This window comes from Carassius auratus, chromosome 19, assembly GCF_003368295.1.
Source record: "Carassius auratus strain Wakin chromosome 19, ASM336829v1, whole genome shotgun sequence".
Taxonomy (NCBI): domain Eukaryota; kingdom Metazoa; phylum Chordata; class Actinopteri; order Cypriniformes; family Cyprinidae; genus Carassius; species Carassius auratus.
In genome coordinates this window covers 9521688-9593776 of record NC_039261.1, presented here as the reverse complement: position 1 = coordinate 9593776, position 72089 = coordinate 9521688, and the positions used below count along the sequence as shown (strand labels likewise).

The 72089-nt window shown below is 38.2% G+C and overlaps 1 protein-coding gene across 1 annotated transcript; it reads left to right on the top strand.

Moving 5' to 3' along the window:
* Positions 1-48111: 48111 nt before the first annotated feature.
* LOC113119386 (zinc finger protein 883-like) lies at positions 48112-65280 on the top strand. The gene is made up of 2 exons (XM_026288826.1): positions 48112-48571; positions 62544-65280. The coding sequence occupies exons 1-2, from the start codon at positions 48112-48114 to the stop codon at positions 63944-63946; spliced, it is 1863 nt and encodes a 620-aa protein (XP_026144611.1). The 3' UTR covers positions 63947-65280.
* The last annotated feature ends 6809 nt before the right edge of the window (positions 65281-72089 follow it).

The following is a 72089-nucleotide window of genomic DNA, read 5'->3' as shown; positions in this document are numbered from 1 at the left end:
TACAGATACTCCTGCGTTCCTCTGATCTTGTTGTTCTCTGTTCCAGCCATTACCAGTCATACCTGCAAAAGACCCAGCATCAGCGATCTCAGTTAAGAACCAAATACCTGTCTATAGTGTTTCTGCTCCCCGTTCTTAGCCACAACTCATCCATCTATAAGATCTGCCAATAAACATACCTGTGTGTTCACTTACCTCATGACTCCGGCCTGTATTGTGACAATGACATTAGGTCTCTCTGCATTGCTATTTAGAGTGTAAATACATGAGTGCAGACTTGCTTTCACAGCATTTCAATATCTGATAATCGAAAAGATAAGAAGTTATCGAAATGGTTTAAATTAAATTAAACAACTGTTCAGGGGGCAACAAGAGAGCCAGATGGAATCTGCAGGCTTTTTTTCTGCCTTTTCTGTTGATTTTTATTTTTTAAGAGCACATTCTTTGTGTTTGTGTGTGTGTTTGTGTGTGTGTGTATAAATGGTACAGTTGTTTTCATTGAAAGTAATAAAGGAGGACCAAATCATCACATTATAAAATACAGCTTTCCCATCTCAGAAATAAATTAAACACATTTATTAAAACAGAAAAGTTGTTTTAATTGTTATAATATGTCCCAATATTATTGTTTTTTTTTTTTTTTTTTACTGCAGTTTTAATCAAATAAATTATCAAACATAAACTTAATTTAATGCATTAAATCCTCATATTAGAAAATTCAGCTTCCCTATCACAGAAATTAATTACAAAATATATTAAAATACAAAACAGTTATTTAAATTGTAAGACTATGTCACAATAATATTGATTTGACTGCAGCTTTAATCAAATACATGTAGCCTTGGTGAACATAAGAAGCTTCTTCCAAAAACATAAAAACAAATAAAATAAAAAACCTTACTGACCACAAACATTTAAACAGTAATGTACATCTCATTTTGAATTGTAAGCATTAATTAGGAAGTCACATTTAATTCAATCCATGCCAATGAAAAGCATGTATTTCAGATGTGTTTTATTTCCCCCTTAGTTCAAATTGCATGTTTCCTGAAGGTGACAGCTGAGTAGATGGTTGCTGTCCGCTGTGTGGTGCTGAAATAAGCTAAGACCATCATCTGTTCTGATGGAGCTGTTTAGTGCTGAACTAAAAGCTGACTGGGGCTACAAATGACAAAATTAAATTTGTACAGCCTCTAACCTTTTTGAATCTCTGAGCTAGGACATCTTAAGACCCTCAGGCCATCCAAGATGTAAATTAGTTTGTTTCATTGTATCAAATTTGCTCAACAGTGAATCCTCTGCAGTGAATAGGTGCCATCAGAATGAGAGTCCAAACAGCAGATAAACTCAGGGCTGTACAATAAATTGCATGCGACTGGCATGCACATCTCTTCAGTAAAGCCGGATCTGTGATTAATAGTAAATCTCTATCGCATGCTTTCAGATGGAGCGGCATTTAATAAACAGAGCAGTAGTTCACTGACAAGCTACGCAAAATCACATTCATAATTGCAGATGAATTACCTTTGTTTATTTACAGTGAACTATATGTCAGTGAACTATATGGCTTTGTGTATTAAATGCTGTGTATTAAATATGCAGATTTTCTACTAATCACGGACAGGATAAACATGACAATCGCATGCCATTTATTGTGCAGCCCTAGATAAACCATCCCAATAACTATTTTAGACTGTTTAGCTCATAAACAGTGCATAATATGTGCACATTTGTCTCCTGATTTAGAGGTGACAACTTTTTCAGAAACAACATTTTACAGTTATAAATGTCTTAATTATGGATTATATAACTACATATTTAGTTTTGGGTATGGAATGGCCTTAACTGTGATTATGCAATTCAGATCATCACATCAGCTGAGGGTGTGCATCATTTTCCTCAGTACCCAGTACCAATGCCAGCCCTGCAATTTCTTTCCTCCCCTTGGCAACAAATTGTTAGGTAAACTGGCAGGATAGATTCTAAATTAGGCAAGTAGTGTTTGGAGGAATCATCTTTTTGTGTTAACACCTGTTGCTTGTTTGCCAGCAGGAATTCAGTGATGCAGCAAGTGTCTTCAAGCATTCCATGAAGAATTAACTGTGCAGCGATATATTAATATCAGAATGAAACAATTTGCCTGAGGCAGAATACCTTGTGCATGCTTGGATAAGTAAGCGGAAATAGATGGAAGACATTTAGACACACTATGGAAGATGCAGGGACTGGTGGTGCACTGGTGGTGCAGGCATACAGTAACTATCAATGTTGGCCCCTTTAGAAATAAAGCACCTCAGAGCTGATAAACAATAGCTGTATTTGTTTAGTGCTCTGTCAGTTCCGTCTGTCACTACTCTGCCAATATATCAAGTGATCTGATTGCTTTTCAAGTGGTTTCTGTTCTCGAATCCGGCCAATAAAAAGAGCTGAGAGAGATCTCGCTACACAGTGCTTTCTGCACAGTCTTAGTGGGAGGTTAATGGTCCATCAGTTTCGATCCACATCCATCTACCATGAGTCAGATCCTGGGGGGAACCAGAGTTCCGTGTCCGAGTCTAGACATCATATAAACACCCAGGTGAATACGCAGACCCCACCCCATACATTGCTGGAGGAGAGTTTACACTGAGAAGAGAGTTAGTGATCCATAAAACTGCACACATTTACTGTAATAAAACATACAGGCTTTGTTGATTAATAGCCAGAGTTATTGGGTCTTAAGGGCTCTGTCACATTAAGCTTGCCTAAAGCACAAGCGCCAGAAGGGAATGCAAGGCCTCTGCTTGTCATTTCCTCCCAGTTATTTTTGCCCACACTAATTAATTGTGTGAAAAAAATATCTTTCATAGTCTGGAAACTGGCTGCTGTTTAAAGGTGTCAGGTCACACCATCATTACAGAGAAAACAACAAACAGCAGCGACAGAGCAGCATGGACTAAAGAAAACAGCCCTGAAAAAATAATAATTAAAAACCCACTTAATCCATCATGTACATTTTGCCAAACACTTAAGTTAAAGTTCAGCAAAAAGTTAAAATTCTCATTTTTACTTCAACCCACATCATTCCAAATATCAGATTTTTTTTTTTTTTTTCAATGAAATACGAGGAATATTGGAAAAACTTAACAAAAAAATTGGATTCCAAACGTACCAAAAAATCCATACTTAGTTCAAGTCTTTCTGAAACCATCTGACATCTTTAAGGAACAGGTACAATTTTAAATTGTTACTCACAGAAAGATCTACTGCATCACTGAAGCACATAAGCAATGATGTAATGGGATTTGTGAGATTTATTTATGTTTTTGAAAAAAATCACTTGCTCATTGAGGCTAGATTTATTTGTTCAATAAAATGAAAATGTAAAAGCAAAATTGTTTAATGATATTTCAAAGCTGAATTTTCTGCAACCATTACTTCAGTGCCAAATGATCCTTTAAGCCACGTTCACACTACAAGTGACACAATCCCATTAGTTTCAATGGAGAGCTGTCGATTTCCAGTGACAGAAGGCAGCAGCCGTTGGTGACCGGATGGGTCATGTCCAGCGATGTGACAAAGTTCAGAATCCTTCAATTTTATGCAAATGAAGAGTGACTTTCGGGAGCTACAGCCAATAGGCAAGAAGATGGTAGAGCTCATATGATCATTCCACTGATCTATAATAGAAATATAGATATAAAATATAGATCAGTGGATTGTTTTCCTCTCAGCCGTAGATAAACATATGCAATGAAAGAAGTAAGGCTCTGTTTTCAAATAGCAACCTCATCGCCAGACCCTGGAGACAACTTCAAGGGTGGAGAGAGCTCGATTTAAATTTTTATATTTGAATTTTTATTTTCTCTTCAGGTTAAAGCATGGTGGCTTTAAAAGTGGAGGAAAGCTAAGCTGAGGAAGTCACATCTGGGGAATGATTTCTAATCAGAATCAGTCACGCTGTATGCCATGGTTGTTTTTCATTTGTGTTCCCGCCTTGCTTTAAATAAGGAGTGTGTCTTCAGGACCCTGTCATGGCATACAGCCCTAGTGGAGAGCGGCCTGTTTCTTCTCCCTCTGCCCCTCGGTGAACCCCATATCCTGCAGCTGAACCCCTGCACTCTTCTCTAACAGGCGTGGTGTTTTTGCTCACTATGGCTTTATTTCCACTCTTGCCCACCCAAACCTCGGGGGAAATCCCTTTAAGGGCTTAGTGAAGGTGGGATCCCAAATTGCAACAATAGCGTTATCTACCAAGCTGAGCCTATGCATGACCAGCAAGCACAACGCACATACACTCACAAAAATAAACATGTAAATAAATCATGGATTCTTCACGCACAAACGCTAAGCTGCTTTTCAGATACTCTTCTGGGGGAATAAAATAGCGCAACTACAAAATCTTGCGCACATGCATAAAAATGATGCGACGAGGTGACATCTGCTGCAGCATTTAAAAGGAAGAGACAAGCGTATGCAGTGAAAAGAGAATCACAATCCAAAACACTCGTACAAAATGGCTTTTGTGCCCCATAAATAAGCATTTTCAACAACTGAATGTGCAGAGTGAATGCGGAGCATTGTCACACGTAACATCGTGAATGTGAACAGCCAGAGAGTTTCATGCCACCGCTGGATAAATCTGATTAATCATTTATTGCATCTTGCTGCAGCAGATTACTCTAATTTCAGCTTTGTTTGTCTGTACAAATAAAGCACTAAAAACTGCAAATCACAGGAGCTGGCAGTATGAAAATGAAGGTTAACAAGCTTGTATTATTCAGTTCTGCTTAATAGACAGTATGTATGAAAAGAATATTAGAGAGTCACAGAACTCCATATAATAATTTATGCAGAACAAGCAGCTCATTGCCATTGGGTGTATATTTTTTTTTTTTTTTTTTTAACATACTCTTTTTTTTTAACATACTCTCCAGAATATATATATATATATATATATATATATATATATATATATATATATATATATATATATATATAGACACACTGTATGTGTTTGTACAATGGCACAGCTTTTTAAATTTCTGAAAGTACACTCTTAACACCAGTCAGTCAAGCATTATAATATGATATTACAATCAAGTATTATTTAATGATAGAACTTTAGTCATTAGAATTAAAACTTGGTACCATGTATGAATGCATATGTTAACCTCCCCTCTCCCTCAAAACGACTCCGCTTCTCTTCCAGTCACAAGCTATATAGCACAAGAGTGGAGCTAGTGACGTGAGGGCTGAACGCTGGGGCAAAAGCTGAAGCTGATGCTTCACTTTATAGAAATCAATTAATTTATTTTATATTTACAAATATTTTATAAAAAAAAAAAAAAACTGCATTAAAAACTATGTAACTGCCAAGCCGTTATATTTTACGCAGGGGATTCCTTGACAAAATATAATATCATTATATTTGGCATTACAAATCCTATCTTTAGATACTCATGCAAGCAAGTCAATTATGATTATTGAGAATAAGTGAATACTCATAATACAGGCTACATAACTCTCAAATCAATCTTTTTCTTGCTCCTTACTTTTCCTAGACAAGTTATAATAATCAGACTTTCAACTTGATTGCATGCTACCAAGTTCTAATACTTTTGTTTGGGTCACATAGCACCTTCCATTAACATTACTAAATACTAAACCTTTCACACTGTATTATTTTCTTACTGATGCAGTTCAACCAGTTTTTTTTTCTTTGATTTGGTTTTATTGTTTTATTTTTATTATTATTTTTATTTTATTTTATTTTTGTTTTACAATATTTGATGGTGTTAAACTGACCCAAAACAGAAAGAACATTTCTGACAAAAACTTATTAAATCTTTTACTCAGTTTATTCAATGTTGCAAAGGCTTTACAGTATTACCACACTGCTCAAGACTATTTTTGCTATACGCTGATTTATTGTAAAATAAAGGCAGTTCACACACTAAAACTCCATAGCAACCATCACACACTCCACAACCTTGCTGTCCACTATGAAAAACACATCTTGCATCAGGCCTACTGCCCCTGGAATCCTTTCACTCTCCATTACTTCAAACTTCTGTGTGACAGCCTCCAGACTCCAGTAACAAAGCAATTTAGGCTGAGAGGAAGAATGCGGCTCTGAAGATGTAATTGGTGCACTGGGCTTTTAGATCTCTAAAGCACATTGGCGGGAATATTAGCTTTGAGTGTCTCCCCTCACAGGCAGGCCTCATGGTGATGGATTTGGAAGTAATGTGTCCATTCACCTGTGAAATGCAACCAGCCGGTTTTCACTGGACCTGCAGATATGACATATTGAGCTGGGATATACAAACAGTCTGACTCTGGAGAAACAAACAAACACCACCAGAGTGTTTGCAGTCAGGTGCACTAGATAAATGCTGTATGAAAAAATTACCTACTGAGAGTGAAACAGAGAAGAGATATTTTAATGCATAAGTGAGTCAATTATGCTAAACTAGAATCACTAATGTCAACATAAGTGTTACAGAATATGAAAAAATCTTGTTAAATCTAGTTTGAAACACATGTAAAACGATAAGAACTACATAGACGCATACTTTTTATTAAATGCTATGCAGGGTTAAACAAACTAAAAAACTTTTTTGTTTCTATATATTTGCGAAGGCAGCATTCCTATTTTTTGTTTCTTTCAACTTTAATTAAAATAACTAAAATTTAAATGAAAATTTATAATATATATATTTGTAGGCATATAGACAAACTAACGAAAGTGACAAAACACAATTACTAAAACCTTTAAAATAAATTGAAAACTGAAAATATAAAAACAAAAACTAATTCAAAATATATATATTTTTTTGTTTGCATGTTTCTGATTACCATTTAATCAGACTGCAGCATTGTTGATAGTTCAGATATTTCTTATGTATATATTCAGTCACAAGCCTGCCAGAGCTGCAGATGTCTGTCGGATGTTTTAGTGTGATTGCCGTTAATTGCTCACTCCACATTTACACAAATCTCTCTGGTTATTGAATCCCTCATTACAGCTGCATGAGCCCTTAACCAAACATGTACCGCAAACACACTCACATACATACAATGGAACACAATCACATGCATATCGACCAAAATAATTATATAAATCACAATCACATGTACTCACATTTGTCTGTCCTCCCAAGGCACTGTTCAACATTATTTATCAAGTGTTTTCATTATTGGGTACAAATACGATTGGCAAATTGCCACAGTTAGAATTCTGTGGAAACTTGCTCTGGGTCGAGGTGCAGAATTAATAAATCATATTTGTTCATACATAAATAAAACTGGATGCAAATAAGCAGGTCTGGAATCTTTGTAAACCAGCAAGAGATTTGCCCCATCAATATTTAAATAGCTGATACACATCAGCCAGACTGAGAAGCTGTGAGAGAGTTTGACTAAGAAGACTCCTTGATCAGTAGACTTATACCTGACCGACTGCTGTGGCTGTCTGAAACCCCATCAACTGACAAATAAGGACTACCATATAGGTCCATCATCTTATAAATGAGTATGCATCTATTATCTCTTGAGCCACTAAACACACACACCACTATCTCCATTCATGATCTCATATAGCTTTAATCAAGCACACACTGCAATACCTGTGATGCATCATTTATTTCCCATAATACAGATTATATCAATAGATAAGTCGATGTGAAATGTAACATTTGACAGGTCTTTAAAACTTCAAAATGTGTAGGAGAGAAATGTTTTAGATGACATAAAGTGTTCAATTTCATCCTAAAATTCAATAGAATTGCCATTGGCTAGTACTTTTTTTTGTGTGTTTATTATACATACTATTCAGTCAAATACGCTGTGATATCAATAGAAATATTTGGAGAAATGTGGTGTAAAGACACGAAAAGTGAAACTCTCAAGTACTTAGACACACGAGTGAAAATATAGATCTTATTCTTAGCTTATGTTTATTATTTACATAATTTGATTTTGAGGTAAACATTTCAATTATTAATTTTAGGTGTGATAAAAAAAAAAAAAAAAAAATACTAATAATAATAATAATAATGGGGCGGAACAACATTGTTAGCAAGATCTCACCTCATTCTCATCAGTTAATCTACAATCTCTTAGAGAGCTTTTATGCTATGCTTAACTGAGTGAGAGTTTTGGAGAAAAAAAAAAAAAAACGTGCAAACATTCAGGTGTTACCCTCAGGAGTGTGTGGAGCAAAACTACAGCCTTGTAATTGAATTTTTCCCTCCTGTAATGAAATGCCAACAGTTTGCGTTTTTTATTACAGCATTAGGTCGTTTCCCACATGACTCTGAAACAAACAGTGATAACACACAGAGGCATGCAACACTATTAGCAACAGGTAAACATAACCTGCAGGTGTAGTCACTGCAGGGATTACTGATCACATGTGTGCATGCATTTTCATGACAATTTTTGCCATTATGTGAACACGGCTGAACTGACTGAGTTCTTCTTAAGATGAAAATAATATGGACAATAAATGCATATTTTGAAGCAGGGTTTGAATTGTTTCTGAGCTCTTGAGAGTTCTCATGCTGGCATAAAGAAAGGTTTCCACTTTTAAATCAATCAAATAAAATTACTACTCTACAACAATGGGTATGTATGTAAAAGGAGCAGGATCTCATTTGGTTTCATTTCAGATAGTGATTGATTTCACTGACTCAATTAAGCTCACATCAAAACAGTGGTGATCTCTCCATTTTCTGTCAGCCCCACTTAAACACATCCACTAACTACTATTATTAGCCACTGGTTGAAGTCAGTATTTTGTTGGCAAAACAAATTATTGCACACGTTATATAATGACCAAACTCTATGCGAAGGCAATAATACGACATAACATCTTTATCAAACCATATTTTTTTTTTTTTTTTTTTATGAGGGTTACAGTAAGAACAACGATGTGAGATGTGACATCACATCAGCATCCATATAGGAAAATTAAGAGCAATTAAAAATGCTGTACTATCAAATTTTACACTCTGTCAAGTAAAGGCAGGATCTATAAGTGTAAAAATCAACTCTTAACATCATTAAACAATTTGTTATAGTGATAATGTATGCCTTTCACTGCACAACGGCAGGTCATAAAACAAGTCTTATGTTGATACAAAATTGCTGCAGATGTACAGAATTAGGTCTCAGAAGTATCCAATAAGTACCAGTTCACACAATACACGTGTTTGCACTCCACTGCTCTTTTTTATGTATTTGTTTATTTATTTATTTGTTAAATAGTTTTATGTCTAAACATGCAACAGGCATCTCTCTGCTCTTCAGCGAAAAAAAAATAAATAAATGGAAGGGAAATTGCCCAGCCCGAGCGGTTAATTTTAGTCAACTAAAATGAATGTGAGTATGCTATTTGCATGCAGATATTAATAGTAATATAAGTGCATTTAAAAAAAAAAAAAGAAAAAAAAAATTAGCGAAGATCTGTTCCCTTTCAGTCGGTCACGTTCAACGTTACGAATGGGATCTCGCCCGAGAGCCCAATCACCTTCGAGTGGTACAAAATGAGCCAATGGTACACAAAGTACCTTGGCCTGCGTAATTTGCATCGCGAGCTCCGCCCCGCAAAGTGGGTATATAATGAGCAACGCGAGCAATTCGCATTCAACTTTCGCTTCGGAGACGAGCACATCGCTTGCTGCAATCACATTAGTGTTTATAAGCAAGAGCTGGTGTTGGTGTGACGGCGCGATTCAGCGGTTCGTCTGGGTTTCCTGCGACAGCTCCCGCGTTCCCCTGAGCGCTTCAACACCTCTAAAAGAGACAAATTTCTCTCACAAAAGAGATGCGGGCCGATTTGCGTCTTTTTAAAGATGTCATTTCGCCCGTGTGTTTCTGGGTGCGGTCGATATATCGCTCCTCGTGACGGTCACGATCGATGTGTCACGTGTCTGGGCTTCCAGCACGCTGAGACTGCGTTCGTGGATGGCTCATGTTCTCATTGCGGGGACATGACCATCTCGGCGTTGAGATCGAGACTCGATTACCTTAAAAGGTATAGAGTCCCCTCTGCCACACCCTGTTCTAGCTCTTCTCGTAAGAGAGCTACTTCGGCTGGTGGCCAGGGTGATCTGAGGGTTACCGTGTGGGTTTCCCCGATGAGCGAACCTCCTCGGGCCACACCCCCCTCACATACGCCGCAGCCGGTCGGGTTCCTGGATGAGTTTGCTGGATCCTCTCAGGCTCCTGGCATCTCATTTGGGGCTTGCGAAGAGGACCGTATGTCGATCGCCGCATCACAAGGCGGGCTTGAGTCCTCGGGAGATGAGGGTTTGGCTGCGTTGCCTCCCTCGGGAGTGCCAGCGTTGTCCGAGTCTGATCCCGAGCTGACGGCCGTACTTTCCCGGGCAGCGGAGAGCATTGGGCTTGAGTGGAATCCTCCACCCTGTCCCGAGCGATCGAGGCTGGATGATTGGTTCCTGGGGGCTGCTCATGCGGATCGCCAGCACCCCCCTCTGGTTCATTTCTTCCCGGAAGTGCACCGGGAAGTAACTAGTTCATGGAAGGCACCTTTAACTGCTCGAAACCGTTCTGGTTCTTCTTCCGCCTTCACTGCCCTCGATGGCGGGGCGGCCAAGGGGTATGCCTGGATTCCCCCGGTGGAGCGTTCTGTTGCGATGCAACTGTGTCCACAGAGCGCCTCCGCTTGGCGTGGTGGTCCCAAGCTGCCCTCCAAGGCCTGTAAGTTTTCATCCACGCTTGTGGCCAAGGCTTACAGAGCTGCGGGCCAGGCCACATATGACCAAGCAAGTTCATGACTAAATTGATAGACAACTGATATTTCCAAGCCTGAGGGTAAAAGCTACTCAAACAGGAATGCAATCATGACAGAAATGAGCCCAAGACTGAGCAATTACTGGCAGATCAATAGGACCAGGGGAAGAGGAAAAGAGAGAAGAAGAAATGTCTTTGTCTTCAATGTCTTTAACTGCATCTGTGAGAGCCATCAGATCAAAGTACACAGGACTTGTCCCTCAATTGCTCATTTAAGGTTTTAGTGCCTATCTCGACTACTGTTAAAGACACAAGGCCAGATGTCACTTAGAAGAGAGGCTATAACCTTCTGCTTTGAAGTTGTTATAATATAAAAATAAATAAAAGTATATATATATATATATATATATATATATATATATATTAATGTATTGTTATATGACATCTAAAATTATTAGTATAGCAATATGTGAAGCACAGTTTACAGAATTCACTTTCAAACCAAGAAACTTTCTTTTAACACAGCATGACATGACCAACTGAACCCAGTGTGAAATCTTTGTTGGGAAATCTTTCATCTTAGTGCAAAATTCCTGACCACATAGATTACTATTGAAATTACTTGATTTTGTCAGATAAATTTAACAGATCAATAGTAAATGTGACTGAACTTTTGAAAAATACATAGTGATCTTAGCAACATAATGTTAAACTGTATTGGAATCAATTGTTAGTAGAATCTTCCTTGTGAAATCCTGTTGGTGTGCCACATAGAGTTACTCTTTCCATCCATTTCTCAGTATTTGTCTCTTCTCTTCTCTTCTCTTCTCTTCTCTTCTCTTCTCTTCTCTTCTCTTCTCTTCTCTTCTCTTCTCTTCTCTTCTCTTCTCTTCTCTTCTCTCCTCTTCTTTTCTCTTCTCTTCTTTAGCAATGCTTTCTCATATTCTGTGTGTTCCCTCACTGGTGTGCTGCATTAATAATGGAGTGGGTGTGAAGCTCTTCCTGCCAGAACATTCGCTGTCATTAATCCCAATATGTAGTGCGTTGGAGATCTGACAGGATTCATTTTGGCTGCGGACACGCTCGTGCTCCACTCCACTATACATGTGCACACTCATTCATAAAACATATGCAGGTTAGTGTTCCCAATGGAATACTAGCTTACTTCTTACTGAATAGGATGCACTGTTTAAAGTACTTTTATTAAACAAACAACCAACAACAAAAATAATAAAAATGTTTAGTTAAAACTTTATTTAAAGTATACTTTTAAAAAATAGTAAGTCATCAATATTCCATGATAACAGTTTCAAACAGTAGTATGGAACATTCTTTATCATATGACTTCAACACGTTGCAGTACAATCTAATTATTACATTGTAAATAACATTTTATAAATTACATAATTTTTGTTTTCATAGTTTTGTTGCCATAATTAATTCTAATGTTTTCCTGTTTCTCTCTATGTGATACTGTTTTGATACAATCTGTATTGTATGAAGTGTTATAGAAATAATTTAACGGCTATAGTGGCACACAGCCTATTCTCTGTTGTATAGGCATAGAATGCATATTACAGTATATAGTGCAAAAATATGTGCATGTTGATTTGGAGACTTCCTTACAGGAATGCTAAACATTCACTATGCAGATTGTCTGTTTACCCATGGATTGTTTCCGTATATGAGTGATTCTGGATTAAGTAATGTAGAAAAAAAATTATGCAATAATAATCAGTTGGAGGACTAAAAACAAACATTATCACAGCTAACAGGCTGTTTGAACATCATGCTGAAGCTACCTTAGGCAAACTCTCCATATGTCCATTTCCGGTGTCTTCTTCATATTCATATGCGCACAACTCAGCATGTGGATTAGAGTTTGCATATATCTCAGATGCTAATGTCAGGGTCAGGGGTAAAACATTAAATCAATTACGGTTTCCATTGGGTACTCCTGACTCACACACCACATATAGGAAATGACCTGCTTAACATTACATACTAATGAAATGTGTCGTCTAATCAGATGGAAATTGGGAGAATATTAATTATAATTCATAATTAATTAAAGTTCAAAGGTTGTGAGTTCATGTGTTTGAATAAGAGTTCAGGGTAAAGGAGAGAGACCTATTATTTTGATTTTAAAATTATTACATGCTATTCCCATGTTTAAATAACACAGCAAAGCAAAACATGTACATTTACTTAAAAATGTGCAATCTCTGAAACAGAATAGAGCAGTTAAAGAGATAGATGAGCAAAAAAATTATTTATTTACCCAAGCTATTTCAATGCAGTCTTTCCCTTACAATGAAAGCTATGCATACAACTTGTGATGAACATTCCAAATCTACTGGTGGGTTCTGGATCCAAAAATTGTGCAGATGACTTGTCCACTAAGTTAAAATCCTCACCAGTAACTTTTAACCCAGCTGAAAATACGTTTTCTATCCCAGTGCACTCTGAGATGCATGACTTCCTCAATGGATTGTTAATAGATGTGCTCAGACAGCAAGACAGTGTATTAAGTGAAAATATGTACAGCAAGTAAAGGCTAATAGAGTGTACAGCACCTCTTCAAGATTTAGGGGAACAAGCAGACCTGCAGTAGAAAGTGTTTTTAGGGAAATTGAATAAAAAAAATATGTATGAGGCAACTAAACAAAGATGGGGTACAGCTGAAGTATTCATGTGCACTTTGCTTTCTGAAACAGTATAACTAAAATAAAATAAAAAATCCCTCTAAAAAGGAAGGGAAAATGTAAATTATAAAATAGGGGGAAAAAAATAAAAATGTTAGATTCTATTAGAAAAGGTTTGATTGAAAAAAAGAACCTACAGATGCACTGAGCTCTATTTACACACTCTAATACAGCACAGCTTGAAAAATAACAGGGCTGTTAAAAAAAATACACAGAGAAATGAAAACCACTTTTAAATGTGCTTGGAGAGCAAATGTTGGATATCTGAAGCGGAACATGTGGTCTGGCCTCTGCCTTGACAGGCCATTATGGTAATCTGTGTTACTTAGAAAGACACCAAGAAGCTAAATACGTGCGATCCACTTTATCAGCATGAATAGAGCAAATTAGAATGTAAACCCAGGCGCTGTCTGTTAGAATAGAAATTCTAAGCCTATTAGAAGCTATATAGGAACTTACTGTGTACACATAAGCCCCCCACCCCACACACACACAAAGCCACTTTTTTTCCAATTAAAGGGTTAGTTCGCCCAAAAATGAAAATTATGTCATTAATAACTCACCCTTATGCTGTTCCAAACATGTAAGGCCTCCTTTTATCTTCGAAACACAGTTAAAGATATTTTAGATTTAGTCCGAGAGCTCTCAGTCCCAGTGACAGAAACGGTTCTTCACTCATGAACGAGTCAGTCTATTGTTCGTTATCTGGCTCGGCTCGGTGTTCATCACAGCAGTTCAGTCAATGTACTGTTTGAGTACATGAATTACTCCGGGATATTGGTTTGTTTGAACTCAGAGGGAGTGTCAGCCGCATTAAAAAAGTTAACAGCTTAAGTCATTTGTGGATTAATGCGTATTAGAGATGCGAACCGTTTAAAACGATTCAGTTCGATTTGGTGAACTGAATGATTCGTTCGCGAACCGGAAATCCAGCAGCTTTGATTTGAACTCTCTCTCACACAAACACGGAAGAGAAGACAATGCTGAATAAAGTCGTCGTTTTTGTTATTTTTGGACCAAAATGTATTTTCGATGCTTCAAAAAATTCCAACGGACCCTCTGATGTCACATGGACTACTTTGATGATGTTTTTCTTACCTTTCTGGACATGGACAGTATACCGTACACACAGCTGCAATGGAGGGACTGAGAGCTCTCGGACTAAATCTAAAATATCTTTAACTGTGTTCCGAAGATAAAAGGAGGCCTTACATGTTTGGAACAGTATAAGGGCAGGGACGGACTGGGACTAAAAAACGGCCCTGGACTTTGACTAGGCCCGGCCCAAAGCAATCGGCGTGCGTAAACTCGACAACAATAACGCCTGGCATGAGTGTCACAAGACTTTAATTGTGGCTCATGATACCATACCATCCAAATTATAGCAATAGCACTGATGTTGACTAGATGTTGAGCTGGAGTGGGTGTCTTTCTCTGCTCTTGGTCTAAGCTCAACCTGAATAAACAATGATTGAATGGATTTTTTTTTTTTAAACAGGTTTTATTCCAAGATGGCAAGGAATAGTTTATATAATATGCTGTTATAATATTATGTTTTACAATATATTCCATGCTGTCTTAAAATGAATTTGTTACTTAATAATCTTAATTTATGCAGTTATTAATTAATTAATATTACTGCACAGATAATAATACCACATCTAAATGAAAATACATCATTACAAATTTAACTTCTGTATTCAAAATCTTCAAAGTTTGTAAGCATTAACTGCAATGTTACCAACATTTTTAAAAGTAAAAGCACAACATATTTCTTAATATTAGCTACTGCATGTGACATTTTACAGCTAAAATGTTGAAGTTGAGCTGTTTTAACTATTGTGATCATTATAAATGTAGCAACCTGAATATCACTTCTTAACATCATCTCGAGCAAGTAACTTTCTTTCTCCTCTCATGTTCCATACTTGGATCTGGATCTGCCTGTGGAACCAGCTCATCTTTCTGTTCCTTATCATCCCTGGTGCCATGTTGCTGCATAGCTATCTGGCTCACTTCTTCACTGCTGCTAATATTTAACTGCGAGGTGCTGCTGCTGGAAAATATTTCTATATATTTCACTTAGTTTGGGAAATTTAGCGGCTTCAATATCTAAATTCTGAACAGTGGTGAGTTATTAAGGACACAATTTTCATTTTTGGGCGAACTAACCCTTTAAGTTACAAGGCATAGCAGACGTGTTCATTTTCTGAGCGGTTAACTACACCACACAATGATGCCATGATTCTCTGAGCATAAAGCCAGTAAGAGAACTGAGACTGCTGCTCTTTCCTTCCCTATTCAGTTGCGTCTACTCTACTCTTTTCTTCGGAGATGAGTAGTTGATGATATATTTTCACTACAAATCCATTCATCTTTGTGTTCGGTGGGCTGTTCCTGGTTGGTGCCATAGAGCGTTACAGCGGTATCCCTATAATCTGCGATTCCCCTGGGCGCTTCAGCTGAAAGAGCATCCTGCAGGTACAACAAGCCAAGGCCCTAAAACTAATTTACAAGGGTAGTGCCAACCCAGGCTTGATGCAGGAGCTACGTACGGTGAGTGACTTTGCCCTCCAGATGACAAAATGCTTTGATGTGCGCTTTGATGGTCCAGGAGTCCCATCTCTGGGTTAACCTGGCCGAGATGTCAGACGTCGACAAATTTTGCTTTCTTGATGCTCCCATCTCCCAGGCTGGCCTTTTCGGCGACAGTATTGAGGACTTTGCCCAGCAGTTCTCGGCAGTTCAAAAGCAGACTGAGGCCATTCAGCACATCTTGCCCTGGCGTGATTCTCCAGGTACCGCCATTCCATTGCGGGCCATGCCTCAGCCTGCTTGTCACCGTGGGTGCCCTACAGTGTCCTCCACTCCAACTCTGCCCTGCACTGAGACCACATTGAATCTGGCGCGTCAAGCCCCACGCTGGAGAGCGGCGCCCCCATGTGTCGCATCCAGCGCTAAATCCTTCAAGAGGATGATGAAGTGGCCCTCAGTTTGAAAAACTTCCCAAATTATATTGCAATTTTGAGATGTTGTTGGTAGTCCAAGACGCCTCTGTTTTGCGCGAGGAGATTGCAGTCACGTTGGTGAAGGATGCAATCAAACTGGTCCCTCCAACTGAGATGAGGAAGGGGTTTTACAGCCTGCAATGGGCAGGCAGCTTCGGTGTCCTGGACAGGACCTTGACTGCTTTGGCACATCAACTGCCTGAAGCACCTGTTGGTCCACTCGGACAGCAGTGTGGCTGTTTCATACGTCAACAGTCAGGGCGGTCTACAATCATGTCATCCATAATCTCCTCCTCTGTAGTCAGACGCAGCTGTTTCCCGTACGAGTGCTACACATATATATGGACTGCACCCAGAGCTTCAGAAGCTCTGAGCAGCTAATTTTCTACTTTGTAGGCCAGCAGAAAGGGAAAGCTGTCTCCAAGCAGAGGTTGGCCCACTGGATTGTAGATACCATCGCTTTGACATACCAATCATCTGTCGAGCTGCAGGCTAGGTGCCACCTTTGCAAGGTTTTACGACCTTCGTGAAAAGACGTTTTCTTCCCTTGTGTTGGGTAACAGATAAGTGGCGGGAAGGACTGGCTTGGTGTCACGCTTGCTCTGCCTTCCCCCTCACACGGGAATGCTAGTGCCTTTTCCCAGTAAAGTTCTCCAGTTGGTGAACCCTGGTTAAGAATCCTCCTGGTGTTAGAATGCTCGAAGTCCCAGTCAGCCCTTGTACTGGGCTAGGTATCTATATGGCTTGATTCCCTATTGGTAATCCCATATGTGTATTCTTCCACGGTAATATTTCCCTCTTGGTAAACCTGTGTCTTCCCTTATCAGATCCATTCTGTTAGTCTCTTCTGCCAATTGTTCCATCCCTACTCTAGATAAGAAGGCTGTCTCCATTGCAATTTACTGTGACGCTGTATAATCTGCGGACTGAGAAATCTAGAGAGAATTGCAACTCTCCAGGCCTACAAATACACAAACGCTTACACATATACAGATATGCATTCACCACACCACCTCCCATCCCTCGTTTTTGCCGCTTTGTTCCACCAGTCTGGCAAGCTGGTCTGTGACCAGCGCTTTAATAGCTGCAGGACTGGATGGCTGTTTGCCTGCGCTGGATTACATCAATCCCCCCCCCCCCCCCCCTCTTTTAATATCTGTTCTCCACCGAAATCTTGGTCAAGAGAATGGCACAGAAACTGTCTTTTCTACATAAATATGGACCAAAGTGAACTCAAAGAAGACTTTTAAATGAATATCAGTCCATTGTTTCATTCCATATTCATTTATATGTACCCCACACATTTGACTATCATGTTATAATCACTTATTGTGTCTGTCTTTTTATAACTATTGGATGGATTAAGGATAAATATTCATGTCTGGTATGTTTGTGCTTGAATCTGATTGCTTGAAACAGTCATGACCATCAGTTATTTGTCAAATGTATCATATTCTTGTTATAGGAAACATGCCCAAAATTAGACCCTGCAAGAGCAGGAACATTTGGACCATGTGCTTGATAAGATACAACATATGATTTATGATACCCCCGAGCCAAGACAATATCTGATTGGTCAAGACAACATTTGAGGTGTGGCCAACAGTCCAGTTTAAATACTCAGGATACCATAACATTTTGCTTTTAGCTTGCTTCTTAGCTTCTGCTATTAGTCATGCCTGCTTTTCGTTTGCTTTTAGCTTTGCATCTTAGCTTTAGCTTTTAGCCATGCTGTTAGTCATCACTGTTCTTTGAGCGCGGTCCCAGCGTGCTTCGGCCTGCACGCCTGCTGCTACTTAGCCACGATGAGAAGAAACACCACATAGTCTCGCCAAACTTTACTTCTTTTCTTTTCCGTTTGAGAGTTTCGTGTTCTGAGTTAAGTTTTGTAATGTTGAGTCTCCGACGTCTGACCTCGAGTGCCTGTTCAACTTCAACCACTCCGCGTCTTCAGCCAACGCCCAACCACGGGCTTCCCAAGATGTCACTTCAGCGACTACTGAACTTCAAGCCAATCAGCGACATCGGGAAACCCCCTTTTCAACGACAACAAAGGGAACACCTTTACACAGGCAATGTACTAGAGCCCGACCGATATGGATTTTTGGGGGCCGATGCCGATGCCGATGCCGATATTAACTCGAAAAGATCTGATTTATAAGCCGATATTTTGATTTTGAAAATAAACTGGATATTAGACCCATTTCCTATAAACTGCACTTACACAACATTCAATAGCAAAATATCTGCCTGTTCTATGTATGTGGGCTGTATAAACCATTTTCCATAAGGGATTTATGTTTAAAAAAAGCCTTAGTTTACGGTCTCAATGACTAAACAATTGCACATCAAAAGTATATATTTTTTAATTATCAAAAAAACAGTCTGATTTTAAACATTTAACACTTTTACTTTCTTCCAGTTGGAGCTGGTTTTAACAGTCTGTGTGTGTACTGTAAATAAATTATAATACTAAAGTTAAAGTATTTGCAGAAGTAGTCCCACACTTTGCTGCTACAGCATTCACCTTTTTCAGCCATCTGTAGGGCAGAAAGAGAGACAGAGAAAGAATAAGCATGTGTATTAATAATATCACCATGTATCATTACTCATGTCATCATTAGAATTAGAATTATAATAAACAGGGATCTCGTACATAGGCAAAAATTAGAAATATATATATATATTTGTATTTGTCAAGCAATAGGTATGACCTATTACCTACTTATATTTAACCATATTATTACAACATTTTCCTGTTATGTCTGTAAAGCTGCTTTGAAACAATCTGTAAAAAAGAAAAAAAAAGAAAAAAGCGTGTGTTCAGCTCACATTTCTTTACATGTCCCCTGTGGTTTAATCATTTCTGACGCACGTACTGTAGTTACTGTAACTACACTATATTTGCTCTCACAGACACATTCACAACGGACCCGTATATCTTCTCCTCTTCTCTTTGTGCAGGGAAGCGACGGGCACGCGGTGTGACGCGGCCGTTTTTTCCAGGCGCGTCCGCACCGCATCGAGTTAAAAACATCTCAACTTTTCAGAATGCCGCAAGCGCACCACGGGTCATGTGACAAGAACTAACCAATCAGCTTCATCCTTTCCCGTAACAACGTTGAAAACTGAGCCAAGGTGAAGGAACAGCTGTTCATAGCTGTATATGGATTGCCATTTTGAAATAAATTTAGTAGCAGAGCTACTGCGAGCGATTTTTAGTGCTGCAAATCCATTTATCCTTTGCTGAAATTTCCGCGTCTTCATGGAGAGAGCACGTCATGGTTGCTTAGCAAAGGCAGACGCCTCAGGAGCGCTTCTGGCCGAGCGCTTTGGAAAGAAAGAAAAAGCGGCGCGCCTAGCGTTTTCCACGCATTTTTAGGCGCGATATGTGAACGGCCCCTTACACAGTCATTATGTGGGAAACACTGCAGATATATTTAAAATAAGATAAACGCTAACGTTATAGTTTGACCTCTTATTAACGTTCGCGCTCTTCCACTGATAAACATGGTATTAGCTTTGTGGCTAATCTAATATAGCAATGCATTAGCGGCTGTAAGTGATGTTACAGAATATTTAGAAGTGATAATGATAGGACCGTTAGCTAGAACTACCACATCGTTTTTATATACAGTGTATGAACTAAATCATCTCACATGACGAACAACAGACTCACCGTCAAAGCAGTACTTCTCCGTGGCTTGGCTGATCACTTTCTTCTATAGTGGAGTTGCAGACTCTCTGCAACTGCGGAGCTCCCTCTGGTGAGCAAACTATGCTCAACACTTATAACATGAGTAAAGCATGAGACTCTGTTTCTCATGTTTCATCGGCCGTTATAAACGTGATGCCGATTTAAATGCAATAAGCTCATATAGGCTGATAATATCGGCCGGCCTACAGTGTACCTTCAGACATTTGTACTGGTGTATCTAATATCATTTTAACCTCATGCGAGGGTTAATTAAGTGATTGATAGTTGTTCATGTCTATGCAATTTCACGTATTGCTGTAAACTTGGGATTCCACATTATCTTAAACTCATCTTTCCCTAACTTTTGATCTTCCTGCAACTTGTGTGAATGTGTGAGTGCGTGTGTGTGCTTACAAGTTAATGTCTTAAACTGCCGATCTTGTTACTGTGCTAATTGATAGTGTTTTCACTATACTTTGGATATTAATTTCCAGAGCAGATTTGATGTTAAACGGCTCGTTCAGGGAATCGCAGGGCGTCTCAAAATCTTTAAAATCTTAAATCATTCCCTTTGAGCTAAATTGACCTGTTTCCCTTACATATATGTATGTTGTGTATGTATGGACAGGTTGATGGCTAATTTCGCTGGTACTTGTGACTAGTGACAATAAAGGGCTACTACTACAACTACTACTACTAGAAAGTCTATTTATTATGTCTATTTATATCATATTTATTTCTACTACAAATAAATATATGAGACAAAAAATGTTTCTCCCTGCTCGTGTGATATCGCATGATATAAATATGAGACAAAAAACTGAGTGCTGGGCAGGTGCGTTAGTTAAAATATTTTAATCACATTCCTTTTATTATAACTAATTAATTAAGTTAACGCATTAAACTGACAGCCCTGGTTTCTGAATATGAATTTGTTATATCTAGAAGATGGACAAATTGTAATTATTGGGTAGACTAACCATTTAATACTATAGAAAAGTTTTTAAGTTAGAGTGTTTTCAGCTTATTTTCATGTATGGCATGAAGTTGCATGAAAACAATGGTATATACATCATTCAATGTGAATTGCGATAATCATAATTAATTATCGCAATTTCAGTTTCAAGGGAATAATAGACAATTATGATTTTTGTCAAGTAATGCAGCCCTAACTGAAGGACAAAAAAAAATTGTGTGCAGATAACTGCCAGTTCTGTGCTGGTCATAAGGACATATGAAAGGGTAATTCCCACAATTTTTAGTCTCCCTTGCTCTCTCTGTGTAAAACTAAACAGCATACAGTGAGTGTTTCTAATTTGCCTGCTCTGCAGTAGCATCATAACAGAGGCCTCGTAATGATGCAGTGTCACCACATAACAGATACCTCTCAACAACAGCCATTCATTTCCATCACCACATGCCTCTCTGTGTACGAGAGAGCCTGACACAAACAATGGACCAAAACACTGAGCCGACAGACACATTCATCTGCCTGAGCACACACACACACACACACACACACACACACACACACACACACATACACACAAACTGCCTGCATTATTCCTGGCCACTGTATGTGCCCACCATGGGATTTTAAAGCACTGAGAAAGAGAAGTGGATAAAGTAAGAGAGAGTAGCAGGAAAAAAAAAAGAGAAAAAAAAAATCAACTTTGTGCATGGTGTCTCAGTAGTTTCCTGGACCAGTAACTAATGTCCATCTACAATGTCTACACATTTTAGAGCAGCACTTCTCAAAGTCTGGATCCTGATTTGGACCCAGAGGGAATTCAATCCAGACCCGCCTCCATTTAGTATTTCAAGAGCACTAATTATATATTCTACTTTGATAAATGCACAATAAACCATTTAAATCATTTGTTCCTCTTCAGGAACTTGAGCTGCGTCAAATGCGCTTTGGGGAACGCGTTTAGCGTGAGCGACTCTGAATATCATATCCAATCTGTCTTATAGAAGAGCGTGACGTCACGGGCGGGGTGACGTAAGTGACCAGGAAGCTATAAAGGCACGAGCCACGCAGCTGGCTTCAGCTTCGCGTACTTAAGCAAGTGCTCTGTGTGTGCATGTCATTCTGTCTTGTCAGTCTTATTTATTGTTGTTTGTCACTATTAGCTCCACAAACAGTAAGCAATAGTCAAAGAGCAAAGCTAAGACGAGACATCTGAAAGGCAAATCCAGATCACATTTCAGATTGTTTGTTCATCACGAGTGGGAGTACAAGGTCTTTGCGCGGTCTGCCTTGTATCGAGGCACGCTGTTTCGGCTCTTGAGGGAGCCGACTGCCTGCACTGGTACAAGCCAGTGTGGAAGCTTTGATCCCGGAGGACTCTCTTGAGGGGGAGTCTTCACCAGCGTTCCTCGCGGTGTCGGTCCCGCTTTCGCCGAGGCGGAGCGACGCCTGCACTCGCTGGGTTCGCAGATAAGATCTGCTGGAGGGTATGGAGACGGGCGCGTCCCTATCTCCTACCTCACCCGCCAGATCTGCTCGATCTCCGGGTGCGGAAGCCCGAGTGCTCGGTCCTTCCCCCCGAGTGACGGCCGTGACGCACCACCTTTTATTCTCCGAGTCTGGGTTCTACAGCCGGTATTTTACAGTTCCAAAGAACGATTGGGGGTTGCGTCCGATTATAGACTTGATGTCCTTGATGTCCTTGCCTGGTCTATGTATTATGGTGAAGTTACACTTCTGGAGCTGAAGGATCATCCTCTGAAGCCTTGGGGGAACTGAGGCCAGGGTCTTTCACATTATTGACTCAAGGGGCTTGTGGTCACTCTCAACATGGACTTGGCGGCCATAGATCCAAATGCTTACAGCCAAACTGTATAGCCAAGAATTCTTTCTCTATTTGAGCATAATAGATTTTGCTCTCAGAGAAGTACTTTGATCAGTATGCGATAGGTATTTTACCCTGCATCAGTACTGGCCCAAGCCTAATCTGAGCTCTTTGTGTGGAACAAAATAGGGTGAGACTGGGCCTGGTTCACATGAGAATAGCTCTTTCATCTTCTTTGTCGTGTTGGATGTGCCAAACAAACTCACTTGACTCCTTGACTCACTTGATGCAGTGGTGTATTGACGTCGCGAAGGCCAGGTGCAAATTTGGAGAGGTAATTGATCATACCTAGCACTGTCTCAAGTTCTCCTTTGTCTTTAGGCAGTTCCATGTCTCTCACAGCAGTGACTTCGGACATGTCCGGCTGTATCCCTTCAGCAGTAAAAGAGGCCCAAAATAGCTCACCTCTGTAGCACAGATGCTGCACTTCCAAAGTCTTTGGCTTAAATCAGTCTGAGGCGGAGGATTAAGAAACAGTAACACCCAAAAACTGTTAAAGGTAGTTAGTCTTGACAATTCCTCAGTAAGCCTAATGGCCCAATAATCCGATCTGGCATTTATAGAACCGTTTTCTCACAGTTAGAGTGGCATACTTTTGCAAAATGGTTTAATTAAGCACGTATTTTGCATTAGAGCCCCTGCCCCTTTAATTGCTGACACTAAAGAACCCATTCAGTCCACGTATTATTACTATGAATTAGGCTACTACTCCTATTACTGTCTTGTGCACTACAATAAACATTTACTCATACTCTATTTTATGAGATGGGGGGGAGGGAATCGGCCAAACATATCAGGCAAAAAAAATAACAAAAATAAATAAATAACCTTAAATTAATTGTTTTGTCACTTTTGCACTTGCTAATGTATTTTGAATGGAAAAGCACTTTATTAGGGCCCGAGCACCGAGGTGCGAGGACCCTCTTGTATCTGCTTTGTTTTTAGGGCTCAAGCCTGGAGGGCGAGAGCCCTATTGTTTTCCTTAGGATTATTTGTTATTATTAGGGCTCAAGCCTGGAGGGCGAGAGCCCTATTGTTTTCCTTAGGATTATTTGTTATTATTATTATTTTTCTTCAAGGTTTCGGGGGCTTTTGGGGCCCTTAACATGCTTAAAAAGTCTTGAAAATTGGCACACACATTGGAACCTGCGGCCATTAGGGCCGGGCAGAGACTGATACACGGGCGTGGCACAGGGGCTCTACAGCGCCCCCTGGAATACTGAGGGCCATATATCATACATACTTGCACGTAGACACACGAAACTTGGTACACATGTAGATCTCATCAAACCAAACAACTTTTGTACTGCATGTCATAGGCTCCGCCCAACAGGAAGTTGGATATTTAGGGTTTAGTATTCATATTTTTCGTCAAAGTTGTGGGGGCTTTTGGGGTCCTTAACATACTCAAAAACTCTTGAAAATTTGCGCACACTTTGGAATCTGTGGCCTTTAGGAGCCTGCAGAGGCTGGGACCCGGGCGTGGCACAGGGGCTCTATGGCGCCCCCTGGAACACAGTCATAAATGTTGATGTATAGCTCACACATACTTGCTCGTATTAATATGAAACTCAGTACACATATAGATCTCATCGTGCTGAACAACTTTCGTACTGCATGTCATTCGGCTCCGCCCAACTGGAAGTCAGCTATTTAGAGTTATGTAAAAAGCGCATGCTCTGGAATTTGAAATACTTGTCATAGGTTTTTTTGCCGATTGCCACCAAATTCGGTCAACATGATCTCAAGGCATTGGGGATGAAAAATTGCCAGGGGATTTTTGATATCTCGAACGGTTTGCTCGTGGCGAGGTGTTGAAATTATGGCGAGAAATGAGAAACAGGAAGTGTCTAATACCATCCACATACATTTCCTGATTTTAATCAAACTGCATCAGATTATTCGTTGTATGATGTCGATCGCATATATGTGACTATTAGGAGTCAAAGTTATAGCGCCACCAACTGGCAGCAGGAAGTGTGTCATTTTCAAAATGCTTTGAATTCAGCATCTTATTTTTACTCGATTTGCTTCAAACTTCATCAGAATAATGTTAAAACACAGCCGATATAAATCTGCTGGGGGGATATTGATATCTAAAAATATTGTTGCCGTGGCAACATGTTAAACTGGAATACTTCTCAGGTGATTTTGAGGCATATAACATGCTTAGAATTTCATCAAACTCAGAACACATATCAGTAATTATGATAACTAGACACTGGCAAAAGTTCATAAGAAGGCGTGGAAGAGGCACTCTATAGCGCCACCTTTTGTCAAAAGTGGCGGGGTTAGTTTTAGCTACAGACACCAAACTCGGTACAAAAATTTTTCTTATCAAGACGGACAACTTTCTAATTCACAGTCATCAGCAACGATCAACAGGAAGTCAGCTATTTTGATTAGAATGTGGATTTTTTTTTACATTTAGCTGTGAATTAATGCATACTGCTCAGAGGAGAGTAACACTATACACACCAAACTTTGTCTACATGATGCCAAAACATTTTAAACAACTTAAATTGCCAATGGATTTTGGATAGCTTAAACGGTTTTGTCGTGGTGATTTTTTTAAATGACAGTAAAAATTGAATTATTAATTTTCCTGCATTTTTAAATTCCAAACACTTCAAAACCTTTTTTTCTTACAGAAAAAAAGTCATTCTGAGTAAATATGGATAGTTTCACGACTTTACAACACTGTATGGATAACAGAAAATTAAAAAACTGTCAGACATCTCATCTCACTCTGTCCCTCTGTTTGAGTATATGTGCTTCAGACTTCCATTGTCTGAGAGAAATAGCGCCCCTACAGGTTAAATTCCCGGACTTTTACTTTCACTTTTAAATCGGTTAAAAATACAAATAAATACTTAGATTTAATTCACACTGACAAGCTAAACCAACATATCTGATTATTACCAGTTCAGGGCTCATGGATAAATTATTTCTGGCCAGAGATACGTGAGAAATAGGAGAGATGAATCACCGCTGTGATCACGAGCGTCTGGAGTAAAGAGCTCAGAAAAAACTAATTTATTCCTGTTTTAAAGCTTTTAAAAATAAATTATTACAGCGATATCACACAATCAACCAATTAGAACACACCAAGAGCTAAATTCAGATGTTTTTGAACTGTTTGTGTGAAAATGAATTATTTGCGGCTGCCTATCTGAAATCTCCGCCTCCGATCAGCGCGTACAGTGTCGAGCTCAAAACAAACGAATTTATTCTTGTTTAAGAGCTTTTTTAAATAAAATATTACCACAAATGCACACAATAAACCCATTGTAACACTACAAGAGCTAAATGCAGGTGTTTGTGACCCGTTTAAGTGTGCTAGACTATTTGAAAGCGCGACTGGCAGAATAACACATCTCTCGAGCTGCAGGATTCTGCCTTTCGTCGTACGAACGAACACATCACGGACAAGATTATTTCAAAATACATAATAGCTTGGCGACCATAAACGACAACAGCCACGTGAACATAAACTGTTGAGAAATATATCTGAAATGGATCTACTGGATTTTAATATTAAGTGACCGCATATACCAGCTGCTTCTGTCTTCAATTTTAATCTATATAAAAAATGAAATTCATTCATCTTGGCTGCTTTTTTAATGTGTGTACGTATTAATTTATTTATTTATTTATTATTTTGCTCTAACAATAATTAATCTATATTTAATTAAATCAATTACATTTTATTTTACATTTGATTTGTCAATTTCTGCATCTAAACGCCTAAAAACATAATACATGCTCTATTATACTATTGTTAGCAATTTCTTTATCGTCCAATTTATCTGGTGTACACACTTTTATTTTCAAAATAAACTTGTTTGTTAGATTATACACAGTTACAGTGGTCTATAATAAATATTAACAGGTTTTAGTCAAGCTGTTTAGAATGATTCCAGTAGGCTAATTTTTTTAAATATAAATCCAAAAAAAATAAAATAAATAAATAAATAAAAAACATTGGAAAACAATAACTGTTGTACTTTTTTATACATTTTGTATAATTTCATAGTTTATGCATTATAGTTATAAAAACAAATAAATTTAGCCACTCACATAGAAATCTTAGGCCTTATCCTTTTCTGACAGTTTTAGGGATTTTTAAAAATCCCAAAAAACCTTATTTGTGCTGCAAATAATAATTTCAAACTCAAAAAGTAAATAGTCAGTTCATGCTTTATAAAGCCTTGTCCCAATATTAATAGTCAGTAGTAAGCAGTTTATAAATACAGCTATAAATAGCTTGTTTTTGGTTTATAAGCACATTTATTAAAAAGGAGAGTAAAGGGTCAGTTATCTTCCTATGAAAAATAAAAAAATAAAAATAAACAAACAACAACACAGATTGATACAGAGCTCAGAAATTCTATTGTGGATTTATGATAAAATCAGCCTGTAAATTAATTCATACTCCTCCAAGAAGACACAAGTAGTTCACACCAAACTTTTTTTTAACATGAAGCCAATATACTGAAAATGTTAAATTGCGAATGGGTTTAGGATACCTTAAATGGTGTGGCCATAGCGATTTATTAAAGTAACATAAAAAAATACAATAGTTATTTTACTATATCTTTAAATTTTTTCATTCCAAACTCTTCATAATTTTTTATATAGGTAGAAGTCATCATTTGAAGGAAGCACAGTAAGTTTCATAGCTTTATCATTTTCAAGAGCCAGCATAAAATTAAAACTATCATAACTTATAAATCAAGCTTGCAATTCTTAGTACCAATAATGGCCACCAGATGGAGCTATAGGATAACTTTTAAATAATTATTGTAGAAACAAGTATGATTTAAATCATTTATAGAAATCTTTCAAAGAAAAATAATATGAATTTTATGTATTTTACTGATAAAATGACTCTGACTTAATTAGAATAACAAGCTGAAGTATTGTGAACTGTATATTAAGAATAATTCTTTATAGGCTTTATGGATAGACATGTTTTGAGTGACTCTTGAAGGATCAGCACCACATCCTCTTTTACCACTGTTTAAAGAATTTATCTTACAGAACAGATGCAAATGAATTTTGGATAGCTTGAATGGTTATAACATAATAACCATAATGAAATAACAGTAAAAAAGTAACCAGTAAATGTCTTATATTTTTTTAAAGTGCAGCTTCTAAACACTTCAAAAAAATGTACACATAGAAGACAAGTCATTCTGAGGAAATATGCATAGTTTCATGACTATACAACACTATATGGATGATAGAAAATTAAAAAACTATCATACATCTGATGTCACTCTGTCCCTCTGTCACTGTGGGTAGTGTGTCTGTGTGTGTGTGTGTGTTTGTGTGTGTGTTAAGTGAATTAGGTGTGAAACTATCAGGGTGCATTTAGTCTCCAGCGCCAACATTTTACAGAACTGCCACTTACCTGGAGTCTCAGAATTACTCGGTGTCAGGCTCTGAGAGATCTAAGATTCCAAAAATGTATTTAATTAGAATACCATGAAGTATTGTGAAATACTATATATTAAGTCTTTATATATAGGCTTTATGAACAGATTAGAGTGACTCGTGAAGGACCAGCACCACCTCCTCTTGTCCGATGGTTTGAGGAATATATCTTCCAGAATCCAGGATTAAGATTTAGGAGCTCATTTTTATTCCACCTCCTTTACTGAAAGTCTGTCTTGCAGAATTGACTAAAAATTTATCTTCACATTAATTCCTTATTATTTTGCAATTCTTTTTGTCAGTTCTTCTTGACCTGTTTTTCTCTTCCAGCTTTCCTGGACTATTGTATAGCACTCATAAATGATTAAATAAAAAATAATGGTAGTTATTAAGATTGATATGGTTTGGAATTGGTAAAATGTGCTTGGAAAAAAATCACAATAAAACAATGTTTTAATGTTTAAGTTTGGAATATTAACTGACATGAATGAATGCTATATAAATATTGTTCATGTTAACATAATGTTTATAAATGAAATCTTATTGTAAAGTGTTACTAAAGTTATATATATATATATATATATATATATATATATATATATATATATATATATATATATATATATATATATATTGTTCTGTGAATGTGATTTTAAAGTCTAGATGATTCGGATTAACCCTTTAACTGCCATATCAAGTTCAAGTTCTAGTTCAAGTTCAATTTATTTGTATAGCGCATTTACAACAGCCTCCTGGCTGACCAAAGTGCTTTAACATAAGAGCAAGAATATTACACATACATAAAAATAGACCAGACAAAAAATTTAAAACCACCCATTTCAAAATGTAGCATAACACAGTAGTCAGTACACTAAGGAAAATAAAAAAGTTTTTAGCAAAGATTTAAAAATAGACAAGGAAGGGGCCAGTCTGATCTCTAAAGGCAGGGTATTCCAGAGTCGTGGCCCAGCCACTGCAAATGCACGCTCCCCTCTACGCTCCCCTCTATCCTTTAAAACCTCACTGCCAGAGGGATATTGTGAATGCATGTGCCCGCTGGGCACAGTTTACCTGATGCCACCGGGGTGGTGATGGCATTGGTGGCTTGAGCCCGCCATCGCTGCTTGCAGCTATATTTATTATTATTATTTATTATTATTATTTTTCTTCAAGGTTTCGGGGGCTTTTGGGGCCCTTAACATGCTTAAAAAGTCTTGAAAATTGGCACACACATTGGAACCTGCGGCCATTAGGGCCTGGCAGAGACTGATACACGGGCGTGGCACAGGGGCTCTACAGCGCCCCCTGGAATATGGAGGGCCATATATCATACATACTTGCACGTAGACGTACGAAACTCGGTACACCTGTAGAACTCATCAATACAAACAACTTTCGTATTGCATATCATAGGCTCCGCCCAACAGGAAGTTGGCTATTTGGGGTTTATTATTCATATTTGTCGTCAAAGTTGTGGGGGCTTTTGGGGTCCTTAACATACTCAAAAACTCTTGAAAGTTTGCGCACAATTTGGAATATGTGGCCTTTAAGAGCCTGCAGAGGCTGGGACACGGGCGTGGCACAGGGGCTCTACAGCGCCCCCTGGAACACAGTCATAAATGTTGATGTATAGCTCACACATACTTGCACGTATTAATATGAAACTCAGTACACATATAGATCTCATCGTGCCGAACAACTTGCGTATTGCATGTCATAGGCTCCGCCCAACAGGAAGTCAGCTATTTAGAGTTATGTAAAAAGCGCATGCTCTGGAATTTGAAATACTTGTCATAGGTTTTTTACTCGATTGCCGCCAAACTCGGTCAACATGATCTCAAGACACTGGGGATGAAAAATTGCCAGGGGATTTTTGATATCTCAAACGGTTTTGCTCGTGGCGAGGCGTTGAAATTATGGCGAGAAATGAGAAACAGGAAGTGTCTAATACCATCCACATACATTTCCTGATTTTAATCAAACTTCATCAGATTATTCTTTGTATGGATGTCGATCGCATATATGTGACTATTAGGAGTCAAAGTTATAGCGCCACCAACTGGCAGCAGGAAGTGTGTCATTTTCAAAATGCTTTGTATTCAGCATCTTATTTTTACTCGATTTGCTTCAAACTTCATCAGAATAATGTTAAAACACAGCCTATATTAATCTGCTAGGGGGATATTGATATCTAAAAATATTGTTGCCGTGGCAACATGTCAAACTTGAATACTTCTCAGGTGATTTTAAGGCATATAACATACTTAGAATTTCATGAAATTCAGAACACATATCAGTATTTATGATAACTAGACACTGGCAAAAGTTCATAAGAGGGCGTGGAAGAGGCACTCTATAGCGCCACCTTTTGTCAAAAGTGGGGGGTTAGTTTTAGCTACAGACACCAAACTCGGTACAAAAATTGTTCTTATCAAGACGGACAACTTTCTAATTCACAGTCATCAGCTACGATCAACAGGAAGTCAGCTATTTTGATTTGAATGTGGATTTTTTTTTACATTTAGCTGTGAATTAATGCATACTGCTCAGAGGAGAAGTAACACTATACACACCAAACTTTGTCTACATGATGCCAAAACATTTTAAACAACTTAAATTGCCAAAGGATTTTGGATAGCTTGAACGGTTTTGTCGTGGTGATTTTTTTAAATGACAGTAAAAATGGAATTATTAATTGTCCTGCATTTTTAAATTCCAAACACTTCAAAACCTTTTTTCATACAGAAAAAAAGTCATTCTGAGTAAATATGGATAGTTTCACGACTTTACAACACTGTATGGATAACAGAAAATTAAAAAACTGTCAGACATCTCATCTCACTCTGTCCATCTGTTTGAGTATTATGTGCTGAGACTTACATTGTCTGAGAGAAAATGCGCCCCTACAGGTGCAATTCCTGAAAGGGAAATTCGACTGAAAGGGAGGAGACTCTCTTTTAGTTTCATTTTTAAATCGGTTAAAATACAAATAAATACTTAGATTTAATTCACACTGACAAGCTAAACCAACATATATGATTATTACCAGGTCAGGGCTCATTAATAATTGATGTGTGGTCAGTGATACGTGAGAAACACGAGAGATGAATCACGCTCTGAGCAGGAGCGTGTGGAATGATGAGCTCAGAAAAAAACGAGTTTATTCTTGTTTTATAGCTTTTAAAATTAAAATATTAAAGCGATATTACACAATTCACCAATTAGAACACACCAGGAGCTAAATTCAGATGTTTTTGAACTGTTTGTGTGAAAATGAAATATTCGCGGCTGCCTATCTGAAATGCCTCCGATCAGCGCGCACAGTGTCACAAGTTCAAAACAAACGAATTTATTCTTGTTTAAGAGCTTTTTCAAATAAAATATTGTCATAAATGCACACAATACACCCATTATAACACAACACGAGCTAAATGCAGGTGTTTGTGACCCGTTTAAGTGTGCAAGACTATTTGAAAACGCGACTGGCAGAATAACATATATCTCTCGAGCTGCAGGATTCTGCCTTTCGTCGTAAGAACGAACACATCACGGACAAGATTATTTCAAAATACATAATAGCTTGGCGAATATAAACGAAAACAGCCACGTGGACATAAACTGTTGAGAAATAAATCTGAAGTGGATCTACTGGATTTGAATATTAAGTGACCGCATATACCAGCTGCTTCTGTCTTCAATTTTAATCTACATATAAAAAAGGAAACTCATTCATCTTGGCGGCTTTTTTAATGTGTGTACGTATTTATTTATTATTTTGCTCTAACAAGAATTAATCTATATTTAATTAAATCAATTACATTTGATTTTACATTTGATTTGTCCATTTCTGCATCTAAACGCCTAAAAACCTAAAACATGCTCTATTATACTATTGTTAGCAATTTCTTTATCGTCCAATTTATCTGGTGTACACACTTTTATTTTCATAATAAACTTGTTTCTTAGATTATACACAGTTACAGTGGTCTATAATAAATATTAACAGGTTTTATTCAAGCTGTTTAGAATGATTGCAGTAGGCTAATTTGTTTTTATGTAAATCCCAAAAAATAAATTAAATAAATAAAAAACATTGGAAAACAATAACTGTTGTACTTTTTTATACATTTTGTATAATTTCATAGTTTATGCATTATAGTTATAAAAACAAATAAATTTAGCCACTCACATAGAAATCTTAGGCCTTATCCTTTTCTGACAGTTTTAGGTTTTTTTAAAAAATCCTAAAAAACCTTATTTGTGCTGCAGATAATAATTTCAAACTCATTTGATACTGACCTCTGACATCCTGTGACATGATATTTATTTGAATTTACATAATCTCATGGATGTAACAGTAAATCTGTTCAGCTCACAGATCAAGACTAAGCTGTAATGCAAGCAGAACTTTCACAAATGCTTGTAGTTCAATAAAATCATTACAAAACACTTACAAATCATTTAAGGGATTTGATAACACTGTAAAATAATATCTAATTTGTTAACATTAGCAAATGCATTGATAACACTTTATAATAACTGCACTCATTAGTAAATAGTCAGTTCATGCTTTATAAAGCCTTGTCCCAATATTAATAGTCATTAGTAAGCAGTTTATAAATACAGCTATAAATAGCTTGTTCTTGGTTTTATAAGCACATTTATTAAAAAGGAGAGTAAAGGGTCAGTTATCTTCCTATGAAAAATAAAAAAATTAAAATAAACAAACAACAACACAGATTGATACAAAACTCAGAAATGTTATTGTGGATTTATGATAAACTTAGCCTGTAAATGAATTCATTCTCCTCCAAGAAGACACAAGTAGTTCACACCAAACTGTTTTAACATGAAGCCATATACTGAAGATGTTAAATTGCGAATGGGTTTAGGATACCTTAAATGGTGTGGCCATAGCGATTTATTAAAGTAACATAAAAAAATACAATAGTTATTTTACTATATCTTTAAAATTTTTAATTCCAACTCTTCATAATTTTTTATATACGTAGAAGTCATCATTTGAAGGAAGCACAGTAAGTTTCATAGCTTTATCATTTTCAAGAGCCAGCATAAAATTAAAACTATCATAACATATAAATCAAGCTTGCAATTCTGAATACCAATAATGGCCACCAGATGGTGCTATAGGATTACTTTTAAATAATTATTGTAGAAACAAGTATGATTTAAATCATTTATAGAAATCTTTCAAAGAAAAATAATATGTATTTTATGTATTTTACTGATAAAATAACCCTCACATAATTAGAATAACAAGCTGAAGTATTGTGAACTGTATATTAAGAATAATTCTTTATAGGCTTTATGGACAGATACGTTTTGAGTGACTCTTGAAGGATCAGCACCACATCCTCTTTTACCACTGTTTAAAGAATGTATCTTACAGTACAGGTGCGGATGAATTTTGAATAGCTTGAATGGTTTTGTCATGGTGATTTTTTGAAATAACAGTAAAAAAGTAACCAGTAAATGTCTTTTATTTTTTTTAAGTGCAGCTTCTAAACACTTCAAAAAATATACACATAGAAGACAAGTCATTCTGAGGAAATATGCATAGTTTCATGACTATACAACACTATATGGATGATAGAAAATTAAAAAACTATCATACATCTGATGTCACTCTGTCCCTCTGTCACTGTGGGTAATGTGTGTGTGTGTGTGTGTGTGTGTGTGTGTGTGTGTGTGTGTGTGTGTGTGTGTGTGTGTGTGTGTGTGTGTGTGTGTGTGTGTGAATTAGGTGTGAAACTATCAGGGAGCATTTAGTCTCCAGCGCCAACATTTTACAGAACTGCCACTTTCCTGGAGTCTCAGAATTACAATGTGTCAGGTTCTGAGAGATCTAAGATTCCAAAAAATGATTTAATTAGAATACCATGAAGTATTGTGAAATACTATATATTAAGACTTTATATATAGGCTTTATGAACAGATTAGAGTGACTCGTGAAGGACCAGCACCACCTCCTCTTGTCCGATGGTTTGAGGAATATATCTTCCAGAATCCGGGATTAAGATTTAGGAGCTCATTTTTATTCCACCTCCTTTCCTGAAAAGTCTGTCTTGCAGAATTGACTAAAAATTAATCTTCACATTAATTCCTAATTATTTTGCAATTCTTTTTGTCAGTTCTTCTTGACCTGTTTTTTTTTCTTCTTCTTTTCTGACCTCATGACCCAGTCAGCATTTTTGTACAATGGTCAAGTCTTAACTTATCCATTTCTGTATTGCATTTGTGTTTGATATTTCTCATGGGTATTTCATAATTTTCGACTTTGAGTTAAAATAGTTTGAGTTAAAACTCTTTTTTAGTGCATTTCATCTGTAAAAGAAAACATGCCTAATAATTCTGCACATGAATATAAGGAGTTTTTCTCTTCCAGCTTTCCTGGACTATTGTATAACACTCATAAATGATTAAATAAAAAATAATGGTAGTTATTAAGATTGATATGGTTTGGAATTGGTAAAATGTGCTTGGAAAAAAATCACAAAACAATGTTTTAATGTTTAAGTTTGGAATATTAACTGACATGAATGAATGCTATATAAATATTGTACATGTTAACATAATGTTTATAAATGAAATCTTATTGTAAAGTGTTACTAAATATATATATATATATATATATATATATATATATATATATATATATATATATATATATATATTGTTCTGTGAATGTGATTTTAAAGTCTAGATGATTCGGATTAACCCTTTAACTGCCATATCCTTTAAAACCTCACTGCCAGAGGGATATTGTGAATGCATGTGCCCGCTGGGCACAGTTTACCTGATGCCACCGGGGTGGCGATGGCATTGGTGGCTTGAGCCCGCCATCGCTGCTTGCAGCTATATTTATTATTATTCTTCTTCTTCTTCTTCTTCTTCTCCCGAATGAATCGCATTTTTGAGGGCTTTAAAATGCTCAAAAAGTCATGAAACTTTGCACACTCGTCAAACCTGGTGAAAATTTTCGTCTGATATAGGATTCAGAAGAGGGTGTGGCAAAATGGCTCGACAGCGCCACCTATACCAAGAAAATCAACAGCCTTCCAGCTATGTTTCACGTCAAGTTGCTGTAACTCAGACATACAATGTCCAATCTGCCCCAAACTTCACATGTTGGATAAGACTCTTGACCTGAACAGATCTACATGCCAATATTCAGTTATAGTCATAGCGCCACCTATTGGCAACAGGAAGTTACATATTTTACACTGCGACAAACTACTCCTAGAAATTTTATGACATCAATGTCTTTTTTGTGGTCAGTCTAATCTAAAGACCTGTGTGATGTTTAGTTGTGAAGATCTTGAGTTTTTGTTAAAAGGTGTGTCCATGGCACCGTGATGAAGTTCGATGTCTCGCCATGTGAATAAAAGATGTTATAACTCAGGCATAAAATGTCCGATCTTCCCCAAACTTCACATGTGTGATAAGAGTCCTGGCCTGAACACATCTGAAGGCCAATATTCCATCGGGTGTGGCAAAATGGCTCGATAGCGCCACCTATACATTTTCAACGGAGTGTGCCTCGAGCTATGTTTCACGTACATGTACAAAAATCGGTACACACATGTAACACACCAATATCTACGAAAAAGTCTCTTGGTACGAAATTCGAATCCCAACAGGAAGTCAGTTATTTAGAATTTTCTCTGCAAAATTAGTGTTGATTTGGTCATTTTCAGGAGTTGGACTTTAACGAACTCCTCCTAGAGATTTATTCAGATCAACACCAAACTTGGTCAGTGTAATCTAAAGCCTTTTGCGATCTTAATTTGCAAAGATCTTGAGGTTTCGTTAAAGGGCGTGTCCATGGCGGCCTGACAAATTTCGATGTTTCGCCATGAAATAGGATGTTGTTGTAACTCAGGCATAAAATGTCCAATCCTCCCCAAACCTCACATGTTCGACAAAAGTCCTGCCCTGAACACATCTGAAGGCCAATATTCCACTATAATGATAGCGCCACCTGCTGGCAACAGGAAGATTGGCACATATATGGAATAAACATTGATATATTCTACTTATATTTATGAGTTTAAACGCATATTTCTCACCGTTCACCTATTAACTAAAGCCACTCGCTGCCGGTGAGCCTGGTGCGAGGGCCCGTTCATCGCTGCTTGCAGCTTTAATTATTCTTCTTCTTCTTCTTCTTCTTCTTCTCCCGAATGAATCGCATTTTTGAGGGCTTTAACATGCTCAAAAAGTCATGAAACTTTGCACACTCGTCAAACCTGGTGAAAATTTTCGTCTGATATAGGATTCAGAAGAGGGTGTAGCAAAATGGCTCGACAGCGCCACCTATACCAAGAAAATCAACAGCCTTCCAGCTATGTTTCACGTACATGCACGAAAATTGGCACACATATGTAACACACCAATACCTACAAAAAAGACTCTTGGAGCGAAATTCTAAACCCAACAGGAAGTCGGTTATTTTTAATATTATGAGCATATTTTGTGTAATTTTGGTCATTTCCATGTGTTGTATTTTAACGAACTCCTCCTAGAGAGTTCTTCAAATCAACACCAAATTTGGTATGCCTAATCTAAAGGCCTTTGCGATGTTAAATTGCGAAGATCCTGACTTTTCGTTGAAGGGCGTGTCCGTGGCGGCCTGGCGAATTTCGATGATTCGCCATGAAAAATGAAGTTGCTATAACTCACACATACAATGACCAATCTGCCCCAAACTTCACATGTTTGATGAGACTCCGAACCTGAACAGATTGACATGCCCATATTCAGTTATAGTCATAGCGCCACCTATTGGCAACAGGAAGTGACATATTTTACGCTGCGACGAACTACTCCTAGAAATTTTATGACATCAATGTCTTTTTTGTGGTCAGTCTAATCTAAAGGCCTGTGCGATGTTCAGTTGTGAAGATCTTGAGTTTTCGTTAAAAGGCTTGTTCATGGCGCCGCGACGAAGTTCGATGTCTCGCCATGCGAATAAAAGATGTTATAACTCAGGCATAAGATGTCCGATCTTCCCCAAACTTCACATGTGTGATAAGAGTCCTGGCCTGAACAGATCTTCAGGCCAATATTCCACCGGGTGTGGCAGAATGGCTCTATAGCGCCACCTATACACTTTCAACGGAGTGCGCCTCGAGCTATGTTTCACGTACATGTACAAAAATTGGTACACACATGTAACACTCCAATACCTACAAAAAAGTCTGTTGGTACGAAATCCGGATCCCAACAGGAAGTCGGTTATTTTGAATTTTCCCTTCAAAATTGCTGTTGTTTTTGCCATTTTCAGGGGTTGTACTTTAACGAACTCCTCCTAGAGATTTATTCAGATCAACACCAAACTTGGCCAGTGTAATCTAAAGCCCTTTGCGATAATAAATTGCGAAGGACTTGAGGTTTCGTTAAAGGGCGGGTCCATGGCGGCCTGACAAATTTCGATGTTTCGCCATGAAAAAGGAAGTTGCTGTAACTCAGACATACAATGTCCAATCTGCCCCAAACTTCACATGTTGGATAAGACTCTTGACCTGAACAGATCTACATGCCAATATTCAGTTATAGTCATAGCGCCACCTATTGGCAACAGGAAGTTACATATTTTACACTGCGACAAACTACTCCTAGAAATTTTATGACATCAATGTCTTTTTTGTGGTCAGTCTAATCTAAAGACCTGTGTGATGTTTAGTTGTGAAGATCTTGAGTTTTTGTTAAAAGGTGTGTCCATGGCACCGTGATGAAGTTCGATGTCTCGCCATGTGAATAAAAGATGTTATAACTCAGGCATAAAATGTCCGATCTTCCCCAAACTTCACATGTGTGATAAGAGTCCTGGCCTGAACACATCTGAAGGCCAATATTCCATCGGGTGTGGCAAAATGGCTCGATAGCGCCACCTATACATTTTCAACGGAGTGTGCCTCGAGCTATGTTTCACGTACATGTACAAAAATCGGTACACACATGTAACACACCAATATCTACGAAAAAGTCTCTTGGTACGAAATTCGAATCCCAACAGGAAGTCAGTTATTTAGAATTTTCTCTGCAAAATTAGTGTTGATTTGGTCATTTTCAGGAGTTGGACTTTAACGAACTCCTCCTAGAGATTTATTCAGATCAACACCAAACTTGGTCAGTGTAATCTAAAGCCTTTTGCGATCTTAATTTGCAAAGATCTTGAGGTTTCGTTAAAGGGCGTGTCCATGGCGGCCTGACAAATTTCGATGTTTCGCCATGAAATAGGATGTTGTTGTAACTCAGGCATAAAATGTCCAATCCTCCCCAAACCTCACATGTTCGACAAAAGTCCTGCCCTGAACACATCTGAAGGCCAATATTCCACTATAATGATAGCGCCACCTGCTGGCAACAGGAAGATTGGCACATATATGGAATAAACATTGATATATTCTACTTATATTTATGAGTTTAAACGCATATTTCTCACCGTTCACCTATTAACTAAAGCCACTCGCTGCCGGTGAGCCTGGTGCGAGGGCCCGTTCATCGCTGCTTGCAGCTTTAATTATTCTTCTTCTTCTTCTTCTTCTTCTTCTCCCGAATGAATCGCATTTTTGAGGGCTTTAACATGCTCAAAAAGTCATGAAACTTTGCACACTCGTCAAACCTGGTGAAAATTTTCGTCTGATATAGGATTCAGAAGAGGGTGTAGCAAAATGGCTCGACAGCGCCACCTATACCAAGAAAATCAACAGCCTTCCAGCTATGTTTCACGTACATGCACGAAAATTGGCACACATATGTAACACACCAATACCTACAAAAAAGACTCTTGGAGCGAAATTCTAAACCCAACAGGAAGTCGGTTATTTTTAATATTATGAGCATATTTTGTGTAATTTTGGTCATTTCCATGTGTTGTATTTTAACGAACTCCTCCTAGAGAGTTCTTCAAATCAACACCAAATTTGGTATGCCTAATCTAAAGGCCTTTGCGATGTTAAATTGCGAAGATCCTGACTTTTCGTTGAAGGGCGTGTCCGTGGCGGCCTGGCGAATTTCGATGATTCGCCATGAAAAATGAAGTTGCTATAACTCACACATACAATGACCAATCTGCCCCAAACTTCACATGTTTGATGAGACTCCGAACCTGAACAGATTGACATGCCCATATTCAGTTATAGTCATAGCGCCACCTATTGGCAACAGAAAGTGACATATTTTACGCTGCGACGAACTACTCCTAGAAATTTTATGACATCAATGTCTTTTTTGTGGTCAGTCTAATCTAAAGGCCTGTGCGATGTTCAGTTGTGAAGATCTTGAGTTTTCGTTAAAAGGCTTGTTCATGGCGCCGCGACGAAGTTCGATGTCTCGCCATGCGAATAAAAGATGTTATAACTCAGGCATAAGATGTCCGATCTTCCCCAAACTTCACATGTGTGATAAGAGGCCTGGCCTGAACAGATCTGAAGGCCAATATTCCACCGGGTGTGGCAGAATGGCTCTATAGCGCCACCTATACACTTTCAACGGAGTGCGCCTCGAGCTATGTTTCACGTACATGTACAAAAATTGGTACACACATGTAACACTCCAATACCTACAAAAAAGTCTCTTGGTACGAAATCCGGGTCCCACCAGGAAGTCGGTTATTTTGAATTTTCCCTTCAAAATTGCTGTTGTTTTTGCCATTTTCAGGGGTTGTACTTTAACGAACTCCTCTTAGAGATTTATTCAGATCAATACCAAACTTGGTCAGTGTAATCTAAAGCCCTTTGCAATAATAAATTGCGAAGGACTTGAGGTTTCGTTAAAGGGCGGGTCCATGGCGGCCTGACAAATTTCGATGTTTCGCCATGAAAAAGGAAGTTGCTGGAACTCAGACATACAATGTCCAATCTGCCCCAAACTTCAAATGTTGGATAAGACTCTTGACCTGAACAGATTTACATGCCAATATTCAGTTATAGTCATAGCGCCACCTATTGGCAACAGGAAGTTAAATATTTTACACTGCGACAAACTACTCCTAGAAATGTTATGACATCAATGTCTTTTTTGTGGTCAGTCTAATCTAAAGACCTGTGTGATGTTTAGTTGTGAAGATCTTGAATTTTAGTTAAAAGGCGTGTCCATGGCGCCGTGATGAAGTTCAATGTCTCGCCACGGGAATAAAAGATGTTATAACTCAGGCATAAAATGTCCGTTCTTGCCCAAACTTCACATGTGTGATAAGGGTCCTGGCCTAAACAGATCTGAAGGCCAATATTCCATAGAGTGTGGCAAAATGGCTCGATAGCGCCACCTATACACTTTCGACGGAGTGCGCCTCGAGCTATGTTTCACGTACATGTACAAAAATCGGTACACACATGTAACACACCAATATCTACGAAAAAGTCTCTTGGTACGAAATCCGAATCCCAACAGGAAGTCAGTTATTTAGAATTTTCTCTGCAAAATGAGTGTTGTTTTGGCCATTTTCAGGGGTTGGATTTTAACAAACTCCTCCTAGAGATTTATTCAAATCAACACCAAACTTGGTCAGTGTAATCTAAAGCCTTTTGCGATCTCAAATTGCGAAGATCTTGAGGTTTCGTTAAAGGGCGTGTCCATGGCGGCCTGACAAATTTCGATGTTTCGCCATGAAATAGGATGTTGTTGTAACTCAGGCATAAAATGTCCAATCCTCCCCAAACCTCACATGTTCGATAAAAGTCCTGCCCTGAACACATCTGAAGGCCAATATTCCATTATAATGATAGCGCCACCTGCTGGCAACAGGAAGATTGGCACATATATGGAATAAACATTGATATATTCTACTTATATTTATGAGTTTAAACGCATATTTCTCACCGTTCACCTATTAACTAAAGCCACTCGCTGCCGGTGAGCCCGGGTGCGAGGGCCCGTTCATCGCTGCTTGCAGCTTTAATTTAAAATGTAATTTTAACGAAATACAGTTACTCATATTTTGTATTTTACATACGTAACGCTGTTACATGTATTTCGTTACACCCCAGCCCTGATTATTTATGATTGTGTAGCATACTGTAAATGTAAGTAGTTCACATGCCATCAAATAATCATACAAGTCACACAAGCTTGATTTATTTTTTGACAAGAAAACTTTTTCAAACTATTTGGATGGAGTGCATGTATGGAGAGTATCCCAAATGCAAACTGAAAAGCTTGTTAATTTATTGACTTCTCATAATAAAAAAAATAATGACTTTTGATTTATAAAGCACATTTATTAAACCCAATGCACTTGTGTGTATCAGTATAGATCAGTAACCTCAACATATTTTAGCCTATCTATCAGTAGAATAAATAAAAAAACATGATTTTTAGGGATAAAAACTGTAAAAACATGTATATTATGTATACTATTTGTAAGAAAAGTATGTCTGTTAAAATTCTCAGTCATCCAGGTCATAGTTATCCAAGAAGGGTTGGCTCAGGGGTGACAACCCCACAGAGGTTAAATGCCTGGCACTCCCCATCAGTCATTTAGAAATTAAGAAACCCCTTGGATGAGAGGCAATAGCTTCAAATATGGACGTACCTAGTCCAGTTGCCCTTGATTTAACCCTTCTTGTGTATACAACATGGGTAAGACACACAAAAGCGTACTTGGGTCAACCCTCTTACCCTGGAATGGTTACAGGGTTGACGGTAACAGGGTTGACGAAAAAGGTTATTGCCGGCCATTACTAGCCATGAGGTATAGGTAATGACACTACATTACGTGCCTTAATGAGAGGCTTAAATATTATCATATATGTAAATTTTTAAATATGTACAAAAAACTTTTTAACATATGCTTTTCTGGTAACAGGGCTGACACAATGAGCGTGTCACTGTCTTTCAGACATTACATAACCTCAAAGAAAATTCATTAAAAAGAAGAGAACACTTACTTGTCTTCTACCATCAACTTCATGAAAGTCAGATAATGTCACTTCCTGGAACTGATGCAACTTTTGGAACAGTCCATTATCTTTAAAGAGGTGTTTTTATAAAAAGTAACAGGGTTGACGAGAACCTAGGGATCCGACTAAATTGTGTGTTTTTTTTTATTTTATTTGACACGTTAAGAATAAAATCCATTTATGACTAATGAACTGACACTTAAGGCTTTATACAAGTATATGTTTTTTTATGATAGTTTGACTTTTTTGGCCTCGATAGCAAGTAGAATTAGAAAAATCTTACTGAGGGACAGGCCATTTTCAACATTTCTTCAAGATGCTTTGTACAAAAATGTGATTAAAATCCTTTAAAAACCAAAGAAACAGAAAATAATTTATTCTTATATTATGAGACATTATGGAAACTAAAATATAAAATATTCTATTTCTTTTATGTTTTATTAAGATTTACAGAGCTTTTTTTTCCTGAGGTACACAAAATGGCACGTTTTCGTATAATGACCCGGGGGTTACTAGTAAGGGGTTAAAAGGTTTTGCCCACTACACCACAAAAGTGATAACACTACAAAACAAATTAGCATGTACTTGTAAACTATGCAAGAAATGGACAACATGAAGTGTAAATTTGTTGATTTTTGTAATATTTTACGGGTAGTCATGCTCATGGAGAGCTGCCACACAAATGTTTGGAGCAGACACAGCTGCAGCAAGATTGTCCCGCACATGTTCTCTCACTCTTGCCTGAGGGTTTTGAGGTTCAGGGGGGCCGTCATCATAGTCTTCCTCATTCTCTGCCTCAACAATGCTCCCATTGAGAAGAGCGAGATTGTGAAGCACAGCGCAGCATGCAACAACCTCAGGCACAAAGGCAGGGCTGATCTCTAAGGCCTTGAAGAAAATGCAGTGCCAGCGTGTCTTCATCATCACGAAAGCTCTCTCAATGATGTTACGGGCACGGGAGTGCTTGCTGTTAAAACGAGCCTGTAGAGGGTTCTGTAGAGGCTCTCAGTATGGGGTGATGAGGCAAATGGGTGCATTCAGACAATGATAGCCACCATCCCCGAGGATGCACTTCCCTGGTGGTGGGTACAGGCTGGCAGTATACACAGGGCTGTTCCTCAGCACCCTGGCATCATGCACAGACCCAGGATATCCCACAAAAATGTCAATAAATTTCCCTCGGTGATCAGTGATGGCCTGGAGTTAAATGGTGTGAAACAGTTCCTTTTGTTGTAACAGTGGGAGTTATTTACCGACAGTTTCATGCGGATATGACCGCCGTCTATTGCACCAACTGCCCTGCTGAAAGCTGGTGACCCAGCCAGCTGTGCAAATCTTGCTTCCACTGCCTCCAGGTCATCACCAGTCGCAAAAGAAGTCACCCTCCACAAAATTTCAATTATTGCTTTGGTCACAGGACATGGGGATATTAAAGGTCTGTGACACGACCCTGTAGGATGCTGCATGAGCCAGCCAGTAGAGAAACACAAGCACCTCGATATCCCTGTCCCACTCATGGTCAGATTCTTGTCTGAGTGCAGCAACGATAGACCTGATGGAGGGCAAAGACAGGCGAAGGTGGGCACGGTGGTCAGCTGCTTCATCCAAATACAGCTGCAGAATTGTTCCATTGTTCCATGTCTTGTTGATAATTATTTATATGTTGGTAAATTTTAAATTACATTCTGCTTAATTTACTTAAATATATATTACTTTCTGTGAGAAAATATGCAATATAATTAAGTATTGATCAGCATTTATCTTTATTGTTGTGCTTAAGTGTTTGGGTTGGCAAGCAATGCAAATAATTTTGAGTTAATCTTACTTTTTAAGTAACAATACTTACATTTATCCAGTATAAAGTAAACCGCCTTCTCCAAAGACCAGATCTTCGAGCAGCTGCCCGACGTCTCCTCTGTGCAGACATGATTGCAAACATTTTGTTTGAATCTTTTGCGTTCATAAAAGAGTAGGCGAGAATTGCAATAACTCTCGCGAGATTCAGTTGTACGTATACTTAATTTGCGTTCTAATATGCCTACTCACCTACTATATAGTAGGGAAAAAGAGTATGTGAAGAAAGAAGTACGTTCGAAACCTTGAACCATAAAACAGTAGGCGAGTAATCCCCGGATGTCCTACTGCTTCAGCCAAGATTCTGAAGGGTTCATCGAGGGATACTTTTCAATCCCAGAATGCCACGGGAAAGGGATAAATCGTCATCGAACGTGAAGTAGAGCAGCGTAGAGGGTGTTTACAAAGGTGAGTATTATAAAACAAAACATGGTTCCCATGTGATAAAATCGTATTTGTTGAGCTACTGTAGAGTAAGCTGTTGATTTGTTAAGATGTAAAGACGCTATAAAGACTGTAACATCATAGTATATTTGTGATGAAAAACAACATCAAAACATGTTTTATTATGTAAAACCAACAGCGGATCTCCAGTAAGCATATGTACGTTTCCAAAGTGGATTTGCATGAACCATATACATCTTAAAGACGATTAATTGTCTGTTTAATAAGAGACAGAGAAATATTCTAAGAGAACTGCAAAAGAGCAAATCACATGAACAGACATCGGAGTGAGAGATGTGTGTGTGTTATTATGTAGAATCAACTGTCTACATTGCTTTAGATGAATGTAAGTAATGTAAATAAATAAATCTACATTAAGTAAACATAAGTTATCTATTTCATTTGACCATTAGTATTGTTGATAAATTGTGGAGCTCTTGTGTTGGATAAAGTGAGTGAACACATCAGCATCTATCTCAACATGTAAATGCAGTATATCACAGATAAATCACAGAGACTGACTCTTGTCTGGATGTTACAGGGACAGATGAGACACACGTGTGTTTATCCGCTGCAGAGAGACTGATGAAGAAATGCTGCCATCAAAGGCTCTCAGTGAGTACACTACAGTCATCAAAACATTAAATTTTAAGTTGTAGTTTATTAATAAACCGTTATTACAGCACTTTTCTGATTCTTGTTTGCTGTACATTTGATGCAGATCTTTTGTGTTGGAGCAGGTGACAGCAGCATCTGTGGAAAAATATAAAGTAAGATAATTCTGTTACTTCTAATACAGAAATGAAACGACACTGTGCTATTAAAATGACTGCTTTTGTTTTGTGTTTGTGCATCTTTAGAGTATCTGAATGTCTGCGGACTGCTGTGTGCTCTGAGGATGCAGAAGATGGAGTGCCATGGGTGAAATGCTCCATCACTGCATCTCCTCTTGTTTTCTCATCAGGACCAGATCCTGCTGTGGTCTCTTCATCTTCAGTGACCCCAGAGCCAGCGAGAACATCTAGAGAAAGACCAAAAGACATTGAGGATGTGATTTTGGTCAAGTTTGTTCTGCTGGTTTCTGTTCATACAACATCAGTCAATAAAGCCTGAGTTTCAGAAGTTTCTAAAGTATCATCAAATAATGTCACAAAGAATCTGAAAGTCAGGCTCCATTGACTGATACTGTATGGACACAAACCAGCAGGAGAAACCTGACCAACATCACCTTTTATGTTCAGGCAAAGGATTGAACAGAATGGAGGCAAGTCATTAATGACTGAATTTATATGTTTAGATGACCTGACCCTTTAAAACCCCAAATAGAAACTGTATTAAATGTATGCATGCATTAATATTATAGTAGAACATTGAAGAAAAAAGCTTTAAGAAATAAGCAGCTTTATTTAGCATTTTTCTGCCCAAGACACAAAAAAAGCATTCACAAAATTCACATTTACATGAATTGATTTGCCAGACACTTTTATCTGAAGTGACTTACAGTGCTCTTATTACAGGATCTCGATCCCTCTGGAGTCACCTGGAGTAAAGACACACCGGTGGAAATGACTGTGGAGATTGATCCAGCAACCTTGCTCATGCTCATGGAGAGCAGACATAGATGTTTGGATCAGACACAGCAGCAGTCAGATCGTCCCGCACATGTTCTCCTTCTCTTGTTCAGGGTTGTGTGGTTCAGGGTCTTCATCATGGTCTTCCTCATCCTCTCTGTGCACTCAGACAGGACTCGATGTCCCTGCTGGTTTCTCTCATCATGATCAGATTCAGTCTGACTGCAGCAGTGAGGGATGTGATGGACGGATGTGGGTTCACCGTCTGTAAACATTCAAAAACAGAACAATGTCTGAATAAAGCTTTATTTCATCGGTTGTTGACTTGTGTTTATTTATTGTGACGGTTACTTTTATTTATTATTTTACTTTGATTATTCATGTCTCCTGTTGTTGTCAGTAAATAAAATATATAACCTAATTGTTTTATTAACACATACATTAATTCATTACTTGACTGAATATTGAGATGTATTCATCTTAGCTGCATTTGTCTAGTGTGAAGTTATGCATAGATATGAAAAAAATGAATTACAATTTGTTTTACAAAAAATATATAGAATTATTAGTCACCATTTATCATTATTATTGTTGATAAGTGTTGGGGTGGGCTAGAAATGCTTTCTGAGGTAATCTTAATTTCTAAGTAGTAATACTTACATTTTTCAAGTGTAAAATCAACATTTTGCTCCAAAGCCGAGATCTTCAAGCACCTGATCAACGTCTTATTTGTGCAGATATTACAAATACTGCAAAACCTGAGGAAAACCGTACGAGGTAGGGTTGTGGAGTTACTGATGCTATGAAGGGTTTAATCTTCAAGGATTAAACTGTGGGTCATTTCAATAGAGTTAAAACAAAAACAACACAAATATATTGGTTAAACTACATTAACAATAAAAGGGCATTTTTGTATTCAACAAGATCACAAAAAGGAGCAAATTGCATCAACATCAAAATATTTAGGTAGTAAATATTAAACCTGTAGCAGTCAGTCATATATTTGAAGTTGTTATAACGTCATAGGTCACATGATAACGTAAACATGGCGGAATTCATTCATACTCAACGAGATTTGGCTGTAGAGTACGTACTCCTTTAGCGCACGTTAAGTAAGTACTTATTGAAATGTAGTACCTACTCGCTAAGTATGCGATTTCGGACGCAGCCGCTGTCATATGGCAACGTGAACGGCTGTAAAAACGGCGTCATTGACGTATTTTCGCACTTTTGTTACGGCGTTTGTAATCACAACGTTGTATTTTGCGGCGCAAATACGGTTTAAAACTGCAAACACGATTAACCTATTCACCTTATTCTGAACCTTTAGTTTGCCTATTCGCGTCTTTACATTACTGCCTTTAATAAAAATAACCATGGTTTTATTATAGTAAAACTGTAGTAACTGATGTTTTTTTTGACGTGTTTACTACCATTTGTATAACCAGAGATTTACTAGAAATACCATGGTTAATAAAGCAAAACCATGGTTAATTTGTGGTTACCATGGTTTATAGTAACCATGTTTTTTTTTTTGGTTTTATTTGTAGTAAAACCATGGTTAATTTTCGTAAGGGTGACTTAATATTTAAATCACTCGCCCTTAACGCTTCATTCGCGTCTGGTGTGAAAGCACCATCCTCTTCTCGCCGCTTCTGTCTCCAGTCCAGCGGGTGGCGCTAAAACACATTCGTTTGTTTGATAAACACCATTAGACCTCAGAAGAAGAAGGTTAGTTTCACCGCGCTCTCTGTTGTTTTTGGATCAGGTCATTAAACGCCTGTAATATTCTCATCATCACAGTCGTGACTAAGTTTTGAATCAAGCAGGAAATTCTGGAGGAGTATCAGCTGAACTGAGATCTGCTGTGAATATGGAGTTTGTTAAAGAGGAGAGTGAGGAAAACACGAGTGAAATAAAACAAGAGGAACCAGAAACCTGGAAAATACAACACATGGGACCAGAAACCTGGAAAATAAAAGAAGAGGAACCAGAAACCAGGAAAATAAAAGAAGAGGAACCAGAAACCTGGAAAATACAATACATGGAACCAGACACCAGGAAAATAAAAGAAGAGGAACCAGAAACCAGGAAAATAAAAGAAGAGGAACCAGAAACCTGGAGAATAAAAGAAGAGGAACCAGAAACCTGGAGAATAAAACAAGAGGAACCAGAAACCTGCAGAACAAAACACGAAGAACTAGAAATATTAAGAATAAAACCCGAGGAATCAGAAACCTGGAGAATAAAACATGAGGAACCAGAAATATTGAGAATAAAACACGAGGAATCAGAAACCTGCAGAATAAAACAACAAGGGGAGGAACAAAGAGGTAGGTTTTTATTCTTCTAACAGTCATTAAAGACAAATGTGGTACATTCACAGATCCTTTGTGTAAAGACAAGACCTTAACTATCATTAAATTTTCTTAAATCCATATTTCAAAGTTCTTATGGGAATGTGACCTAACTGACCGGAGGATATTTAATTAATTAGACTTTATTTTTGTGAATCCTACAACTAGGTTATTTTCTCAATATTTTAACTTTTTTTTTTTGCATGCTCAGATTCCAGATATCTTCCAAATAGCTGTATCTCGGCCAAATATAGTCTCATCGTAACAAACCATACATAAATGGAAAGATTATTTATTCAGCTTTCAGATAATGCATACATCTCAAAACACATACAGCACACAGAGCATTGTCACAACATCAAAATAAACTTGTTCATTCTAATGTCTGATCTGTAATCGGTGATTTCTGATGTGTAATTATTTAAGTTCAGTCAGATTTTATTTGTCTCAAATGTTAATGTTTTTGTGTGTGTGTGAAAAATCAAGCCAGTGACCAAACTAAACATTGTTTCTCATAAAAGCATGAATATAATACATTATTTAAATTGTTATATTTAGGGCTGCAACTAAGGATTATTTTGGCAATCTATTAGTTGGCCAATTATTATTTTATATTAGTTTTTTTAAAGCCAAATTTTCTTTTTCGTTATTTTTCTTTTGACAAAAACACTTTTTCAAATTCTGCCAAATGTCTTTCAAACAAACATGCCAATTTAACGCTATGAAAACATGCAGTGCGTAATAATTTATTAGACCACCTACCATAATAAAAAGAGAAAGTGAAATATTTTAGGGATCTGTCAAAAAAACTGTTTAAATCTAAAAATGTTATTGTCGTTAATTGGGTAAATAACAAACTCAAACAAACAAATAGTATTTATTCACGTGATAAAAAAAATTGCCTCTTATACCTTTCATAACAGCTTGTATTCTCACTGTCATTGTTTAGGTATTTTTGACTGTAATTGGGCATCTGGGAAGGAAAAAAAACACTATGAAGTGCTTGACTAGGCTATGTTTTCCCGCCTTTCTTTCATAGACAACAGCAATAATTATAGCATTAGAAATAGCCTACTACTGTTACTAAAGAGCTTACGCAAATCGGAGGACTAACCAATACAGAAAGCTAAAACGTGATTTTGGTAATCATCAGTACTGTTAGTTTAGAGCAGCAGTGGCACAAACCTTACATAATTTATTTATAGCCTTATATAAATTTGTTTTAATTAAATTAAGCATTGTATATAGTGAATATACAGGGTTTAGCATAAATGAGAACACTCCCTCTGAAACTTAACCAATTCATCAATTACTCTTTACTTCGAAGACATGTTAGTGTTCTTTGGAGATGTACTGTTACAACTAGCTTGCTAAATCAATTACCAAAGAAAAATGTCCAAAATTATTCAGCAAAATAAGGTTTTCTTATCAAAGCGATATAACTTTGTTGCAAAAATGAGTACACCCTCCTGAAAGTAAAAAAAAAAAAAAGTGTATAGGTGTAACCGAGTTAAGTTGTATGAAGAGGAAGGAGACTGGGGTCGGCGTACTGGGGCTCGTGGGAAACTTTATTTAACAATGATTACAAAAATAATCACTCCAGATGCGCGTGAACTTCACAATCTGTTTCGGCGCCGCACTACTACAGTCTTCCTGTCTTTTCGCCCGCTGCTCTTCAGCTTCTCACTCCCACGAGCATAGGTCTGATTGGCAAAGGACAAAAAAGCAGGAAACTATACGGTGCACTTACCATGACACGGCGACAGAACCCCACCCCCACACACACAGTGACATAATTTATATAGCATAATAATAAATTAATAATAAATTATTGTACTAGTTTTTATTAATTAAAAATAGAAGAAAAATAGAAATACACATCTAAATTAAATGATTAAACAAACTAGGCAAAATAGGGATGAATTCCAAATAAAATCATTTATTGGGCATTTCTTGTCCTCCCAGATGTTTTGTTTTAACCTTATTTCTATGGTGTCCTTTACATCTATTAAAAACAACATCTTTATTTCCCTCTATATTTTTGAAAGGTATCTTTTCTTGTGTTTTTGTTCAGCCATTTTGTCAGTGCCTCCGCCTGTTGGTATGTGCTTTATTATATATACTTCTATGATTGCTAATCCACAACAGATGACGATTATTAGGTTGAACATTCAGAATATGATTCCATAGGTTATATTTCAGCATGAATTTCGCAAATTGGCAGCGACTCTAAAGTAGCATGTAGAACGCGTTCATGTCAAGTAAATTTTTGGAGAAAAGCGCATGAAATTGTGGTGAAGGTTTGTAACCTTGCATGTAGAGAGCACTCTTCAGAGCTAAGATACATTGTTTTCAGGAAACTCGACCCAGATCAGTTTTAATCATTCATTAAAGTGAATCGGTTCAAAGTAGGGCTGCTCGATTATGTCAAAAATCATAATCACAAATATTTTGGTCAATATTGTAATAACGATTAACACGATCATGAGGGGGCTTATGACCAAAACTTTATATGAGTGATTTATTTAAAGATAGTGAAAGATATCAAATATGAATTTCCTGTAAATAAGGCTGCTACAATCATTATATCTGCACTGGTTACTTCACTGGTTTGCACTCTGATCTACCATGTGCTGCTTTACTTATCTATCTTTTTTTACATGACCTATTTGTATAGTTGTACTTTATATTTTATTATCTGTGTTTAATGTTCTACTGTTAGTGTTATTTGTATGCACCGGGGGTCTGAGAGTAACACAATTTAAATTTTCTGTATGTATGTACTGTACATGTGGAAGAATTGACAATTAAGCAGACTTGACTTGTCTTGTTCACAAAATGATTGAAAATAATTAAACTGTCAGTAATAAAAAAGCAAAGGAACAAATAGAAAATAATAAAAAGATACACATTTAACAAACTGTCTCAAGCAGTATGAATATTTCATTTATTCGCTATACCATTTATTATTAATGTCTCTGTCTTGTTTCAGTTTAAGTTTGACTTTAGTTTTGTATTACTAAGCGTGCAGAACAACCACCCAATTAAGCATTACAATAATCTAACCTTTAAGTCATAAATGCATGGATTAACATTTCTGCATTTGACTTTGAGAGCATAGGCCGTAATTTAGATATATTTTTGAGATGGAAAAATGCAGTTTTACAAATGCTAGAAATGTGGCTTTCTAAGGAAAGATTGCGATCAAATAGCACACCTAGGTTCCTAACTGATGACGAAAAATTGACAGAGCAACCATCAAGTCTTAGACAGTGTTCTAGGTTATTACAAGCTGACTTTTTAGGTCCTATAATTAACACCTCTGTCTTTTCAGAATTTAGCAGTAAGAAATTCTGTCATCTGTCACTATCATCCAGTTTTTTTATATCGACTATGCATTCCATTAGTTTTTCAAATTGGTGTGTCTCACCGGGCCGCGGAGAAATATAGAGCTGACTATCATCAGCATAACAGTGAAAGCTAACACCATGTTTCCTGATGATATCTCCCAAGGGTAACACATAAAGCGTGAAGAGTAGCGGCCCTAGTACTGAGCCTTGAGGTACTCCATACTGCACTTGTGATGGATATGATACATTTTCAGTCACTGCTACGAACTGATGGCGGTCATATAAGTACGATTTAAACCATGCTAATGCACTTCCACTGATGCCAACAAAGTAGGGGTGTGCCGGTTTCAGAATTGGTGACGACGAAGTATTTTGAGTAAATTTCTAAGCCGCACCCGCCCGCCATGCGCTGATTAGCTGACTGACTGTTTTGCGGGTCAATGGACGATGCGATGCTTTGCTGATGCTAGCCGCAAAAAAAAAAAAAAAAAAAAAAAAAAGCCATTGTCTGTTCTAGAAAGGATGCAGCAAAGATATTTAATGCTAATGTATGAGGCATAGGCCTAAACTGAGTTTCATTTACGATGAGATGCGCTCTAGTTCGCAGTGGTGCTTCCATGTCACGGTTATCATTGTCTGCTATATTTGCTTTTTATTTATTAAAATACATGCAATTGGTTGATGAAACATTTATTAAAATTAAGATAAAATTTGTTCAAAACGAAATTCGTTTTTAATAAAGGTTTTCTACAAAGCAAAATTTAATGAAGTGGTAAATATCATGTCTGACGATTTACAAAACTTCATTAAGTGGTAAAAACCATGTCTCCCGATATATTGCTTATTTTATGATCCTATCTAAAAAAATAAAATAAGATAAAAAATGTTTGTAAAAAATATTTTAATGACACGGTTTTGGCGGTTATAGAGTTCTAATGACGGTGTTCAACTATAACCGCCGGTCTCACGGTTATATACTAACCGTCACACCCCTACAACAAAGTGTTCAAGTCTATGCAAAATAATGTTGTGGTCAATTGGGAAAAAGTGACTGCACGCGGACGGGGTGCATGGCTGTCAGCAGCGCATGCAAGAGGTGAATGATGAAAGAAGTGGTACTGCTTGTCGAGCTCTTCCGCCTTCTGAAAGCTGTGTGGATGAAGCTGTATGAGACGGAACAGAACGCGGAATGTGAAGTGTACCCGGGGCGTGCCTTAAAGCTGCCTCCTTAATGGACACCTACAATTTGAATGTAACATTTTTGCATTCAAATGTGGAATTTTTTTTTTATTATTCTACGAATATTCTAAATTCAATTTTTTTTTTTTTTTTTTTACAGCCCTTGCGCGAACATGGCAGCTCGATATAATAATACACATCCGATCATCTAATCGCTTGAATGTCCAAACCATAAAACAAATAGAACTGACAAAGTTTAGTGAAGATGCAAGGCCATCAGTATGTGTTGAACCGGCGTTCACATCCGTGTTTTGCATTTATGCCACTGACTGGAAGGAGCAGAGTCATGTGGCTACACACGCGGTAGTATGCTTTTAACCCTTTAGAACCTAAAGCTAAAATAAAAACGGGAAGAAATTGTACTGGTTTTTATTTAGAAAAAACCTGAAAACTCATGATCGAAAGAATCTAATGGCTCAATCGTGAAAAAGGAACTATAATACATATATACAAGTCTTTTTGAGACACTGTATTGCAGTTTTCACTCGGGAGACATTTGTTGTACTCCAGTTCTCCAGGCATTTTTGGATCCTTCAATCCAGTCCTATAAATGAAGTCGTGGCCTAATGGTTAGAGGGTTGGACTCCCAATCGAACTGTTGTGGGTTCTAGTCTCGGGCCGGAAGGAATTGTGGGTGGGGGGAGTGCATGTACAGTTCTCTCTCCACCTTCAATACCACGACTTAGGTGCCCTTGAGCAAGGCATCGAACCACCAACTGCTCCCCGGGCGCCGCAGCATAAATGGCTGCCCACTGCTCCGGGTGTGTGCTCACAGTGTGTGTGTGTGTGTTCACTGCTCTGTGTGTGTGCATTTTCGGATGGGTTAAATGCAGAGCACAAATTCTGAGTATGGGTCACCATACTTGGCTGAATGTCACTTCACACTTAAATGTGGTGCTATCTGAAGCAGTTCCTGTCTAACTGCAAGCATAGTCCCACATCACATTCCTGGCACTTCCATGGGGTGTGCTCCTTTTTCATCATATGCAACTCTGTGAAATGTCTTGAGTATCACTCACAGGAACAGGCAGATGATCACATCTCTCTCAGCCGGCCATCCAGGAGAAAACCTGTGAGCTGAGCAGCTAGCAGCTCCTGAAAGTTTTGCCGTGTCATGAGCTTATCATGGTAGATGGCATACAGCTCTTTGTGTAAAATGAAGCTGTTGGTCACTGCAATGTCCAGGAAGTGCTGGAAAATGGTCACATATGACTTGTTTTATGGGGCACGACTTTGTTCTGAGCATCTTGTTGGAAGTGTCAAGTCCCCCCATGTACTTATTGTACAGCTACAGCTGCGACCACGGCCCCAGCCCCTCTGAGATGGTGTTGTGTTCGATGTAGATGGCCCATTTGCTTCTTCATAGATAACTGGAGTAAACCAAACTGAAAAAAAGCAGCATGTGTTAGAAACTTACTATATATGTACATAAAAATTATTTTCATTATGAAGCAATTTATTAGTAAGAGAAAATTTGTAAAAATAATATATAAATATATAACAATATAATAAAAAAATAACTAATAATAATAAAATAAAATTATAAAAATAAAGCCTGTAGTTACTTACATTTGCATACACACAATCACACACCCATACATGCACCTAAACACACACACACGCAAATATACAGGTATAGACATAAATGCATGCATACACAGTCACGCAAGCGCGTACACACATTTGCATACACATCATAGACTGTATAAGATACACACATGCACACAAACACAAACAGATACACATGCACACAGATACACACAAACAGATATACACAAACACAGATATACACATTCACACATTAGCAGTAGCACACACAAACATATGCACACATGCTTGGACTTAGACAAACATACATATACACAAACACGCACACATTCGCATACACACACACACACACACACACACACACCTTTACTTACTTACACACCGAGAGAGAGAGATGTCCATGCACTTACATACACACAGAAAACTATGTATGCATGCAAACGCACCCATACACATAACGCTAACGTTACATGAGCAAATACGAACGCATGCATGCACAAACGCACTTACACGTGTGTGCAACGCACATGTAACTGTGTGAAACAGTGTTTTTTTGAACAGAAACACAGAGTCTGACTATTTTAATCATTTCTCATCGATTCATCAGAAAGAAACAAATAAATAAGCTTCACTTACCAATCCACGACTGGATCAAAACCAGCAGCATATACTTCCTCAACGTCTGAATATAGACTCTGGGTCCGATGAATCATGTTCAGCCTTTTCCCAGGTGTCATCAGAGATCAAATCAATCGCCTCCTCTCGTGTAAAACCTTTTTTCGCCATGTTTTTGTTCGTTTTTGTTTATATTTCACACTCTCAAACTTTCAAACCTGCTGTGCTCCGTATCTCCCGCTTCAACTCCGCCCTTCCCCCTCTCCCCGAAAGCTGCTGTGATTTGCTGCTGGAAAGCATGCAGTTACCGTATTAAATTGTATATTGTCTTAAAGCGCAAGTTGTGTTCTATCAGACGCAATTCGATTTTTTTTCATAGTGCAAACGGTTACTGATTTATGAAAACATTAATACCGCATGGTAAATTGTGTCGGCGCCGACACGTTCGGTTTTAAAGGTTTAAGGGGGAAGTATTAACAGGATTAAAAAACTGAAATAACCGACATGGGAAAATTACGTCGGCTAGAGGTTCTGAATTTCTGTTTCGATTTACTTTACGATTAATCATCCAGCTCTACCTCCAATCCAGATAGGGGTGATCACAGCTAGAGGTCGACTGATTTATTGGTTTTGCCGATTAATCGGCACCGATAGTTGATTGCTGGAACAATTGGTTATCGGCAAAAATCCATGCCGATAGTTTTCCGCGTTTCGTACCTTGCTGGATCGGCTGATAGTTTCCCGGGTTGCGTCTGTTGCTGGAGCAGCTGAGAAGGTTCTGTTTATTTTTGTTTTCTTTGTTTGCAAACAGTATTCTGGTCACTTTATAAGGTCACGGTTGGAACACTGATGCAGATGGACTATTCTGATGATGCTTTTCATACTTTTCTGGACCTTGACAGTGTAACTTATTTGGCAATCTATGGGACAGTCATAAGCCTCCCGGTTTTCATCCAAAATATCTTAAATTGTGTTCCAAAGACGAACGTAGCAAATAACAAATAACAAAACAATAAAACCGATACAGAAAACCTTGCAAATAAGTTCAAACATTCATTCAATATCTAATATTTCCTGAATATTATGAAATTCGAGAAGGCCGCCCCCTGGTGACATCATAATTTGCAAATTAGATGAGTATATTTACAGCCAACATAAACTTTCGATCATGCCCAACAGTTTTCTAATTTACAGTAGATCATTATCTTTAAGCCCTTTCAGGCCACAAGCTTTTGCAATATTGATGTATAAATACAGCATTCTTTCCAAAAAACCCTAGCACCTAAATGAAAATTTTCATTTTGGGGTGGAGTATCCCTTTATACACTTGTCTTATCCCTTTAAACCATTGTGTTATGAATATTGCATCACTGTATAAAGGTCTATTTTTTGCATGCACTCACAATGAAAAAATTAAATAAAGAACTCAAATGGCAGAAAGTAATAGCCCATTACACACTGCGATTCTGGCAAATACACGGGTAATGTGTCCCGGCAATGTTCCCAGGTCGCTAGATTTTGCACTTTCACACTGACTGATTACCCGGAATATGTGCGACCCGTAAAGGTCCCATAACGACACGTGACATCAGGGTGTGACATGTAATGTACGAGTCGAAAACTTTAGGCACGTTATGCTTTCAATGAAGCTACGAATATATCCCAGCGTCAGCATTGATAATGAGGAACTAACTGATCTCTGCTTCATTACAGTTTGCAAATGTTTTTCAGTCACGAACGTTGATCTGAACACCGGAATCAATCCAGGGACACGTTTGCTTTCACACAGAAGGCGACCCGACAATGTTCCGGCAATTTGCCGAGTCCGACGTGCAGTGTGAAATGGCCTTAAGTGTATGAAGGTATTCCTTGTATGTACACGTGTACTGAAGATTATATATATTTAACATAATATAGTAATATTTAGTATTTTCACATCTAGGTGGAAAAAAATATAATTGTACTACTGTCTGTTCAAAATAAATGAAAAGAAACCAAACATAGAAGATTCACTTTTTTGTTGCCGTTGTTGTTTTGTTTTTACTTGTTGAACACTGTGACAAGATTGAGGTGAGAGCGAGCACGTGGCTGCAGCAATGTCGCGTGTGGCACGTGTGCTTCGCCTGTCTACGGTCTTCACCGTGAAACCCATTTTTTATAATTCTGTTTACATGTTTATACATATACAAATACATATAAATATAAAACGTTTTTTTTTTTTTTTTGGACCAACTGGTATGGTGCCCTACTGCGTACTCTGTGTGGGACCCCAGGACTGGACATAGACATGAATACCTTGTCTATAGTCCTGGATAGGGCTGAACGATATATCGTTATCGTATCTAGATCTAGATATGAACTTTCAAGATATTAATACAGGGAGTGCAGAATTATTAGGCAAGTTGTATTTTTGAGGAATAATTTTATTATTGAACAACAACCATGTTCTCAATGATTCCAAAAACTCATTAATATCAAAGCTGAATATTTTTGGAAGTAGTTTTTAGTTTGTTTTTAGTTGTAGCTATTTTAGGAGGATATCTGTGTGTGCAGGTGACTATTACTGTGCATTATTATTAGGCAACTTAACAAAAAAACAAATATATACCCATTTCAATTATTTATTTTCAGCAGTGAAACCAATATAACATCTCAACATTCACAAATATACATTTCTGACATTCAAAAACAAAACAAAAACAAATCAGTGACCAATATAGCCACCTTTCTTTGCAAGGACACTCAAAAGCCTGCCATCCATGGATTCTGTCAGTGTTTTGATCTGTTCACCATCAACATTGCGTGCAGCAGCAACCACAGCCTCCCAGACACTGTTCAGAGAGGTGTACTGTTTTCCCTCCTTGTAAATCTCACATTTCATGATGGACCACAGGTTCTCTATGGGGTTCAGATCAGGTGAACAAGGAGGCCAAGTCATTAGTTTTACCCTTTCTTGCCAGCCACGCTGTGGAGTACTTGGGCACGTGTGATGGAGCATTGTCCTGCATGAAAATCATGTTTTTCTTGAAGGATGCAGACTTCTTCCTGTACCACTGCTTGAAGAAGGTGTCTTCCAGAAACTGGCAGTAGGACAGGGAGTTGAGCTTGACTCCATCCTCAACCCGAAAAGGCCCCACAAGCTCATCTTTGATGATAGCAGCCCAAACCAGTACTCCACCTCCACCTTGCTGGCGTCTGAGTCGGACTGGAGCTCTCTGCCCTTTACCGATCCAGCCACGGGCCCATCAAGACTCACTCTCATTTCATCAGTCCATAAAACCTTAGAAAAATCAGTCTTGAGATATTTCTTTGCCCAGTCTTGACGTTTCAGCATGTGTGTCTTGTTCAGTGGTGGTAATTTTTCAGCCTTTCTTACCTTGGCCATGTCTCTGAGTATTGCACACCTTGTGCTTTTGGGCACTCCAGTGATGTTGCAGCTCTGAAATATGGCAAAACTGGTGGCAAGTGGCATCTTGGCAGCTGTACGCTTGACTTTTCTCAGGTCACGGGCAGTTATTTTGTGCCTTGGTTTTTCCACACACTTCTTGCGACCCTGTTGGCTATTTTGAATGAAACGCTTGATTGTTTGATGATCACGCTTCAGAAGCTTGGCAATTTTAAGAGTGCTGCATCCCTCTGCAAGATATCTCACTATTTTTTACTTTTCGGAGCCTGTCAAGTCCTTCTTTTGACCCATTTTGCCAAAGGAAAGGAAGTTGCCTAATAATTATGCACTGCTTTTATGTCATTTTTCATTTTTTATTCAGAATTTTCACAAATGTGTTAGCTATGGCATGAAATATCTGATATTCCGATTGTCAAATACATGCAAGTGGAAGTATATTGTTTAAACCCCTTTATAACGATCGCGTTAGTTGAGTTGTATGCGCGAGGGGCACCACTGTTTGTGCCGCAGACGCAGTTCAGAGAATCGGATCTGTTGGATTTACAACCTCTATGTTTTCAACACGTGAATTCATCCATTTCTCCCGAAATACTTAAAAGTAAGTGGCTGGTGAACTGGGAATAGAATAGAGTAAACACTGAAGTTACTTACACAATGTGTATCTGATATGAATAAAACGTGTCGAATTATAATGGAAAGGATTATTATTACCTCTTCCATAGACATCAGTGTGTACTTTACAAACTCTAAATGTATTGTTTTTTTAGTACTAATGTGAATTTATTTGTTTGAAAATTAAAATAAACAGTAGGTTGAAAAGTTGTGATTAGGGATGGGCATTCGATTAAATTTTCTTAGTCGATCGTCGGGAGAATTAACGATCGACTATCGATTAATCATTAATATTTTTATAATATAATTAATTATTTAATTTTTATAATAAAAAAATGCAATGAATACAAAAATACAGCGTGTTTTTCCTCGGTGAGACCTTTATTAAAAGATCAACTTGTGGCAGACAGTTAAACTACGTTCAGGCAAACCGAACATATATCCGCGTGCATATGCAGTGCTCTAAAGCAGCGGAACCTGCAGCTGCTAGCAGGCGTTCTTAACCCTTTCGAGTCGATTAACGCATATATGCGTTTTGAGTCTGAATAAAGTGCTTCATTCTTTTTTCTGAGGAAATCCATTTCTCAAATCATCAACCACATCACATCTTTTTGGGGTGAATTATGTCTTAGTCCTCTCATCGCGAAGCAAACAGTAAAATAAAATAAAAACGCTGCCTTTTCTTCTGTGTGGGCGTATTCAAGCCGCGCGCTTCAGTTTGAATCTGAATAGCGCGTTCAGCGCGGGGGCGTGGTCACATTAAATATAATGAAGGAAGATATGAAAAACAGACATTGCGTTGTTTTCATATGGATTACTTTATCTCAGAATATTTGTTTTTCGGAAGCACTTGTTTAGTTTAAAAGTAAACATTTCAGGCTTTCTATAGATATCTCTCTCATGTCTCTTCGTTGAGTATTCACGGAGTTACGGTTCATTTTAATGAAATGTTTGTACATGACGATCAGCGGAGACAAAGACTGTAGACAGCGCACCTTGTTTGTTATCTTTATTTTATAAGTGCACAAAGGTTTTTTGTTATTATGTCTGTATCCAAAAAAAACTAGACCCTTTACAGATTCGATTGATGTATTGCTCTTATCTGTACGATTAAAACTGAGAGTGTAATTTATCAGGGGTTATCAGGAGAAAATGACTCAAAACGCATATATGCGTTAATCGACTCGAAAGGGTTAAAGCCTCATGAAAATTTGCCGGGATGCATAGGTACATCATTTGAGTCGTGGCCGTGTTGTACTTAAACACGGCATCGCAATGTTTGCAGTTAACTAGTTCGCTTTTTAAATCAAAATGGTCCCACGCCACACTTCGCCGTGACATCTTCATGATTATTCTTTGAAATCAAAACGGAAGATCACAGATAACCGAGTAGGGTGTCAAATATTGCCCCATGGTGGTAAAATATTTAATTGCTGCCACACAGTGAAATTCATTTAATTGCTTGAAGACTCGCACTACGCAACGCAACCTGCATTAGATTAAAAAAATGCTTTAGATTAATCGATAACAAATTAACATGATCGAGGAAAATCTTAACGATCAATTATCGATCGTCGATTAATCATGCCCATCCCTAGTTGTGATATATGACAGTTCTCTGAGCGCGCCTGTCTCTGGCCACCCCCCCCCCCAGGCCCCCCTGTTCCAACGTCTGTGCACACTGTACAGAGACAGCGGATAAATTAGAAAAAGAAAGAAATTAGTGTGGGAGATAATGCGGCCGGTGGCAGTGCAGAATCTGACTTGGTGCCAAAACATAAATCATCTTCCATAATTTGGAAGTATTTTGGATTCAGAAAAGACGATGTAAACCAGAGTGACGTATTGTGCAGGTCGTGCTTAGCAAAAGAACACGTAGTCATGTCATATATCGATATCGAGATATCTGGCATGAAAATCGAGATATGAAGTTTTGTCCATGTCGTTCGGCCCTATTCCTGGATATGTTGGCTCTCGCAGTATATTCATTCCACGATCAAAAATATTCATAATGCACACCCCTTCCCTCGGAAGAAATCGCAGCCCGGACCTCAAAGGGGCAGGGGCTCAAAAAAACCAACTCTCTGACAGCAGATGGCACTAAACTGCAGAAAATGCAGCCCCTTACCCTGGAATCCCATAAATAAAGCAGCTGTGCTACTTTCTAAAACTTATTTAAATAATTTTAAATACCCATTCAGATTTGTGTATTTGCTATGGTGTTTATCACAGAGCCAAATACTTAAATATTTAGACTAGGCTACTTATTTTCAATCTTTTTTTTTCCATTTTAATCTGTACTACAACATGCCCTAGATATTGTTTGAAATGTTTTGAATCTTTATTTTTCATTGACACTTTACATTAGGGCTTCATTAGTTATTCATTAGTTAGCACAAACGACCAAAGAAAAATTAATCTGAACATTAATTAATCTTATTATTCCAATATTTAATATCACATTGGTAAAATTGAACGTTGCAACCGTTTCATTTAATGAGCTAACATGAACTAAGACTTTAACAAAGATGAATAACTTTGCAAATGTAGCAGTTGTTCATTGTGAATTTTAATGCATCAACTAATGTTAACTAATGAGGTCTTATTGTAAAGTGATACCTATGGGTCTTTATAGTTCTTTTGCACTTTATTTGTATTTAAATGTTCGATTATTTTTGTTATAAGAAAAAAGTTAGATAATCTTGTTATACTATATTATGACCATTTTTTTTTAATAAAAACTACATATCAATTCCATTATAAATCTGTATACCATGATAAAAGCATGAACAATTAATCAAAAGAGGAGAATTTGATACCAGTATATCCCTTTTATATATATAGATATATAGATAGGCCCTATCTGTGTAAATAAAATATATAAATATAAAAACAAAATTGATAAAGATCTGCCACCGCGGTAAAATGTTTATATTTCATATTGACCCCAAAGAACAACGATGCGTCAAAATCTGTGGAGGGTATTCAGAAAAATAACATTGTGTAAATTTTATGTTTACAGAGTTGTCCCCATTAAATCTGAAAAAAATAAAATAAAAGAAATAATAGTAAGTCAATTGTGTATTTACAGACACTAAACATTGAATGGATTCACTTTTATGTTGTTCTCAGCTTTTAACAAATAAACAAAAATAAATCATTTTTACTTTTATTTCAGAGTTCATTGAAGAGAAAGAGGAGAATGAAGAATCAAGTGAAGTTGAGGAGAAAAATCATATTAAAACTGGAGGAAAACCTTTGAGTTGCTCTCAAACCAAACAGAAAGAAATAAAGAAAAAAAGAGTCAAGAAATCGTTCACCTGCACTCCGTGTGGAAAGAGTTTCACACACAAAGCAAGTTATGGGCGTCACATGAGAATTCATACTGTAGAGAAATCTTTCACTTGTGATCAGTGCGGGAAGAGTTTCAAACGATCAGCAAACCTTAAGAGACACATGAAGATCCACGCTGGAGAGAAAGCGTACACATGTGATCAATGCGGTGAAATGTTTTTATGGGCTTCACTTCTTAAGAAACACTATGAATTTCATTCAAAGGAGAAACCACATTCATGTAATTTGTGTGGTAAGAGTTTTTGGAATCTACAAAGTTTGAAAGAACATAAAAAAAGACATACTAGTGTGAGAGAGTACATGTGCTTTGAGTGTAAAAAGACTTTTCGTTCAGCGAGGAATTTAAAACAGCACGAGAGGATCCACACTGGAGAGAAACCTTATAAGTGTTCACACTGTGACCAGAGATTCAGTCGTTTACCATATCTGAAAACACATGAGAGGATCCACTCTGGAGAGAAACCTTATAAGTGTTCACACTGTGACAAGAGATTTAATTGTTTACCATATCTGAAAACACATGAGAGGATCCACACTGGAGAGAAACCATATAAGTGTTCACACTGTGACAAGAGATTCAGTGATTCATCCAGTCTGATAACACATGTGAGGATCCACACTGGAGAGAAACCGTATAAGTGTTCACACTGTGATAAGAGATTCAGTGATTCTTCATGTGTGAAATCACATGAAAGGATCCACACTGGAGAGAAACCTTATAAGTGTTCACACTGTGACAAGAGATTCAGTCATTCAGCAAATCTGAAAACACATGTGAGGATCCACACTGGAGAGAAACCTTATAAGTGTTCACAGTGTGACAAGAGATTTAATCAGATGCCAAGTCTGAAAACACATGAGAACATCCACAATGGAGAGAAACCTTATAAATGTTCACACTGTGACAAGAGATTCCTTGTTTCATCACATCTGAAAACACATGAGAGGATTCACACCGGAGAGAAACCTTATAAGTGTTCACACTGTGATAAGAGACATAGTGATTCATCAAGACTGAAATTACATGAGAGGATCCACACTGGAGAGAAACATTATAAGTGTTCACACTGTGACAAGAGTTATATAGATTCATCAAGACTGAAAAGACATGAGAGGATCCACACTGGAGAGAAACCTTACAAGTGTACACACTGTGTTAAGAGATATAGTAAGTTATCAAGTCTGAAAAGACATGAGAGGATCCACACTGGAGAGAAACCGTATTAATGCACTGTATGTGGGAAGTGTTTCATTCAGTCATCTGTTATACAAAGTTATACAAAAGACAATCACAGTAAGGTCCCGTACAAATGGAGACATGTTTAGCTGTATATGTAAATATTTTGTATGGTATATGTGTTTCGTCCAGGTGGATCCGGCATTTTGGGAGAGTGAAATCACTACTTTTCTTTTTAAACCGGGTCCCAGAGTGGCTCAATCTATAAACTACACCTTTGCGTTTTCGTGTGTAAAGCCAATACGTATATACGAACTGGACGCGGCTATAGCTAACGGTATCAAGCTAGTGCTCAAAGAGCAACAAAGTGCTCTCGATTCAGTTGTGGCTTCAACTGTACGAGAAGCAATAGACTCTGTACTGACTCTAGCACTCCGCGATCTACATTTGAAGATACAAACAACCAACAATTATGTGAAAGAGCTGAGAGGAGAGGTTGAAAAACTAGCCTACGCAACAGACACATGACAGGGTCGATTCCGTTCAAGCAGCTGCATGTGAGGATAGGAGAACGGTCACAAAGAAAGATTAAATTAAGAAATCAAGAATTAAGAAATCATTTATGAACAACTCACCGAAAAAATTACGGACATTGAGGATAGGAGCAGCTGAAATAACATATGACTGGTGGGGTTGCCAAAAGGGGCTGAGGGCTCAGATGCAGCGGGCTTCCTCAGAGCAAATATTTCCAAGTGCACCCCCTCACCGAAAGGCCGTGATATCATGATTGACCGGGCACATTGCATCACGGAAGAAAAAATTTAGTTTGGCAATGTACTCTCATCTTCCTTGTACTAAGATGGCATGACAGGTCAGCAATCCTGAAGGTGCTCGGCAGGCATATCCGGTGAAATATACGCATGAAATGTCACGCTACTATTTTTTCCTGACTTTAGTCCAGCCACAACTACCAAGAGAAAGAGCTTTAATCCAGTCTTGAAGAAGACGACAGCCCTCGGTCTCCAGCCCTCCTCCAGGTTACCTTCTGCAGAAAAATTCTATACTTTCCCAGTTTATGTAAAATGTTAAACTACCCAGAATAAAACTTGCCATGTTGCAGCGTCCTATACTTTTGGGAGGATTGGGTGTACCCAATTTTTAATTATATTATTTGTCCTTTCAATTTAAGGCTCTTCGTAATTGGGCTGATCCTCAATCTAAAGCTTCAGGGAGAGAAATCTAAGCTTACAAGGTTAAACCACATAAGCTCAAGGATATTTTATTTGCAGGCACAGGAAATAAAAATGATAAACATAACTTTTGCCCCTGTTGTGGCCAATTCTATTAGGATCTGGAAAAAGGTGGTATGCCTGATGCGAGGACCTTTCAATTTTTTTAACAAGACTTATGGCAGAACTAAAATTTTAATTTGGAAAACGGCCAATATGTCCAGCCTTCTTGGTCTGAATTGGGCATAAACACATGCAATGACTTATATGATGACCAAAGACTCTAAGAACTAAGAGTGGTTTACCAGCATCATATTTAGTATTTTTTCAGTTACTCTCTGCTCTCTGCTCTGCCTATTGAGTTCCCTGGGCATCCCCCATTTACTCTCATCCTATGTGGCATTTGATTGCACCATCCTCTGGTTGGCCATCTATTTCTTTAATATATAGTAAACTTAATGATCACACTACAAAGCCTAATTTCTATTAAACATATGTGGAATTGACAATTAAAAGATTTTGATGTATCGGTCGATTGGGAGAGGGTGTGGTCAAACCTAATCTTAACTTCTAAAAACTTGGTTCATCGTTAAATCCATTTCAAAGTCATCCATAGAGCATAAATTACTCCTTACAAAAGGTTTAAAATGAATCTTCAATCGACCTATAACTGCCAAATCTGTAACAATGTATTTATCTGTAACACTGTATCATCAGGTTCTTTTCTTCACATGTTTTGGGAATGTCCAATTGTTGTCAATTTATGGACACGTGAATTCTGTTTTAATCCATTTTGCTGCTAATTGTTTACATGTCTAACCCATGTTCATGTTTTCTCAATAAGGATTCCAACTGATCTTTAAGTTCTTTAAGAAAATGTTGTTTGCTGGTTTTACAGCTCCAAAATAGACAATAATACAAAACTGGTTCACTCACATGTACAAAAACATTTGGATTTACAGCCTACTTAAAATAGTTACTTGTGAATGTACAATGGCACAAATGAACAAGGCTAAATCCAGTACCATTGATGCATGGAAATGTTTGTCTACTGGGATTTCAGGTTATATAAAGGAATGATTTGAAGATTTTTTTCCCTTCTTTACTTTCAGATTGTAACAAAATTGATGTGTCTGTTGCTTCCCCATCCGTTTATTATTTTTTTTAATGGATGTTGTTTTATTGACTCAAAAATAAAAATATTGACTCAAAAAAAAAAAAAAAACTGAAGTCATCAACCCATGTCACGACCCTAGTCAAACACGGCTACTTCATGTAACACCAGCAACAACAACAGAGGACTACATGTTTGTGTTCATGCTGCAGAAGCTACTGAGCCTATTAACTTGACTAAACTTACCAGTAGAGTTGTACAATATTAGATAAACCGTGTTACATTGCTGACAGAATACAGTGTTTTATAATGTAGAGATTGTAAAGTGTGTGTAGCACACTCACTGTCGAGTCGAGTGCCAGTGGATTAGAGATTTTCTCGCGCGAGACCCGACGCAACAGTGCAGCGCGTGGGACAAGACTTGATAAGCGAGTGCAGAGACGTGTGTGTGTGTGCGGGATGCGGTTAAATAAAATTATTCACGGGACTGGCGCAAAATAGGAATATCTAAACTTAAAATATCTAAATAAAATAAATATTCATCTATTGCACAAAAGCAACATTAACTAATATAAAATATATACAGTAGGTGGCCAGCCTGCGTTAACTGTAATTCAGTCGCGTGTTAAAATCATTCGCGAAACTACGACCAGGTGGCGCAAAGGGACGGATTGCGAAATGAATGTAATTGTAAAATTAGATAAAACAAGGAAGTAAAACAACAACAACATTATGATATAACATTGTAATATTAAAAAAAAACCTGCGGCCCGTCACGAATTCAAATGCGGCCCGCACCACATGCTTAAAAAAAAAAAAAAAACCTTTATCAAGTTTGTCAAATTTTATTGTTTACATCAATTAAAACAAAATTATGCTACTAGTGAAATATAAGCTATATCCTAATGTTTTTATGTGATTTTTTTTTTTTTCTTAATATATTATTTTCAGACATGAGCACTGGCATAAGCATTTGACGAACACATACAAGCGCGCACTTTGGCAGAATTCAATTCAAATAGTCATCAACAGCCATCAAGTAAATTGCCTGTAAGGTAAAATTGCGCATCAGAATGGACACATTTGTTTTTTAAGCGAGAAAAAAAAAGAAATAAAAAAAAGGCCAGCGAATGAACATGTACAAACTGTGAATAGTCGCAGTATCAGTATTGAAGGAGAAGTGCTGGATTTTCGGGGGGTTTTTTCACTTGAAGTTCAGACAAATAGAAACCCCATACACTACGTAGCAATCCTTAATTGAAGAAATGTGGCAAAACATCTCTAAAGAGAACCTCAAAAGTGCTTTCCATATTTGGATCAAAATAGGCTACATTTGTGAACGCACATTTTCTGAAATGTTTGCGCGTCAAGTCATGCAAGCCTGCATCTTAAAGCCTCTGTCAAACTTTCTGCATCCGTTATGGACCGTTAGGTAGGTGTGACGTAAAAGTCGTTATTGGAGAGTGTCTGCTGAGGCTCTGAGCAGACGACCGCGCGGACAGGTGCGCGTAGTCAGTAGGCTTTAAAAGCAAAATTGCACATGCAGGCAGTGTGAAGAAGCTCATTGCTACTCGAACCTGTGCAATCCATCAATAAAAAAATATAAAGACAGTCAGATGTTCAATAATTCTGGGCAATTGCAGAGCAGACCATCAGCCTGTGCATTCAGAAGTATAAATTGAAGAAGTCTGCGTCAGTGCTGGCCGTGTCTGCGTCCGGATTGCTCATGCGGAAAGTATAACACAGGCATTACAATCGCAACTTCTTTGTGCTGTTACTCCTTTCAAGGTGAATCTCACAAAATTTGGTCAGCTCCTGACAGCATCAGGTGTTTTATTTATGGGGAGTAGAATTGTTTATTTCAATGAATGTAATAGATTAGATTATATATCATAATAGTTAGGCTATAATATTACAAATCAGGTTGGTTTGTATTGCTAACGTAATATGTAAATTATACGTGTATAGACTTGCACTTAGACCATAGTGCGGCCGGCTGGAAAAAAAGGTTGAGAACCACTTATATAAAGGTTGCTGTCCCATTTTTTGTTCATTTTAACCCCTTACACACAGCTTATTTGTTAGTGATTGAAGCGGTTTTTAACGCTTCTAAGGACGAAAGAGCAGACAGAAGTGTTTATAAAGCTCCGGGGAGAGAACGATGAGCTCTTCACCCGCGTCTTGCTTAGCAGCTGTCACGGTTGCTAGGCGACATGATATGAGCAATGGGTAAGGGAGGGAACTGAAAGAAGGGTAGGCTGTCCAAATTCACAAACACCGACTTCCGGTTTTTGTGGTCGTCGGAGGACCCATCCTCCTTCAACCGGGTAGGAAGGATCCTAAGGAGGAAGCAGACCCTGAATTTGGACACAGCTTGTGGTCACTCCCAACCCACCCATCCACATTCAAGGTTGAAGTGATTACACACAGCATGAGAACTTTACTAGCTAAAGTGTCTACCTCAGAATCGCTTATGCTGGCTCCGTTGTCTACACAGACCAACATAGCGGACATGCGGGCTTCTGGCTACAAATACACCTGGCCAACTCTCTGGATAGTGCCTTCCTACGGCACGTCAAACCCAAACAAAGAGAAGTGAATGTGCTCCTGAACCAACTCATCAGCGAGTCAAGCCAAGTCTACAGACCTAAAGACATTGTCAGTGTCAGGATGTGGAAAAGCAACACCCACACCAAGACACACATTCCAGATGTGTTGGCCTACCATGACAGCGACACACAGCTGTACCTGGCCCCAAACATACACATGTGTACTTTGACCAAAGACATTCATTATATCTGCCTTAGCAAAGCCTTAGTCAACACTCCTGTGCGCTCAGCTACACTGACCTACGACCAGCATGACACTGCCACACGTGTCAACCTGCTTGACCAAGTACTGAAAGGTACCACCCAACACATTGATATTACTCCAGTCGACACAGCCCTCCAAGCACTGTCCCTACAGCCCGTTCTGAACCCGTCATCTGCGGTCCGAGCCTGGACTGCTGTCGACACTGCACGGTGCTTCTCCACTATCATTGGTCACACCCTGACTTTTTTGGTGTGACCTTCATCCTATACAGGAGACTCAACGAGATGCAAACCTCTACAGCCAAACTCACGACAACTGTGGCTGGAGGTCTCCGATGGAATCCCCGGAAAAAAAACACAACTTGACCCCAAAGAACTACTTAATTATAGACCAATCTTGAATCTCCCTTTTCTGTCCAAGATACTAGAAAAGGTGGTATCCTCACAATTATATTCCTTCTTAGAGAAAAATGGTATATGTGAGGATTTCCAGTCAGGATTTAGACTGTATCATAGTACTGAGACTGCTCTCCTTAGAGTTACAAATGATCTGCTCTTATCATCTGATTGTGGGTGTATCTCTCTAGTAGTTTTATTGGATCATAGTGCTGCGTTTGACACAATTGACCACAGCATTCTTTTGCATAGACTTGAACACTTTGTTGGCATCAGTGGAAGTGCATTAGCATGGTTTAAATCGTACTTAAATGACCGCCATCAGTTCATAGCAGTGAATGAAGATGTATCATATGGATCACAAGTGCAGTATGGAGTACCTCAAGGCTCAGTACTAGGGCCGCTACTCTTCACACTTTATATGTTACCCTTGGGAGATATCATCAGGAAACATGGTGTTAGCTTTCACTGTTATGCTGATGACACTCAGCTCTATATTTCTTCGCGGCCCGGTGAAACACAGCAATTTGGAAAACTAATCGATATTAAAAATTGGATGACGAGTAATTTCTTACTGCTAAATTCAGAAAAAACCGAGGTGTTAATTGTAGGACCTAAAAACTCTGCTTGTAATAACCTAGAACACTGTCTAAGACTTGATGGTTGCTCTGTCAATTCTTCGTCATCAGTTAGTAACCCAGGTGTGCTATTTGATCGCAATCTTTCCTTAGAAAGCCACGTTTCTAGCATTTGTAAAACTGCATTTTTCCATCTCAAAAATATATCTAAATTACGGCCTATGCTCTCAATGTCAAATGCAGAAATGTTAATCCATGCATATATGACTTCAAGGTTAGATTATTGTAATGCTTTTTTTAAAAGTGAAGTGACATTCAGCCAAGTATGGTGACCCATACTCAGAATTTGTGCTCTGCATTTAACCCATCCGAAATGCACACACACAGAGCAGTGAACACACACACACACACTGTGAGCACACACCCGGAGCAGTGGGCAGCCATTTATGCTGCGGCGCCCGGGGAGCAGTTGGGGGTTCGATGCCTTGCTCAAGGGCACCTAAGTCGTGGTATTGAAGGTGGAGAGAGAACTGTACATGCACTCCCCCCACCCACAATTCCGTCCGGCCCGAGACTAGAACCCACAACCCTTTGATTGGGAGTCCAACCCTTTATTGGGTGGTTGTTCTGCACGCTTAGTAAACAAACTACAGCTAGTCCAAAATGCAGCAGCAAGAGTTCTTACTAGAACCAGGAAGTATGACCATATTAGCCCGGTCCTGTCATCGCTGCACTGGCTCCCTATCAAACATCGTATAGATTTTAAAATATTGCTTATTAAAATATTGCTCTTGGAATTGCTCCGTTTATTAGGGCCCGAGCACCGAGGTGCGAGGACCCTCTTGTATCTGCTTTGTTTATTATTATTAGGGCCCGAGTACCGAGGTGCGAGGACCCTCTTGTATCTGCTTTGTTTATTAGGGCCCGAGCACCGAGGTGCGAGTACCCTCTTGTAACTGCTTTGTTTATTATTAGGGCCCGAGCACCGAGGTGCGAGGACCCTCTTGTATCTGCTTTGTTTATTATTAGGGCCCGAGTACCGAGGTGCGAGGACCCTCTTGTATCTGCTTTGTTTATTAGGGCCCGAGCACCGAGGTGCGAGTACCCTCTTGTAACTGCTTTGTTTATTATTAGGGCCCGAGCACCGAGGTGCGAGGACCCTCTTGTATCTGCTTTGTTTATTATTAGGGCCCGAGCACCGAGGTGCGAGGACCCTCTTGTATCTGCTTTGTTTATTATTAGGGCCCGAGCACCGAGGTGCGAGGACCCTATTGGAATTGCTCCGTTTATTAGGGCCCGAGCACCGATGGTGTGAGGACCCTCTTGGAATTGCTCCGTTTCTTATTATTAGGGCTCAAGCCTGGAGGGCGAGAGCCCTATTGTTTTCCTTAGGATTATTAGGGCTCAAGCCTGGAGGGCGAGAGCCCTATTGTTTTCCTTAGGATTATTTGTTATTAATATTATTATTAGGGCTCAAGCCCGAAGGGGCGAAGGGCCCTATTGTTCTTCTAAGGATTATTAGGGCTCAAGCCCGAAGGGGCGAAGAGCCCTATTGTTCTTCTAAGGATTATTAGGGCTCAAGCCCGAAGGGGCGAAGAGCCCTATTGTTCTTCTAAGGATTATTAGGGCTCAAGCCTGGAGGGCGAGAGCCCTATTGTTTTCCTTAGGATTATTTTTTATTATTATTATTATTATTATTATTATTAGGGCTCAAGCCCAAAGGGCGAGAGGCCTATTGTTTTCCTTAGGATTATTTTTTATTATTATTATTATTATTATTTTTTTCCAACGTCTCGGGGGCTTTTGGGGCCCTTAACGTGCTTAAAAAGTCTTGAAAATTGGCACACAGATTGGAACCTGCGGCCATTAGGGCTGGGCAGAGACTGATACACGGGCGTGGCACAGGGGCTCTACAGCGCCCCCTGGAATATGGAGGGCCATATATCATACATTCTTGCTCGTAGACGTATGAAACTCGGTACACATATAAATCTCGTCAATCCAAACAACTTTTGTATTGCATATCATAGGCTCCGCCCAACAGGAAGTTGGCTATTTAGGGT

Excerpts from the sequence above, each read along its gene's own strand:
- LOC113119386 (XM_026288826.1), top strand. The coding sequence starts at position 48,112 with ATGGAGTTTGTTAAAGAGGAGAGTGAGGAAAACACGAGTGAAATAAAA. Across the intron at positions 48,572-62,543 it reads ACAAGGGGAGGAACAAAGAG|AGTTCATTGAAGAGAAAGAG; the intron begins GTAGGTTTTTAT and ends CTTTTATTTCAG.